This window comes from Oncorhynchus nerka, linkage group LG15 (assembly GCF_034236695.1).
Source record: "Oncorhynchus nerka isolate Pitt River linkage group LG15, Oner_Uvic_2.0, whole genome shotgun sequence".
Taxonomy (NCBI): domain Eukaryota; kingdom Metazoa; phylum Chordata; class Actinopteri; order Salmoniformes; family Salmonidae; genus Oncorhynchus; species Oncorhynchus nerka.
In genome coordinates, this window is record NC_088410.1 from 12,267,039 (window position 1) to 12,328,558 (window position 61,520).

The 61,520-nt window shown below is 43.0% G+C and overlaps 4 protein-coding genes across 6 annotated transcripts; all 4 read right to left on the bottom strand.

The window, feature by feature from the left end:
- Positions 1-10,143: 10,143 nt before the first annotated feature.
- On the bottom strand, positions 10,144-18,997 carry LOC115117476 (oocyte zinc finger protein XlCOF22-like). The gene is made up of 3 exons (XM_065000973.1): positions 18,926-18,997; positions 17,815-18,259; positions 10,144-12,172 (listed from the first exon to the last, which is right to left on the bottom strand). The coding sequence occupies exons 1-3, from the start codon at positions 18,938-18,940 to the stop codon at positions 10,905-10,907; spliced, it is 1,728 nt and encodes a 575-aa protein (XP_064857045.1). The 5' UTR covers positions 18,941-18,997; the 3' UTR covers positions 10,144-10,904.
- Positions 18,998-24,202: 5,205 nt separating this feature from the next.
- On the bottom strand, positions 24,203-33,834 carry LOC115126530 (zinc finger protein 436-like). Of its 2 annotated transcripts, none has more exons than XM_065000970.1 (3): positions 33,573-33,834; positions 32,085-32,802; positions 24,203-25,702 (listed from the first exon to the last, which is right to left on the bottom strand). In XM_065000970.1, the coding sequence occupies exons 2-3, from the start codon at positions 32,794-32,796 to the stop codon at positions 24,456-24,458; spliced, it is 1,959 nt and encodes a 652-aa protein (XP_064857042.1). In that variant the 5' UTR covers positions 32,797-32,802; positions 33,573-33,834; the 3' UTR covers positions 24,203-24,455. The 2 variants fall into 2 exon arrangements, with proteins under 2 accessions (XP_064857042.1, XP_064857043.1); XM_065000971.1 differs by lacking the exon at positions 33,573-33,834 and adding an exon at positions 33,385-33,548.
- Positions 33,835-35,538: 1,704 nt separating this feature from the next.
- Positions 35,539-41,237, bottom strand: LOC135560006 (oocyte zinc finger protein XlCOF6-like). The gene is made up of 2 exons (XM_065000988.1): positions 41,155-41,237; positions 35,539-38,895 (listed from the first exon to the last, which is right to left on the bottom strand). Exon 2 carries the CDS (start codon positions 38,789-38,791, stop codon positions 37,640-37,642), a length of 1,152 nt encoding a protein of 383 aa, XP_064857060.1. The 5' UTR covers positions 38,792-38,895; positions 41,155-41,237; the 3' UTR covers positions 35,539-37,639.
- On the bottom strand, positions 40,724-45,828 carry LOC135560004 (cilia- and flagella-associated protein 251-like). 2 transcript variants are annotated; one of them, XM_065000985.1, is made up of 3 exons: positions 45,753-45,828; positions 44,131-45,040; positions 40,724-41,280 (listed from the first exon to the last, which is right to left on the bottom strand). In XM_065000985.1, the coding sequence occupies exons 1-3, from the start codon at positions 45,765-45,767 to the stop codon at positions 41,120-41,122; spliced, it is 1,086 nt and encodes a 361-aa protein (XP_064857057.1). In that variant the 5' UTR covers positions 45,768-45,828; the 3' UTR covers positions 40,724-41,119. The 2 variants fall into 2 exon arrangements, with proteins under 2 accessions (XP_064857057.1, XP_064857058.1); XM_065000986.1 differs by lacking the exon at positions 40,724-41,280 and adding an exon at positions 41,389-42,725.
- Between the last annotated feature and the right edge of the window lie 15,692 nt (positions 45,829-61,520).

Here is a 61,520-nt window from a genome sequence, read left to right on the forward strand (position 1 = left end):
ACCCCCAGGAGACTGGTCACACTGGGTACCAGGTCAGCCCACAGCTCCCCCACCTGGAAAGAGAGAGAAGTAAAACAACAGTCAGTCAATAACACAGTCATTACAGTCATAATCTATTCTATTCATGCATGTGTGTAGATAGTAAATATTATATATAGAATTTAATGGCAGGTTGTCGTTATAGGTGATATGTGTGTGTTTGTCCTGAACTTTGTTGCTGTTTTTAATATTGTTTTTAAGAAATGTGAGAGCTCAGAGAGGTATACTACTTAACAGGATTAATGATTTAACATTTTTTAGAAAGATAAGTGTGAAATTGTAATTAAATCAACAACCAAAAACACATATTGAAGTTTATATTTCTTAATTAACTTGAAAATCAATAGGTCTTTTTGGTTGTCAAAGTTAACTGGCTAACTCATTGATTCTGCTGTGTTGTAGACCCCTAAGAGGTCTCACATTATATACAAATATATTAAAACAGCTCTCATATAGACCCCTCTGGTGAGTGAGGTTTCTAATGTATTTACTTCTTTGTCCAGATTCCTCCTCTTCTTCCTTGACAGGTATCTCTTCTTCCTCTTCTCTCATTCCTCTCTCCTCCATCTCCCCTCTTTGACTCCTCTCTCCTCCATCTCCCCAGTGACTGCTCTCTCCTCCATCTCCCCAGTGACTCCTCTCTCCTCCATCTCCCCTGTGACTCCTCTCTCCTCCATCTCCCCTGTGACTCCTCTCTCCTCCATCTCCCCCGTGACTGCTCTCTCCTCCATCTCCCCTGTGACTCCTCTCTCCTCCATCTCCTCTTTCACTCCTCTCTCCTCCACCTCCCCTCTTTGACTCCTCTCTCCTCCATCTCCCCAGTGACTGCTCTCTCCTCCATCTCCCCAGTGACTGCTCTCTCCTCCATCCCCCCTGTGACTGCTCTCTCCTCCACCTCCCCTCTTTGACTCCTCTCTCCTCCACCTCCCCTCTTTGACTCCTCTCTCCTCCACCTCCCCTCTGTGACTCCTCTCTCCTCCATCTCCCCTGTGACTGCTCTCTCATCCAACTCCTCTGTGACTGCTCTCTCATCCAACTCCTCTGTGACTGCTCTCTCATCCAACTCCTCTGTGACTGCTCTCTCATCCAACTCCTCTGTGACTGCTTTCTCATCCAACTCCTCTGTGACTGCTCTCTCATCCAACTCCTCTGTGACTGCTCTCTCATCCAACTCCTCTGTGACTGCTCTCTCATCCAACTCCTCTGTGACTGCTCTCTCATCCAACTCCTCTGTGACTGCTCTCTCATCCAACTCCTCTGTGACTGCTCTCTCATCCAACTCCTCTGTGACTGCTCTCTCATCCAACTCCTCTGTGACTGCTCTCTCATCCAACTCCTCTGTGACTGCTCTCTCATCCAACTCCTCTGTGACTGCTCTCTCATCCAACTCCTCTGTGACTGCTTTCTCATCCAACTCCTCTGTGACTGCTCTCTCATCCAACTCCTCTGTGACTGCTCTCTCATCCAACTCCTCTGTGACTGCTCTCTCATCCAACTCCTCTGTGACTGCTCTCTCATCCAACTCCTCTGTGACTGCTCTCTCATCCAACTCCTCTGTGACTGCTCTCTCATCCAACTCCTCTGTGACTGCTCTCTCATCCAACTCCTCTGTGACTGCTCTCTCATCCAACTCCTCTGTGACTGCTCTCTCATCCAACTCCTCTGTGACTGCTCTCTCATCCAACTCCTCTGTGACTGCTCTCTCATCCAACTCCTCTGTGACTGCTCTCTCATCCAACTCCTCTGTGACTGCTCTCTCATCCAACTCCTCTGTGACTGCTCTCTCATCCAACTCCTCTGTGACTGCTCTCTCATCCAACTCCTCTGTGACTGCTCTCTCATCCAACTCCTCTGTGACTGCTCTCTCATCCAACTCCTCTGTGACTGCTCTCTCATCCAACTCCTCTGTGACTGCTCTCTCATCCAACTCCTCTGTGACTGCTCTCTCATCCAACTCCTCTGTGACTGCTCTCTCATCCAACTCCTCTGTGACTGCTCTCTCATCCAACTCCTCTGTGACTGCTCTCTCATCCAACTCCTCTGTGACTGCTCTCTCATCCAACTCCTCTGTGACTGCTCTCTCATCCAACTCCTCTGTGACTGCTCTCTCATCCAACTCCTCTGTGACTGCTCTCTCATCCAACTCCCCTGTGACTGCTCTCTCCTCTCCTCCTTTTTTTTTACAGTCCCACAGAAAACATGACAAAGTAGACCTACCGAGTGGTGCATCAGTCTAAGGCAATATTTAACTAAATCATTACAGCCATGTCAAATTAGGCTTTCAATAGCCGCTTATAACCCGGTAAAATCGAATGTGTATTTATTTACAGTGTCTGCAGTATGATCTAATGAAGCTGCTGGAGGTGCTTTTATTTGTCTCACATTTGAGTTGGCTAAAACGGTCCAGTTGGATTCTTATGACACATAACACCAGTACAGTATTTCAATGATCTTATCCACTTATATTGCTGACAGCAATACAGCAATACCTCAAACTTTTATTACACTCTGAAGTTAATCTCTTAGCAGCTGAACTGGCTTCAATAAAACTGTTATAAACTGAATAGGGAATAGTTGCAATAAAGTAACAGGTTCCTTTACATTACGTTTCAATGAATCCCACCGTCGACCCACTCATTAGGCAGGATTAGGCGTCACGCCTATGTTGGCAGATTGACGAGGGCGACATTTTCGAAACTGACCAAGACGTACCTCCAACAACACATAAAACATCATTCTGCCCCAAAACCATAACAATTGATTTCAACCAGTGCCATATGGGCATTTTAGGTGAGCTCTGATGTCGCCCTTTGATAATCAGTGCCAGCGTTGTCAAAGGCAGGGACACAAAATATTGTGCTTGTCCATTCCCCACGCGCCTCTCCAGGGTTCTTTTGGAGAGAAGCCAACTTTTCATTAAAATAAATGATCTAGCCTAAATCATGGAGCAGATATAGGACGTGGTAGAGAAAGTATGGGGCCTTTTCTGTAGCCTACTGGCTGGAAACAAATTGCATGACAATGTAATGAGAGGGACACTTTTTACATCATGCAGGTTTCTCCGATCAAATAGCCTAAATGTCTCTCAAATACAAAATGAGCTGTCATGTTAACAAAGCAACATATCCTACAAACAGGACAGGTCAAAATAAAATGGACAATATGGAATGGACCAATCACAACTGTTGTACAGGAGTTCCACCCCATTGTCATGATCAGTGATCATAGCGAAAAATATACTACTTTTGGGTTTCCCGCTGTGTAAACACATTGCAAATAGGCTCATGATGACGCTTGATAAAGTTGGGTAGCTGATATTCAGGGTTTAAATAGCCAAATTGATTAGTCACAGGAATCAGGACTAATAAAGCCAATGCAATGGCCTGTTTTACAAACGCTGGGCCTACCACATGGATGGGCATTCATAAAATCCCATTGCAGGCCGACATGATAGGCTACAGCCCAGTACGAAGGCCGGCATGATAGGCTACAGCCCAGTACGAAGGCCGACATGATAGGCTACAGCCCAGTACGAAGGCCGACATGATAGGCTACAGCCCAGTACGAAGGCCGACATGATAGGCTACAGCCCAGTACGAAGGCCGACATGATAGGCTACAGCCCAGTACGAAGGCCGACATGATAGGCTACAGCCCAGTACGAAGGCCAGCCCAGTATGATAGGCTACAGCCCAGTACGAAGGCCGACATGATAGGCTACAGCCCAGTACGAAGGCCGACATGATAGGCTACATGATAGGCTACAGCCCAGTACGAAGGCCGACATGATAGGCTACAGCCCAGTACGAAGGCCGACATGATAGGCTACAGCCCAGTACGAAGGCCGACATGATAGGCTACAGCCCAGTACGAAGGCCGACATGATAGGCTACAGCCCAGTACGAAGGCCGACATGATAGGCTACAGCCCAGTACAAATGAGCCAACGTCTTTTGGACGTCTTTTATTGGTCCTGTCTGGACGTCGTTTTTTGGTGTTTTACAAACAGTAGGCTTACCATAATAGACGGGCATTCATAAAATTATATTTTCAAATTTCAAATTAAATTTTGGGCAACAGCGTAATTTTGGGCAACAGCGTAATTTTGGGCAACACCGTAGGCTACATCTCAGTAAGCACAGACCGACCTCAATGCATCAATGCAAGTTCCAGACCGGCCTTGATTTCCACATCCACAGACATTGGTTTTTGGTCTGGTCCGGTCCAAATCTGAACCAATCATAGACGTCTACGTTTGGTTCAGATTTTGTTCGGTCTGGACCAGCCTTGATTTGGCCCAAACATAGATGTCTATATATTACTTATTTTGAACTTTCATTCAGAACCAAAAATTTGCCTGATTTCAATCTCAAGAAAATACATACTTCAACTTCAATTCAGAACCGAAAATTAACCTGATTTCAAGGTCCGTAAAATACGTATTCTTCAACTTCTGGAAAATGTTCCTTTTCTAGTTCTGTAAAATATGTATTTTAAACACATGGAAAATACCTTTTCACCTTTCATTCAGAACCTAAATTGAGCCTAACTTCAATGTCTGGAAAATACGTGTTTCAGACATCTTTTCGACGTAATTTTGTTTACTGGGACGAATCTATTTTGGCAAGGGCAGCATTTTTGGTCTCATCTATGGCCGAAGAATAGCAAGGACCTGGCTTGATTAATCCTTTACATTACAGTTTGAAAATCTTTCTAAAACACAGCTCAAGGAACTTGTAAAGGAGTCACCATCAGCAGAGACTTTGGTCCGAATTATTTTTAATACATGTAACTGAGCAAGTTCTTCTTTCAAGCCAGGCATTTCACATTCTTCAATGTTGATCACCTCTTCTGTTGTCAAACCTCTAAGTTCAAATAGTTGTTTAAATGCGTGTTGTGTCTAACATGGTGCAGCTAAACTACTGTTCAACAGAGTGAAACGTCTCGACAGAAATGTATTGTGAAAAACAGATATGAGTGTCTGTCAGGAATCATGGAATCATGTCAGCTTTATTCAATACATTTCTATCAGCAATGTTCAGAACATTTCACCTTACTGAATACACCCTGTTTGTTTGGGGGAGCTACTGGATACTGGCTGGCCATCTGGAAGGCCTTTTCATTTCTTGGACTGTGGTCTCATCTTCACTGCAGCCAAGGTTTATTGTTTGGTATATCTGCCAACACAGCCTAATTCTGGCACCGATGACACTGCTATTAGACAAGATATTTACTTAACATGTTTGTGTGTGGAGAGAACATTCTCACCATGCAGACTAAACATGTATGATATTGATTTTAATGTGCAAAGATCTTGCATGATATATGACCTGCGTTGTTGTATTTGAGGGACATGTTTAGCTCCAAACTTGCTCTGGGCAGAAGTTACCCTCTGGGATAAAACTGACCTTAGATCAGTGTCAGAGGAATATGTACAGCTGTCATACCCAACTAGACAACTGTGCATTTGGCCACAAAGATCTCAACTGACTTTACAGCCATGGTCTCATCACAATGCAGTGAGCACTGTATTGAGATCTGGGCTGGGGTCAGTCCAGGTCAATTCAGGAAGCAAACTAAAATTATTTGTCATTATTGTCAATATTTGTCAAGTATTGTGAAAGATTTTAATTTCAGTTTTACTTCCTGAATTAACTGAATTGTATTTCTAACAAACTGAACCTGATTTCAAGAAATTAAGCGTTACATTAAAGAAGATTAATTTTTTAGGATTCTGATCTTAAAAACAAAATGTAGTAGGACATTTTCTTTATAACTGACTGGTTTAGGATTTTCTGCTGCCAACATGATGAGTCGGCAAGAATAATGCATTGAGGAGATGGAGAGGAGGAATACAGGTTTATGGTATTTATTAAACACATCTGAACACCAACCCAGAGTTCATAGGGGAGGGTTTAGGGTATTTATTAAACACATCTGAACACCAACCCAGAGTTCATGGGGGAGGGTTTAGGGTATTTATTAAACACATCTGAACACCAACCCAGAGCACATAGGGGAGGGTTTAGGGTATTTATTAAACACATCTGAACACCAACCCAGAGTTCATGGGGGAGGGTTTAGGGTATTTATTAAACACATCTGAACACCAACCCAGAGTTCATGGGGGAGGGTTTAGGGTATTTATTAAACACATCTGAACACCAACCCAGAGTTCATAGGGGAGGGTTTATGGTATTTATTAAACACATCTGAACACCAACCCAGAGTTCATGGGGGAGGGTTTAGGGTATTTATTAAACACATCTGAACACCAACCCAGAGTTCATAGGGGAGGGTTTATGGTATTTATTAAACACATCTGAACACCAACCCAGAGTTCATGGGGAGGGTTTAGGGTATTTATTAAACACATCTGAACACCAACCCAGAGTCTGGGGGAGGGTTTATGGTATTTATTAAACACATCTGAACACCAACCCAGAGTTCATGGGGGAGGGTTTAGGGTATTTATTAAACACATCTGAACACCAACCCAGAGTTCATGGGGGAGGGTTTAGGGTATTTATTAAACACATCTGAACACCAACCCAGAGTTCATGGGGGAGGGTTTATGGTATTTATTAAACACATCTGAACACCAACCCAGAGTTCATGGGGGAGGGTTTAGGGTATTTATTAAACACATCTGAACACCAACCCAGAGTTCATGGGGGAGGGTTTGGAACGGATGTTGATTAAGGTTTAAGAGTTGGAGGTTGAAAGGCCAGTAGGAAGGTTAGGTTGTGGAAGGATGTGGTGGTCTGGAGGAGAAACAAGAGGGGAACATATTAGGAACATCAACATAAAAGGTGGCTCAAGGTGACTAGATAAAGGGAAAGGGTTTACAACTGCAGCAACATACAGCTACAAACTTAGGAGACCACCAGGATAAACATAAAAGTCATAGCATTTAGCATAAACTGATAAATATATGGGTTAACATACATACATACATACATACATACGCACGCACGCACGCACACACACACACACACACACACACACATACATACATACATACATACATACATACACACACACACACACACACATACATACATACATACATACACTCACATACATGCATACATACATATATTTGTGTCATTAAAACATCCGTGACAGCATACACCAATTCGACACTCTCATTGACCTCCATGCAAAAATTCCTCAATTTGTGGGCTTATCTTCGTGGACAGTTTGAGAGGAGGAAAACTTCTCACTTTGCCTCTTCCTCTCTGATTTAGCTGAACCTGCTGTGGTGCTGGTGTGGAACAAGAGCCTGCACACCATGTGGATGGGCTGTCCAGAACAGGAGTTCCAGGCCCCTGATATACTGTTATTAACTGACAGACATTATTAAGCAGTTGAGTAAACTGTCATTATAAAACTGTTATTGTACATATTTGATGTATTTTAGTAGGGCCTTGGGAGGATCGCATAGTAAGTCTTGATCCAATACATTTTAAGGGTGCTTTAAACGATCGCAAAGTAGAACTAGAAAAGGCACATTTTACAGAAGTTGAAGAATACGTATTTTCCGGACCTTGAAATCAGGTTAATTTTCGGTTCTGAATTGAAGTTGAAGTATGTATTTTCTTGAGGTTGAAATCAGGCAAATTTTTGGTTCTGAATGAAAGTTCAAAATAAGTAATATATAGACATCTATGTTTGGGCCAAATCAAGGCTGGTCCAGACCGAACAAAATCTGAACCAAACGTAGACGTCTATGATTGGTTCAGATTTGGACCGGACCAGACCAAAAACCAATGTCTGTGGATGTGGAAATCAAGGCCGGTCTGGAACTTGCATTGATGCATTGAGGTCGGTCTGTGCTTACTGAGATGTAGCCTACGGTGTTGCCCAAAATTTGAAAATGGAATTTTATGAATGCCCGTCTATTATGGTAAGCCTACTGTTTGTAAAACACCAAAAAACGACGTCCAGACAGGACCAATAAAAGACGTCCAAAAGACGGCTCATTCGTACTGGGCTGTAGCCTATCATGTCGGCCTTCGTACTGGGCTGTAGCCTATCATGTCGGCCTTCGTACTGGGCTGTAGCCTATCATGTCGGCCTTCGTACTGGGCTGTAGCCTATCATGTCGGCCTTCGTACTGGGCTGTAGCCTATCATGTCGGCCTTCGTACTGGGCTGTAGCCTATCATGTCGGCCTTCGTACTGGGCTGTAGCCTATCATGTCGGCCTTCGTACTGGCTGTAGCCTATCATGTCGGCCTTCGTACTGGGCTGTAGCCTATCATGTCGACCTTCGTACTGGGCTGTAGCCTATCATGTCGGCTTTCGTACTGGGCTGTAGCCTATCATGTCGGCCTTCGTACTGGGCTGTAGCCTATCATGTCGGCTGTCGGCCTTCGTACTGGGCTGTAGCCTATCATGTCGGCCTTCGTACTGGGCTGTAGCCTATCATGTCGGCCTTCGTACTGGGCTGTAGCCTATCATGTCGGCCTTCTTACTGGGCTGTAGCCTATCATGTCGGCCTGCAATGGGATTTTATGAATGCCCATCCATGTGGTAGGCCCAGCGTTTGTAAAACAGGCCATTGCATTGGCTTTATTAGTACAGATTCCTGTGACTAATCAATTTGGCTATTTAAACCCTGAATATCAGCTACCCAACTTTATCAAGCGTCATCATGAGCCTATTTGCAATGTGTTTACACAGCAGGAAACCCAAAAGTAGTATATTTTTCGCTATGATCACTGATCATGACAATGGGGTGGAACTCCTGTACAACAGTTGTGATTGTCCATTCCATATTGTCCATTTTATTTTGACCTGTCCTGTTTGTAGGATATGTTGCTTTGACTTTCTGTTTTCAAAACAATGTTATGGGCGTGCTGCCAAATTGCTTATACTGATAGTGAGGGTTCCTCCCAGGCACGATCAATGAGTCACTTGCATGAACCCAGTCAAATTGGTTATTAGAAAACCACAAACATAAAATGTTCCTTCACAAAATAAAAGCACTTTATGTATCTAGTCCTCCCATTTGAAGGTGTCATAAGTAATTGGGACAAAATCACTTACAGTATATGTGTATTAAAGTAGTCAAAAGTTTAGTACTTGTTGGATGCATTTGAAGTATTATTTTTTTGATGCCCCACAAGGTGAGATCTTGCATGGAGCCCCAGACCAAGGGTGATTGACCGTCATCTTGAACTTCTTCCATTTTCGAATAATTGCGCCAACAGTTGTTGCCTTCTCACCAAGCTGCTTGCCTATTGTCCTGTAGCCCATCCAAGCCTGGTGCAGGTCAACAATTTTATCCCTGATGTCCTTACACAGCTCTCTGGTCTTGGCCATTGTGGAGAGATTGGCGTCTGTTTGATTGAGTGTGTGGACAGGTGTCTTTTATACAGGTAACGAGTTCAATCAGGTGCAGTTAATACAGGTAATGAGTGGAGAACAGGAGGGCTTCTTAAAGAAAAACTAACAGGTCTGTGAGAGCCGGAATTCTTACTGGTTGGTAGGTGATCAAATACTGTCATGCAATAAAATGCAAATTAATTACTTAAAAATCATACAATGTGATTTTCTGGATTTTTGTTTTAGATTCCGTCTCTCACAGTTGAAGTGTACCTATGATAAAAATGAAAGACCTCTACATGCCTTGTAAGTAGGAAAACCTGCAAAATAAGCAGTGTATCAAATACTTGTTCTTCCCACTTTATGTGGGAACTCCGTCAAGACTGTTGGAAAAGCATTCATCCTGAAGCTGGTTGAGTGACTGCCAAGAGTAGGTGTGTTCAAACTTTTGACTGGGACTGTATGTTTTAAACTTTAATTCATAGGCCAGGTTGTAGCAACCTCATGATGGGTAGAGGGAAAATGAGTATCATGTAGTAGCCTAAACCTATGGATGTTCCATTAAACTAGGTGAATGGAATATGAATGACAATACCATGTAAAAGCCATAAACAAATCATCCTGTAATAGAAACAAGGCTCATAAAAAAACTAATTATATAATCATCCTCATCTTAAACAGCACCGAACGCCTTACTTACAGTATAGCCTCCCTGTAAAGCACCAGAAATAATGAACCTTCAACCTTCCGTAATAAACTAAGACAGGAGACTGAGCATAGTAATTGAAATACAATATGTTTATTCATTTTTGGTTATATTCCTCTAATTAGAAGTTTTTGTTTGCATACATTTTTTGTGACTAAATTATATATATTTTTTCAACTTAAAAAAGAAATGTGATTATAGAAATCCAACTAGATTAGATGATGTCTGATTACCGAGGATTCTCTATGGACAGATATTAGCTATGGATTCCACACTGGCAAATACAACTTCACTGAATTGCCCGTTGTGGCTGCGGAAGGTCTGCCGGTATAGAAAGTATTGCATTCCCAAAAAGACAGCTGTATAGTGGACATACTGACATTGACAAGCCATGTCTGTTTTAAGCACCAACCAAATACATACAGTTTCTGTAAAACTGCCTTTTCTCTGCAGTGCTGACTTTTTGGTGATTCCTGATTCCTGAAAAAGTGATATGATGATAATGGCTTATTGTGAACATAGCAGCTTCATTTCAATAACCAATATTCAAACACCTCCCGAACACAGTAAGGCTTCTTCTCTACTGTGGGAGTTAAATGCTGTGTCTTCACATCTGATGACTGACCGAAGCTTTCCACACAGACAGCATGTTCCACACAGACAGCATGTTCCACACACCTTTGCAAGTTTTAACCCCTTTTAAGTAACCAGGTAAGTTATTGTTAGTCATAATCAGTTGGTGTTATATTTTATTAATATAAACTGGTGAAACTATCCCCATATTGACAACAGAGTTTAGGCTTCTCCCCTATGTGAATAAGCTAGTGTCTTCAGCTCTGATGACACAGCTTTCCTCCTGTGTGAGTTCTCTGATGTTTCTTCAAAGTTGATGACTGGCTGAAACTCTTCCCACACTGAGAGCAGAGGTGAGGCTTCTCTCCTGAGTGAGTTATCTGATGTGTCTTGAGAGTTGATGAATGACCAAAACTCTTCCCACACTGAGAGCAGTGGTGGATCTTCTCTCCTGTGTGAGTTATCTGATGTGTCTTCAAAGTTGATGAATGACTGAAATTCTTCCCACACTGGGAGCAGTGGAATGGCTTTTCTCCCGTGTGAATTAGCTGGTGTTTCTTTAGGAAATATGCACTGGTGAAACTATCACCACATTGCAAGCAGTGGTAAGGTTTCTCTTCTGTGTGCGTTATCTGGTGTGCCTTCAGTTGATATAACCTGGTGAAACGCTTCCCACATTGAGAGCAGTGGTAAGGCTTCTCTCCTGTGTGAGTTAGCTGGTGTTTTTTCAGAGTTGATAACTGACTGAAACTCTTTCCACATTGGGAGCAGTGGAATGGCTTCTCTCCTGTGTGAGTTCTCTGGTGCGACTTTAAGTCTTTTGGATGACTGAAACTCTTCCCACATTGAGAGCAGTGATATGGCTTCTCTCCTGTGTGAATTAACTGGTGTGTCTTTAGATGGTGTAACTGACTGAAACTCTTCCCACAATGAGAACAGCGGTAAGGCTTCTCTACTGTGTGGGTTAGGTGGTGTCTCTTTAGGTTTCCTACCAGACTGAAACGCTTTCCACACTGTGAGCAGTGGTAAGGCTTCTCCCCTGTGTGAGTTATCTGGTGTGTCTTCAGGCTGTGTAACCAACTGAAACTCTTTCCACACTGAGAGCAGTGGTAAGGCTTCTGTCCTGTGTGAGTTCTCTGGTGTGTCTTTAGTTGGTTCGACTGACTGAAACACTTCCCACAAACAGAGCAGTGGTATGGCTTCTCTCCTGTGTGAGTTCTCTGGTGCGTCTTGAGTTTGCTTGGTGTTTGAAATCTCTTCCCACATTGACCACATGAGTACACCTTCCTCCTTTTTTGAGTCTGTTTTGATTTGAGGTGAGTTGGACAAATAAAGCTGTCTCTGCAGTCTGAGCAGGGGTGGGGTCTACAAGTGTGCCTTCTCAACTCCTCTGGCTCATAGAAACTAGTGAAGCAGTCCATGCAGTGGTGATGTTTCTGTCTTGAGTTCCTCCGTCTGTGTTGTTTATGGCTTCCTGATGCTGTGGAACTGGGCTCACTGTCTGAACCTGGGTTGGAGCTCTCTCCTGTGGGAATATGAACAGATAGGGGATTAGAATCAGGAACAGCATTGAAAATGGTCTTTAAAATACTTGTTTAAAGGCCTAAGCAGCCGTTTTATATCAATATCAAATCCTTTATTAGGTAACAATTAAGTACTTTACTTGAATACACTGAACAAAAATATAAAATGCAATATGCAACAATTTCAAGAATTATACTTAGTTTCAGTTCATAAGGAAATCAGTCAACTGAAAATCATTAGAGCATAATCAATGGATTTCACATGACCGGGAATACAGATATGCATCTGTTGGTCACAGAAACCTTCAAGAAAAGGTAGGAGTGTGGATCAGAAAACCAGTCAGTATCTGGCGTGACCACCATTTTCCTCAGCAGGGCGACATCTCCATCGCGTAGAATTGATTAGGCTGTTCGAATCAAATTGTATTGGTCACATACACCTATTTAGCAGATGTTATTTCGGGTGTAGCGAAATTCTTGTGTTCCTAGCTCCAACAGTGCAGTAGTATCTAGCTAAATGCTTGTGTTCCTAGCTCCAACAGTGCAGTAGTATCTAGCTAAATGCTTGTGTTCCTAGCTCCAACAGTGCAGTAGTATCTAGCTAAATGCTTGTGTTCCTAGCTCCAACAGTGCAGTAGTATCTAGCTAAATGCTTGTGTTCCTAGCTCCAACAGTGCAGTAGTATCTAGCTAAATGCTTGTGTTCCTAGCTCCAACAGTGCAGTAGCTTGTGTTCCTAGCTCCAACAGTGCAGTAGTATCTAGCTAAATGCTTGTGTTCCTAGCTCCAACAGTGCAGTAGTATCTAGCTAAATGCTTGTGTTCCTAGCTCCAACAGTGCAGTAGTATCTATCTAGCTAAATGCTAAATGCTTGTGTTCCTAGCTCCAATGCAGTGTTCAGTAGTATCTAGCTAAATGCTTGTGTTCCTAGCTCCAACAGTGCAGTAGTATCTAGCTAAATGCTTGTGTTCCTAGCTCCAACAGTGCAGTAGTATCTAGCTAAATGCTTGTGTTCCTAGCTCCAACAGTGCAGTAGTATCTAGCTAAATGCTTGTGTTCCTAGCTCCAACAGTGCAGTAGTATCTAGCTAAATGCTTGTGTTCCTAGCTCCAACAGTGCAGTAGTATCTAGCTAAATGCTTGTGTTCCTAGCTCCAACAGTGCAGTAGTATCTAGCTAAATGCTTGTGTTCCTAGCTCCAACAGTGCAGTAGTATCTAGCTAAATGCTTGTGTTCCTAGCTCCAACAGTGCAGTAGTATCTAGCTAAATGCTTGTGTTCCTAGCTCCAACAGTGCAGTAGTATCTAGCTAAATGCTTGTGTTCTTAGTGTAACAGTGCTAGCTCCAACAGTGCAGTAGTATCTAGCTAAATGCTTGTGTTCCTAGCTCCAACAGTGCAGTAGTATCTAGCTAAATGCTTGTGTTCCTAGCTCCAACAGTGCAGTAGTATCTAGCTAAATGCGTGTGTTCCTAGCTCCAACAGTGCAGTAGTATCTAATCATTCACAACAATACACACAAATGTCAAAGTAACAATGTTATTAAGAAATATATAAATATTAGGAAAAGCAATGTCGGAGTGACATTGACTAAAATACATGAAATGAGTAAAGCAGTATGTAAACATTATTAAAATGACTAGTGTTCCATTACTAAAGTGACCAGTGATTCCATCTATGTAAATGGGGCAGCAGCCTCTAAGGTGCAGGGTTGAGTAACCGGGTGGTAGCAGTCTGATGGCCTTGAGATAGAAGCTGTTTGATGCAGCTGTACTGATCTCGCCTTCTGGATGGTAGAGGGGTGAACAGGCCGTAGCTTTGATGCACCTGTACTGACCTCGCCTTCTGGATGGTAGAGGGGTGAACAGGCCGTAGCTTTGAAGCACCTGTACTGACCTCGCCTTCTGGATGGTAGAGGGGTGAACAGGCCGTAGCTTTGATGCACCTGTACTGACCTCGCCTTCTGGATGGTAGAGGGGTGAACAGGCCGTAGCTTTGATGCACCTGTACTGACCTCGCCTTCTGGATGGTAGAGGGGTGAACAGGCCGTAGCTTTGATGCACCTGTACTGACCTCGCCTTCTGGATGGTAGAGGGGTGAACAGGCCGTAGCTTTGATGCACCTGTACTGATCTCGCCTTCTGGATGGTAGAGGGGTGAACAGGCCGTAGCTTTGATGCACCTGTACTGATCTCGCCTTCTGGATGGTAGAGGGGTGAACAGGCAGTAGCTTTGATGCACCTGTACTGATCTCGCCTTCTGGATGGTAGAGGGGTGAACAGGCCGTAGCTTTGATGCACCTGTACTGACCTCGCCTTCTGGATGGTAGAGGGGTGAACAGGCCGTAGCTTTGGACTTCCTGTGACATTGTGTGCTATAGGTGTTCTGGAGGGCAGTGCCCCGGTGACGATAATCTCAATTGTGCATCTGTAAAACTTTGTAACGGTCTTAGAGGCAAAGCCACATTTTTTCAGCCTCCTGAGGTTGAAGACGCATTGTGGGTGGACCATTTCAGATTGTCAGTGATGTGTACGCCGAGGAACTTTAAGCTTTCCACATTCTCCACTGTGGTCCCATCGATGTGGATAGAGGTGTGCTCCTTCTGCTGTTTCCTGAAGTCCACGATCAGCTCATTTGTTGTGTTGACGTTGAGGGAGAGTTTATTGATTGTGGCCTGTGGAACATTGTCCCACTCCTCTTCAAAGGCTATGCAAAGTTTCTGGATATTGGCGGGAACAGAACACGCATCGATCCAGAACATCTCAAACATGTACAGTGGGTGAGTTATGTAAACCATGGAAGAAATGGGACATTTTCAGCTTCCAGGAACTGTGTACAGATCCAGGATCCTTGCGACATGGGGATTATCATGCTGAAACATGAGGTGATGGCGGTGGATGAATTGCACCATAATTGTCCTCAGGATCTTGTTACGGTATCGCTGTGCATTATCATGCTGAAACATGAGGTGGTGGCGGTGGATGAATTGCACCATAATGGTCCTCAGGATCTCGTCACGGTATCACTGTGCATTCAAATTGACATCAATAAAATGCAATAATGTTCATTGTCCGTAGCTTATGCCTTCCCATATCGTAACCCCACCGCCACCATGGGGCACTCTGTTCACAACAGCAAACCGCTCGCCCCCACACCATGGGGCACTCTGTTCACATACACACTGTCTGTCATCTGTCCCCATACAGTTGAAACCGGGGGCATTAATCTGTGAAAATCCCACTTTTCCAGCAAACCGCTCATATCGCCAGTGGGGCACTCTGTTCACTACAGGTGAGCATTTCCCACTCAAGTCGACCATTCTGTTCACAACAGCAAACCGCTCACGCAAAAATGGGGCAGTCAGGTCAAGACCCTGATGAGGACGAACCCCACCTCCACCATGGGGCACTCTGTTCACAACAGCAAACCGCTCATATCGACCATGGGGCACTCTGTTCAGATGAGCTTCCTGCCCAGTACAGTTGAAACCGGGATTACTCCAGAAGAGCACACTTTTCCAGTGTGCCAGTGGCCATCGAAGGTGAGCATTTTCCCACTGAGACCATTTCTGACAGTTTGAGCAGAATTCTTCGGTTGTTCAAACCCACATTTTCATCAGCTGTCTGGGTGCCTGGTCTCAGCCGATCCCGCAGGTGAAGAAGTCGGAAGTGGAGGTCCTGGGCTGGCGTGGTTACATGTGGTCTGCAGTTGTGAGGCCGGTTGAACATAATGCTAAATTCTCTAAAATGACAGTAGAGGTGGCTTATGGTAGAGAAATGAACATTAAATTCTCTGGCAACAGCTCTGGTGGACATTACTGCAGTCAGCATGCCAACTGCACGCTCCCTCAAAATTGCAGACATCTGCGGCATTGTGTTTGACAAAAGTGCACATTATAGAGGGTGTGATGCTAATGATGCTGTTTAATCAGCTTCTTGATATGCCACATCTGTCAGGTGGATGGAATATCTTGGCTAAGGAGAAATGCTCACTAACAGGGCTGTAAACAAATTTGTGCCCTAAATTTCAGAGAAATAAGCTTTTTGTGCATATGAAAAATTCCTGGTATCTTTTACTTCAGCTCATGAAACATGGGACCAACACTTTACATGTTGTGTTTATATTTTTGTTCAGTGTAGATTTCTATAATAAATGGGAAAAATAATTGCTTTTAGGAGAGAAAAAACTATTTCTCAAGCAAGAAGTTTGCCACAATTCACCACATGGTGACACCATGAAAAGCCTGAACTCTGCCCACGCAAGTCTGCTGATTAGAAGGTCCTGTGTAAATTGTATTTTCAACCAGCAACTACCAGGAAATAACTGATTTTTTAAAAAGAAACACACTTTTACAGTTTTAGTTTCATCCCGTTGAACAATATGATATAAAACACAGGAAAAACTGAATGTTTTGCACTTCAAATCAAATCAAATCAAATGTATTTATATAGCCCTTCGTACATCAGCTGATATCTCAAAGTGCTGTACAGAAACCCAGTCTAAAACCCCAAACAGCAAGCAATGCAGGTGTAGAAGCACGGTGGCTAAGAAAAACTCCCTAGAAAGGCCAAAACCTAGGAAGAAACCTAGAGAGGAACCAGGCTATGTGGGGTGGCCAGTCCTCTTCTGGCTGTGCCGGGTGGAGATTATAACAGAACATGGCCAAGATGTTCAAATGTTCATAAATGACCAGCATGGTCGAATAATAATAAGGCAGAACAGTTGAAACTGGAGCAGCAGCACGGTCAGGTGGACTGGGGACAGCAAGGAGTCATGTCAGGTAGTCCTGGTCTTGGTCTTTAAAGCTGGAATCTGTAATTAAACCAATAACAAACCCCTTCTCTGTTTTGGTAAAACGCTGAGGGATGGGCTTTGAGATAGGTAACCACTCAAATGAATAGACAGCCACAAAGTGGTAGGCCACACGAGCTCACAGAACAGGACCGCTGAGTGCTGAAGCGCGTCAAATGAATCTGTCCTCCGTTGCAACACTCACTACCGAGTTACAAACTGCTTCTGGAAGCAACATCAGCAGAAGAACCGTTCGTCGGGAGCTCCATGAAATGGGTTTCGAAGGAAGGAAGGCCCTAAAAATGGTCAAAGACCCCAGCCACCCCAGTCATAGACTGTTCTCTCTACTGCCGCATGGCAAGTGGTACCGGAGTGCCAAGTCTAGGACAAAAAGGCTTCTCAACTATTTTTACCTCCAAGCCATAAGACTCCTGAACAGCTAATCAAATAGCTACAAGGACTATTTACATTGTGGTTATTTAGGTTGTGGTTCCACTCTCTAAACCAACTGTGTTACCTAGGAGACCTGCTATTTGTGGGTCTGAAACGTTCCTTTTAGCGCTGCATGAAACTGTCAGTTTCAAGTGCAAATAAAAGATGACTGGTCATTCTGATCAGATTGTGATGTCATGATCTGGGCCAAAAACTCCATCCCACCTGAACAGGTTGAAATTCCAGGAATTCTTTTCAAAACACGAACGTCACATTTTTAACTGCACTGCCCCTTTAAAATAGGTTGAAAGCAAGTTACTCTTCAGAAAGAGACACCAGATTGGTGGAAAGACTCAATAATAGTTCTGGAATCCCCTGTGGCTGTCAATGCACCAGCCTCTCTCCATCCTGAACTACTGAACTTACCTGGGTCAGTGTTCCCATCTACTTCTTCCTCCTCTTCCCTGTTCTCCACTTCTGTGACTGCTCTCTCCTCCTCCACCTCCTCTTTGAATGCTCTCTCCTCCGCCTCCTCCTCTTTGAATGCTCTCTCCTCCACCTCCTCCTCTTTGAATGCTCTCTCCTCCTCCACCTCCTCTTTGAATGCTCTCTCCTCCTCCACCTCCTCTTTAATCTCCTCCTCTTCTTTGACTTCTCTCTCCTCCTCCTCCTCCTCTTTGAATGCTCTCTCCTCCTCCTCCTCCTCTTTAATCCCTCTCTCCTCCTCCTCCTCTTTGACTATCACATTGAGTTCCAGTGGTTGACTACAGTCCTCCAGCTTCACTAAGACCATCTCTGGACTCCACTGTGAGCTTCTCTGTGCTGGAACACCACAGTAAGAACCCGGGGACTTGGGTTCAGACATGGAAGGCTATAGTAGGATTCAAAAGAGGCACAAACAAAATGTAAGGTGAGTTTCACAACTGGAACAGCTTAATTAATAAAGGAATATAACTAAATATTCCAACCACTAGGAATCTACTAATACATGTAGCTAGCTAGCATTGCTGTGGTAATCGTACAACTAGCGTTAGCAATGATGAGCTAGTTGGGTTAGCTTTAGATCACTGAAACCTTTCTCACTAGGATGAAACGATCTAGCTAGATAACCAAATTACCAGCAATAAGTTATTTTGAAGCAACGGCGAACCAAAATAACATTTGATTTGTAATCTATAAATTACCAGTTAGCTAATGATTAGATATTGAAATTATATTAACTAGCTTGCTCGCTAGCCAGCCTTAGAAACAGCCTACCTAACCAGCCATGCTCACTTATTAGTTAAGGGTGCCAATATATTTATGCCATCTTGAAGATGAACAATTCACATTGCTGTCTTAATAACTAATAACGTTATCATTCACAACAGTGTCTTGAAGATAAACACATTTGCTTGGGTAGCCATTTTACTGGCTAGTTAACTCTAGCACAAATGGCTATTGTTTACACATGATTTAGTGGACTTGGATAAATAATCCGCCTACTAATGTTTACCTATGGAATCGTTTCAGAATATATTAGAAATCTAGATCTTACCTTGACGCTTGACATTGAACTGGCAGCTGTTGTTGTTCTATCTCGCGTTACTCCTTCTTTGGTTTAACGGCGGGTGGCATCTAGTATAATGTTGCATTACCGCCACCAACTGGACCGGAGAATAAATCAATTATACTTTGTGATGGAAAAATACAAATTACCCTGCCAAGTATTGTTGATGTTAATGTGTTGATGTTCTCCGTATCCATAGCGAGAATGATTTTGCAGTGCATGGTGATCGAACATATGTCCTGTTATATTCAGAGGTTTATAGGGAGGCTGAAGTCTGTGAATAAAAAATAAAGTAACTATACAGATGATTAACAAAACATGCACAAGACAGTATTCATAACTTGCTTTTTGTGGTGAATGTGAATGAAAACCATTATCAAAACAGTTTCCATACACATACCTTGTCCATAATGTAGAGGCTTATGGGATATTCATTAAAGAGGTGAGGGAAGAGGATGGAACATGTGATCTGCATACCATACCAATTGACATACCTTTGCATGCCTCCTTGTCTGTATGTACCAGTATACACTTTAGACACGTCCCCTGCCCATACCAGGGCAGTCATCTGCACCCTCTGCCATCTTTCAAAATAGTTACCCTACATATTCTTACCCTTTGTTGATGGATATCCTTTGAGCAGGGTCTCCATTTTCAAGGTCTCAGAGCAAGATTTGCACAAGTATGAAAAGATATTTTAGCTAATTTCCACATTTACATTTAAGATTTGGAAATGCTTTATCCAGAGTATTTAGTGCTGCTGTTCAACTGGAGTTACATGCAGTGGAATGCACTGTTACAATATGACTAAATATTTCAAAAATGAGAAGGATTACTTTATCCTATCCTAGGTATTGCCACCTGAAAGAACTGTGATGGAAAGGACAGAATGTGGTGTTAATGACAAAATGTATTAGTTCATTCATTTTTACTTACCTGAAACCGCTACAGGATCGGTGGGTCCACCGCGGGACTATTGAGCTAACGTAGGCTAATGCGATTAGCATGAGGTTGTCGGTAACAAGAACATTTCCCAAGACAGAGACATATCTGATATTGGCAGAAAGCTTAAATTCTTGTTAATCTATTTGCACTGTCCAATTTACAGTAGCTGTTACAGTGAAATAATACCATGCTATTGTTTGAGGAGAGTGCACAGTTATGAACGTGTAAAGTTATTAATAAACCAATTAGGCACATTTGGGCAGTCTTGATACAAAAGTTTGAACAGAAATGCAATATTTCATTGGATCAGTCTAAAGCTTTGCACATACACTGCTGCCATCTAGTGGCCAAAATTGTAATTGCGCCTGAGATGGAATAATACATTATGGCCTTTCTCTTGCATTTCAAAGATGATGGTACAAAGAAAATACAAAAAAAACGCATGTTTTTTATATTTTTTATTGTCTTTTACCAGATCTAACGTGTTATATTCTCCTACATTCATTTCACATTTTCACAAACTTCAGTGTTTCCTTTCAAATGGTATCAAGAATATGCATATCGTTGTTGCTTCAGGCAGTTAAGATTTGGGAAAGTCATTTTAGGTGAAAATTGAAAAAAAGGGGGGGGGGGGGGGGGCGGATCCTTAAGAGGAACTGAAAAAGACAAACAAATTTCATATGATCATGTGTTATGTTAGGATGATTGAGTGGTTTTGGTGTAACCATTACATGTATTATGTTAGGATGATTGAGTGGTTTTGGTGTAACCATTACATGTATTATGTTAGGATGATTGAGTGGTTTTGGTGTAACCATTACATGTGTTGTGTTAGGATGATTGGACAATCTGGACCCTCTATTTCTGAAACTATCCGCCGCCATTGTCGCAACCCCTATTACCAGTCTGTTCAACCTCTCTCTCATATCGTCTGAGATCCCCAAGGATTGGAAAGCTGCCACAGTCATCCCCCTCTTCAAAGGGGGAGACACCCTGGACCCAAACTGTTACAGACCTATATCCATTCTGCCCTGCCTATCTAAGGTCTTCGAAAGCCAAGTCAACAAACAGGTCATTGACCATCTCGAATCCCACCGTACCTTCTCCGCTATGCAATCTGGTTTCCAAGCCGGTCACGGGTGCACCTCAGCCACACTCAAGGTACTAAACGACATCATAACCGCCATCGATAAAAGACAGTACTGTGCAGCCGTCTTCATCGACCTTGCCAAGGCTTTCAAGACTCTGTCAATCACCATATTCTTATCGGCAGACTCAGTAGCCTCGGCTTTTGGATGACTGCCTTGCCTGGTTCACCAATTACTTTGCAGACAGAGTTCAGTGTGTCAAATCGGAGGGCATGTTGTCCGGTCCTCTGGCAGTCTCTATGGGGGTGCCACAGGGTTCAATTCTCGGGCCGACTCTTTTCTCTGTGTATATCAATGATGTTGCTCTTGCTGCGGGCGATTCCCTGATCCACCTCTACGCAGACGACACCATTCTATACACTTTTGGCCCGTCACTGGACACTGTGCTATCTAACCTCCAATCGAGCTTCAATGCCATACAACACTCCTTCCGTGGCCTCCAACTGCTCTTAAACGCTAGTAAAACCAAATGCATGCTTTTCAACCGATCGCTGCCTGCACCCGCTTGCCCGACTAGCATCACCACACTGGATGGTTCTGACCTTGAATATGTGGACACCTATAAGTACCTAGGTGTCTGGCTAGACTGCAAACTCTCCTTCCAGACCCATATCAAACATCTCCAATCGAAAATCATATCAAGAGCCGGCTTTCTATTCCGCAACAAAGCCTCCTTCACTCACGCTGCCAAGCTTACCCTAGTAAAACTGACTATCCTACCGATCCTCGACTTCGGCGATGTCATCTACAAAATGGCTTCCAACACTCTTCTCAGCAAACTGGATGCAGTTTATCACAGTGCCATCCGTTTTGTCACTAAAGCACCTTATACTACCCACCACTGCGACTTGTATGCTCTAGTCGGCTGGCCCTCGCTACATATTCGTCGCCAGACCCACTGGCTCCAGGTCATCTACAAGGCCATGCTAGGCAAAGCTCTGCCTTATCTCAGCTCACTGGTCACGATGGCAACACCCATCCGTAGCACGCGCTCCAGCAGGTGTATCTCATTGAGCATCCCCAAAGCCAACACCTCATTCGGCCGCCTTTAACGTTCCAGTACTCTGCTGCCTGTGACTGGAACGAATTGCAAAAAACACATGCTGAAGTTGGAGACTTTTATCTCCCTCACCAACTTCAAACATCAGCTATCTGAGCAGCTAACCGATCGCTGCAGCTGTACATAATCTATTGGTAAATAGCCCACCCATTTTCACCTACCTCATCCCCACAGTTTTTATTTATTTACTTTTCTGCTCTTTTGCACACAAATATCTCTACCTGTACATGATCATCTGATCATTTATCACTCCAGTGTTAATCTGCAATATTGTAATTATTCGCCTACCTCCTCATGCCTTTTGCACACATTGTATATAGACCCCCCTTTTTTTTCTCTCTACTGTGTTATTGACTTGTTAATTGTTTACTCCATGTGTAACTCTGTGTTGTCTGATCACTCTCCTATGCTTTATCTTGGCCAGGTCGCAGTTGCAAATGAGAACCTGTTCTCAACTAGCCTACCTGGTTAAATAAAGGTGAAATAAAATAAAAAATAAAATTGAGTGGTTTTGGTGTAACCATTACATGTGTTGTGTTAGGATGATTGAGTGATTTTGGTGTAACCATTACATGTGTTATGTTAGGATGATTGAGTGGTTTTGGTGTAACCATTACATGTGTTGTGTTAGGATGATTGAGTGGTTTTGGTGTAACCATTACATGTGTTGTGTTAGGATGATTGAGTGGTTTTGGTGTAACCATTACATGTATTATGTTAGGATGATTGAGTGGTTTTGGTGTCTATTTATGTGACTTACAATGTTTATTACTGACTTCAATTATTTCTTTAAAATGTTTCTTTAATATTTCCTCTAAATCAACCAAGGAGAAGACAAGGACATACACTATATATACAAAAGTATGTGGACACCCCTTCAAATTAGTGGATATTGCTATTTCAGCCACACCCGTTGCTGAAAGGTGTATAAAATCGAGTACACAGCATGTTTATTCATTTTTGGTTATTTTCTTCCATTTGTTGCATATATTTTTTTGTGACTAAATAAAAGAATATTTTTTGAAACTTGAAAAGAAAGAAAAAAAAGAGTGATTATAGAAATCCAACTAGAAGATATTAACTCTGGATTCTACCACGAAATACAACTTCACTGAATAGTCCATTGTGGCAGTGTCCTCTAGGAAATCATCTGGATGTTCTCTGCTGAAGGTCTGCAGGTATAGGGGGCGGCAGGGTAGCCTAGTGGTTAGAGGCAGGGTAGCCTAGTGGTTAGAGGCTGGGTAGCCTAGTGGTTAGAGGCAGGGTAGCCTAGTGGTTAGAGGCAGGGTAGCCTAGTGGTTAGAGGCAGGGTAGCCTAGTGGTTATCTGGAGTTCTCTGCAGAAGGTAGCCTAGTGGTTAGAGGCAGGGTAGCCTAGTGGTTAGAGGCAGGGTAGCCTAGTGGTTAGAGGCAGGGTAGCCTAGTGGTTAGAGGCAGGGTAGCCTAGTGGTTAGAGGCAGGGTAGCCTAGTGGTTAGAGGGTAGCCTAGTGGTTAGAGGCAGGGTAGCCTAGTGGTTAGAGGCAGGGTAGCCTAGTGGTTAGAGGCAGGGTAGCCTAGTGGTTAGAGCGTTGGACTAGTAACTGGAAGGTTGCAAGTTCAAATCTACAAGGTACAACTCTGTCATTCTGCTCCTGAACAGGCAGTTAACCCACTGTTCCTAGGCCGTCATTGAAAATAAAAATTTGTTCTTAACTGACTTGCCTGGTTAAATAAAGGTAAAAAAAAATTGAAGTTTTACATTCCCAGACAGCTGTTTAGTGGAAATACTGACCATGACAAACCATGTCCCCTAATCACCAATCAAATAAATACACTTTCTGTAAAACTGCCTTTTCTCTGCAGTCCTTTTTACTGAATCCTGAAATAGTCATATGTTCAAACTAACAGTTATTTTCCCTGCTTTATTTCAATAAACAATAGTCAAACTTCAGAACATAAGGATTCTCTCCAGTGCGAGTTAGCTGGTGTTTCTTTAGGTCTCCTAGGCAACTGAACCTTTCCCTCACACAGAGCAGAGGTACGGCTTCCCACCTGTGCCAGTGAAAAGGTAGATCTTCAAATTTGATGACTGACTGAATTGTTGTGGAAATTCTTGCACTGGGACACTCAAAGTCAATATTAAAATGAATCACCCTTTATTGTCAGCAAGCTGGAGAGGTCACAGTCAAACTTAGATGCACAAGTACCAGTTTAGGACACCAAAGATAAGATGCACACAGAACATGTAATTCATTACAGAACCTTTCCACAGCTGTTTTTTTTGGGGGAAATATAAACTGGTGAAACTACCCCCACATTGATAGTAGAGTTAAGGCTTATCCCCTATGTGAGCAAACTGTTGTCTTCAGATTCAATGACCCAGCTTTTATCCTGTGTGAGCTCTCTGGTGTTTCTTTAAAGCTGATGATTGGCTGAAACTCTTCTCACAATGAGAGCAACAGTAAGGCTTCTCTACTCTGTGGGATAGCTGGTGTCGCTTAAGGTTTCCTACCAGACTGAAACTCTTCCCACACTGAGAGCAGACGTGAGGCTTATCTCCTGTGTGAGTTATCTGATGAGTCTTCAGAGTTGATAAATGACTGAAACTCTTCCCACACTGACGGCAGTGGAAGGCCTTCTCTCCTGTGTGAGTTATCTGGTGCATCTTCAGAGTTGATGATTGACTGAAACTGTTCCCACATTGGGAGCAGTGAAATGATTTTTTTCCTGTGTGAATCAGCTGGTGTTTCTTTTGGAAATATAAACTGGTGAAACTATCCCCACATTGAGAGCAGTGGTAAGGCTTCTCTCCTGTGTGAGTTATCTGGTGTGCCTTCATTTCACATAACCTGCTGAAACTCTTCCCACATTGAGAGCAGAGGTAAGGCTTCTCTCCTGTGTGAGTTAGCTGGTGTTTTTTCAGAGTTGACAACTGACTGAAACTCTTTCCACATTGGGAGCAGTGGTAAGGCTTCTCTCCTGTGTGAGTTCTCTGGTGTGACTTTAAGTCTCTTGGATGTCTGAAATCCTTCCCACACTGAGAGCAGTGGTATGGCTTCTCTCCTGTGTGAATTAACTGGTGTGCATTTAGGTTGGCTAACTGACGGAAACTCTTCCCACAATGAGAGCAGAGGTAAGGCTTCTCTCCTGTGTGAGTTAGGTGGTGTTTTCTCAGAGTAGATAACTGACTGAAACTCTTTCCACATTGGGAGCAGTGGTAAGGCTTCTCTCCTGTGTGAGTTCTCTGGTGTGTCTTTAGTTGATCCGAATGACTGCAACCTTTTCCGCAAACAGTGCAGAGGTATGGCTTCTCTCCTGTGTGAGTTATCTGGTGCGTCTTGAGTTTGCTTGGTGTTTCACATATCTTCTCACATTGACCACACGGGTATGTCATAATCCTTTTTTGAGTCTGTTTTGATTTGAGGTGAATTTGACAAATAAAGCTGCCTCTGCAATCTGAGCAGGGTCGGGGCCTACAAGTGTGCCTTCTAAACTCCTCTGGCTCATAGAAACTAGTGAAGCAGTCCATGCAGTGGTGATGTTTCTGTCTTGAGTTCCTCCGTCTGTGTTGTTTATGGTTTCCTGATGCTGTGGAACTGGGCTCACTGTCTGAACCTGGGTTGGAGCTCTCTCCTGTGGGAATATGAACAGATATGGGATTAGAATCAGGAACAGCATTGACATGTTTTTTGAAAGACTTGTTTAAAGGCCTAATGCAGCCGTTTTGATATCAATATCAAACTATTTACTGGGTAACAATTAGGTACCTTACTTTAATACACTGAACAAAAATTTTAAAATGGTAGAAGCAATCATTTCTAAAATTATACTCATAAAAGGAAATCAGTAGACTGAAAAACATTCATTCGGCCCTAATCTTTGCATTTCACAACCGGAAATACAGATATGCATCGGTTGGTCACAGAAACCTTTAAGAAAAGGTAGGAGTGTGGATCAGAAAACCAGTCCGTATCTGGTGTGACCACCATTTGCCTCATGCAGAGCAACATCTCCTTCGCATAAAGTTGATTAGGATGTTGATTGTGGCCTGTGGAACATTGTCCCACTCCTCCTCAATGGCTGTATGAAGTCTCTGGATATTGGCGAGAACTTGAATAAGCCGTCATACACATCGATCCAGAGCATCCCAAACATGTTCAATGAGTGACATGTCTGGTGTGTATGCAGGCCATGGAAGAACTGTGACATGTGACTGGAACTGTGACATCTTACTCAAAACGAGGAAACTGAAGTATGCTGGTATGTGAATAATGAAATAACATGAAGGCTAATATTTTTAGGCACTCTCAGTAGACCATTTAAAAGCCCTTTATTATTAGGCTACTGGGCTAATGGCCAGGATGAAAAGACAGCTATGTGATGCTGTTAAACCAGCCAGGATTTAGGAGTAGGGTAGGATGTATGTAAATACCAGATTCACCAGCACAAAATGAACATCTCTCTACCATGGACACTGTGTCATGGCTGGATAGGTTGTGGTTCCACTCTCTAAACCAACTGTGTTACCTAGGAGACCTGCTGTTTGTGGGTCTGAAACGTTCATTTTAGAGCTGCATGAAACTGTCAGTGTTGTGTGTTTTTAAGGACTGATGCGGTAGCACAGAAAGGGGCTCTGATGACACCACCTTCGCTGGATCAGCACACACCGTCACCACTGGCTCCGCCTCTTGAGTGGGGGCCGGAGAGCTGGCCCGAGGAGATGCCTTGCATTCGGGCACCGCCCCCAGATGGGGGAGATATCTGGCCCGAGGAGATGCCTTGCATACAGGCACCGCCCCCAGATGGGGGAGATATCTGGCCCGAGGAGATGCCTTGCATACAGGCACCGCCCCCAGATGGGGGAGATATCTGGCCCGAGGAGATGCCTTGCATACAGGCACCGCCCCCAGATGGGGGAGATATCTGGCCCGAGGAGATGCCTTGCATACAGGCACCGCCCCCAGATGGGAGAGATATCTGGCCCGAGGAGATGCCTAGCATACAGGCACCGCCCCCAGATGGGGGAGATAGCTGGCCCGAGGAGATGCCTTGCATTCGGGCACCGCCCCCAGATGGGAGAGAGAGTGGATCATCGACGGAACGAGGAAGAGCTAGACTAGCAGTAGAATTTGAATGGGTTAAACTGATGCAAGAGTTGGGGATCGAGGATGCATCTGTCATTAGTAATGTTTCACAGTAACATGTCAAACTATAGCTCGCCACAAGGTTAGAATATGACTCAGCGCTAAAAACCAACCTGGTCCTGAAAAGAGTATATAAGGAGTGCCTTCCTTAAGAGGGCATGATAGTGCTACTTGACATATCACCGACAGACAGCTTGTGACACTTCAACTATCATCAACCTAAAAGGTCATATCTGACTTTCATACTCTAGAACAATTGTATCACTTGAATTCTGATTTCTGAACGAGACATACTGAGACAACTACCCTCCACACTCCTCGTGCTGAATACATCCACCTCCTAACCAGAGGGGATAAACAGCGTCAGTGGTATTGGGTCTTGATCTCTGACTTCTGAACGAGACATACTGAGACAACTACCCTCCACACTCCTCGTGCTGAATACATCCACCTCCTAACCAGAGTGGATAAACAGCGTCAGTGGTATTGGGTCTTGATCTCTGACTTCTGAACAAGACATACTGAGACAACTACCCTCCACACTCCTCGTGCTGAATACATCCACCTCCTAACCAGAGGGGATAAACAGCGTCAGTGGTGTTATAAGTTGTATTTGTCTCAAACCGTTCTCTTCAGTAAATCATAGTACAAACTTCTAGTAGGAGAAACAGACACTGAGTGATTGGATAAGCCTCTGGAGAAATTGTGAGTGGAAGAACATACTCTTTGGGGACCAACCAGGTCATCCTACGCTAAAGTAATTAACAGCTTGTTGTAATACATATAGAAGGTAATTAACAGCTTGTTGTAATACATATAGAAGGTAATTAACAGCTTGTTGTAATACATATAGAAGGTAATTAACAGCTTGTTGTAATACATATAGAAGGTAATTAACTGCTTGTTGTAATACATATAGAAGGTAATTAACTGCTTGTTGTAATACATATAGAAGGTAATTAACTGCATGTAGTGGCTTCCTTTAGTTTTTACCATAGCCACTGCCCAAGCCTGAAGCGGGTTGTTTGGTACGCATACAGTCCACAGTCAAGGTTTCCAAACGGCCAAACATTCAATGACATCCAGGGATATGGTGCAACAAAAATGTTTATTCTTCTTATATCTAACAAATAAATGATTCTTCAATCAACTTGAAGCATAGAATACTTTATATGGAAAATACATATTATGACCTGTCTGTATGTCTGTATGGTCAAAAAACTATACCGCTCCCGCATCTAGCAAGGACTCCTCCCCTCCCGAAGGCCCAACTTCCTGCCTTTATCCTAACACACTTACCACAATACAATGAATAGGCAAGAGGGGGGGCCAAAAACTAAGTTACACTAACAACAAATGAATATATCTCAATCAGGTAAATATAAATCATAAAGGTACGTACCTAATATTTCATCATTTACATTATTATTTAATATATTTACACAAATATACAGGAGCTCCATATGTTCGGTCTTTTATACAAATATGTCCAAATGGGCTCTAACAAACTGCTTGTTGTAATACATATAAGGCATTAATAGTAGTAAGTGTTTTGATGATGTTTGATGTTATAGATTAAGGATCAGAAAGAAACTGTAATAACGTGTACAACTGTGTGAACTGCAAACATTGAATAAAAAGTAGAAACTAGACCCAAACCCCTCGGGGAGAGAACACCTCTGACACTCCCAATCTACGGGAACAAGTCTAGTTTCAACACTAAAGACAATATGATGGTTTGGACAGAATAATCATTTTATTGCAACAGGTATCCTCTATATTAATACTCAGGTAGTATTAGTGGACGGACATAGACTGTAAATGGTAACTAAAGTATAGCTTGTGTGAGTCTAGATATAAGAGCATACAAGGGGAAAGTAAAACCCAGAGGTACTCTAAGTCTGATTGATATTATCTAGGATCCTGAAACCAGCCTAACGGCACCACACAAGGCTAATCTCAGAATAAAAGGGCAGGATACATAACCAGGCCAGTCTGGAGGACCTGTGAGTCACCTGTTAGCCGGGTGACATAAGAACTTGAGTGAGACGACTTGTATCCCTCTCGACGGGGGCACCTTAACGGTCCTATAGCAAAATCCCCTACAGCGACAGGACACGCCTCCAATATTGCCGCCCCTCCCACCTCAGCACAAGTGAGCTGATGTTAGACAGGTACATAGCTGATCCTGGCGTTGGGGCTGGAAAATGCCAGTGCTCATGTTCTTACATTAGGAAATTCCAAACTAACATGTGTTTGACACTTGGGCCTCTAATCGCCAGCTGACAACAGGCCCAGAATGTTAAAGCCTCAATGAAATATTTAGTTTTTTAAACTTTTTTATTTTACTATGCAACTCAGTGCATAGTAAAAAAAATGATACTGTGTTATTGACTTGTTAATTGTTTACTCCATGTGTAACTCTGTGTTGTCTGTTCACACTGCTATGCTTTATCTTGGCCAGGTCACAGTTGTAAATGAGAACTTGTTCTCAACTAGCCTACCTGGTTAAATAAAGGTGAAATAAAACATTTAAAAAATGAACAAGTTCTTATTTACAATGACGGCCTACCAGAAAGCAAAAGGCCTCCTGTGGGGATAGGGGCTGGGATTTAAAAAAAAATATAGGACAAAACACACATCAAGACACCACATAAAGAGAGACCTAAGACAACAACATAGCATGGTAGCAACACAACATGACAACAACATGGTAGCAACACAACATGACAACATGGTAGCAACACAACATGACAACAACATGGTAGCAACACAACATGACAACATGGTAGCAACACAACATGACAACAACATGGTAGCAACACAACATGACAACATGGTAGCAACACAACATGACAACATGGTAGCAACACAACATGACAACATGGTAGCAACACAACATGACAACAACATGGTAGCAACACAACATCACAACATGGTAGCAACACAACATGGTAGCAACACAACATGGTAGCAACACAACATGACAACATGGTAGCAACACAACATGACAACAACATGGTAGCAACACAACATGACAACAACATGGTAGCAACACAACATGACAACAACATGGTAGCAACACAACATGACAACAACATGGTAGCAACACAACATGACAACAACATGGTAGCAACACAACATGACAACAACATGGTAGCAACACAACATGACAACAACATGGTAGCAACACAACATGACAACAACATGGTAGCAACACAACATGACAACATGGTAGCAACACAACATGACAACAACATGGTAGCAACACAACATGACAACAACATGGTAGCAACACAACATGACAACAACATGGTAGCAACACAACATGACAACAACATGGTAGCAACACAACATGACAACAACATGGTAGCAACACAACATGACAACAACATGGTAGCAACACAACATGACAACAACATGGTAGCAACACAACATGACAACATGACACAACAACATGGTAGCAACACAACAAGGCAGCAGCAAAAAACATGGTACAAACATTGGGGACAGACAACAACACAAAGGACAAGAAGGTAGAGACAACAATATATCACAACTGTCAGTAAGAGTGCCCATGATTGAGTGTTTGAATGAAGAAATGGAGATAAAACAGTCCAGTTTGAGTTTTTTGTTTTGCAGCTCATTCCAGTCGCTACCTGCAGCGAACTGAAAAGAGGAGTGTGTTTTGGGGACCTTTAACAGAGTGTGACTAGCAGAACAGGTGTTGTATGTGGAGGATGAGGGCTGCAGTAGGTATCTCAGATAGGGGGGGAGAGAGGCAAAAGAGGGTTTTCTAAAGAAGCATCAACCAGTGCATCATGCGACAGGTAAACAGAGATGACCAGTTTGCAGAGTAGTATAAAGTGCTGTGATGTGTCCTATAAGGAGCATTGGTGAAAGTGCTGTGATGTGTCCTATAAGGAGCATTGGTGAAAGTGCAGTGATGTGTCCTATAAGGAGCATTGGTGAAAGTGCAGTGATGTGTCTTATAAGGAGCATTGGTGAAAGTGCAGTGATGTGTCCTATAAGGAGCATTGGTGAAAGTGCAGTGATGTGTCCTATAAGGAGCATTGGTGAAAGTGCAGTGATGTGTCCTATAAGGAGCATTGGTGAAAGTGCAGTGATGTGTCCTATAAGGAGCATTGGTGAAAGTGCAGTGATGTGTCCTATAAGGAGCATTGGTGAAAGTGCAGTGATGTGTCCTATAAGGAGCATTGGTGAAAGTGCAGTGATGTGTCCTATAAGGAGCATTGGTGAAAGTGCAGTGATGTGTCCTATAAGGAGCATTGGTGAAAGTGCAGTGATGTGTCCTATAAGGAGCATTGGTGAAAGTGCAGTGATGTGTCCTATAAGGAGCATTGGTGGCCAGTCTGATGCCAGAATGGTTCAATCATCACTGGCTGTCTAATAAATCACTGTTTATTTCATGAAAATAATTTCAAATATATTATTTTATCATTTATTTCCCTGAGTGTCCTTTTGCCATTGAAATGCTCAGTCTGATCTTCTGGGCATGTTGATACAAATGTAAATATATTTACACACACAGCCCTGATTGGTGGACAGAGAATACCCCGCTTACCCCTTCAAAGTAGGAGGATACAAGTGCAAATAAAAGATGACTGGTCATTCAGATCAGATTGTGATGTCATGATCTGGGCCAAAAACTCCATCCCCCCTGAACAGGCTGAAATTCCAGGAATTATTTTCCAAACAGGAAAAGTTTTTAACTTCACTGCCCCTTTAAAACGAGGTGAAACCAAGTTACTCTTCAGAAAGAGCCCCCAGATTGGTGTAAATAATAGTTCTGGAATCTCCTGTGGCTGTCAATACACCAACCGCTCTCCGTACTAAACTACTGAACTTACCTGAGTCAGTGTTACCATCTACTTCTTCCCTGTTCTCCACTTCTGTGACCACCCTCTCCTCCTCCTCCTCTTTGAGGGCCATGTCCTCCGCCTCCTCCTCTTTGAGGGCCATGTCCTCCGCCTCCTCCTCTTTGAGGGCCATGTCCTCCGCCTCCTCCTCTTTGAGGGCCATGTCCTCCGCCTCCTCCTCTTTGAGGGCCATGTCCTCCGCCTCCTCCTCTTTGAGGGCCATGTCCTCCGCCTCCTCTTTGAGGGCCATGTCCGCCGCCTCCTCTTTGAGGGCCATGTCCTCCTCCTCCTCTTTGAGGGCCATGTCCTCCGCCTCCTCTTTGAGGGCCATGTCCTCCGCCTCCTCTTTGAGGGCCATGTCCTCCGCCTCCTCTTTGAGGGCCATGTCCTCCGCCTCCTCTTTGAGGGCCATGTCCTCCGCCTCCTCTTTGAGGGCCATGTCCTCCGCCTCCTCTTTGAGGGCCATGTCCTCCGCCTCCTCTTTGAGGGCCATGTCCTCCGCCTCCTCTTTGAGGGCCATGTCCTCCGCCTCTTTAATCTCTACCTCTTCCTTGACTTCCCTCTCCTCCTCTTTGACTATCACATTGAGTTCCAGTGGTTGACTACAGTCCTCCAGCTTCACTAAGACCATCTCTGGACCCCACTGTGAGCTTCTCTGTGCTGGAACACCACAGTAAGAACCCGGGGACTTGGATTCAGACATGGAAGACTATAGTAGGATTCAAAAGAGGCACAAACAAAATGTAAGAGGAGTTTCACAAACAGGGTGAGTTTCACAAAATACTGGAACAGCTTAGATAACAAAGACATATTCCATCCAAACTAATACAAAGCCATATTCCATGTATACTAATACATTTTGCTAGCTGGCATTGCTGTGGGAAAGGTACAGCTAACGTTGACAGTGTCGAGTTAGTTGGTTTAGCTTGAACTTACAGACAAATTCAAATGTCACCTTTCTCACTAGGATGAAACGATCTAGCTAGATAGACATTTTACCAGCAAGAAGTTAGCTTGACGCAATCGCGAACCAAAATGTAATTTCATTTGTAATCTCTAAATGAACAGTTAGCTAATGATTAAGGTTAGCTACTTTAATTGAGTTTGTTATCTAAAGCTGGCTAACTAGCTAACGGCCTTGCTAACTAGCCATACTAACTTACTAGATAAGGGTTGCCAATAGATTTATGCCATTTTAAAGATGGACAATTCACATATCACATAGTTAACATGTCTGTCTTAATAACAAATAACGTTATCATTCACAACAAAGTCTTGAAGATAAACTCACTTTGTCGGTATGACAGAAAGCCAGTTAGCTTGGCTAGCCGTTTTAATGGGTAACTTAGTAAGCAAGCTAGCTAACGTTAGCTCAAATTGATTTGTTTACACACGAGCTGGTGGACGTGGACAAATAATCCCACTACTAATGTTAACCTAAGGAAAATGTACAGAATATGTGAGAAATATTGATCTTACATTGAAACTGGAATTGGCAGCTCTTGTTGTTCTAGCTAGCTAGCGTAACTTCTTCAGTGAGGATTAACTTCTTCTTTGATATAATGGCGTCCGCAACAATTATTTTTGGATTCCGCCACCTACTGTACAGGTGGATAATAAGGACCCACAAAGGGAGAAAAACATGCATGGTAAAAAAATTAAAACCTATACAAAACTGAGCAACGAAATGTTAATTAAACTAAATCAGCCTGCTTTTCTGTTTAATCAGGTTCCTACACAGGTTCATAAGGATCCTGTGATGGTGGGACATTTCCTGGCAACAGTAGCCCATGCAGTGTTTCTGCCGTTAAGTCTTGGAGGCCCAAAAACTTCTGACACCTTTATTAAGTTTGCCGACGACACAACCGACAACGATGAGACAGCCTATAGGGAGGAGGTCACAGACCTGGCCGTGTGGTGCCAGGATAACAGCCTTTCCGTCTGCTCCATTCTCATCGAAGCCTGTAGTGGAGCAGCTTCAAGTTCCTTGGTGTCCACATCACCAACAAACTATCATGGTCCAAACACATCAAGACAATATTGAAGAGGGCACGACGAAGCCTATTCCCCCTCAGGAGACAGAAAAGATTTGGCATGGGTCCTCAGAACCTCAAAAAGTTCTAAAGCTACACCATTGAGAGCATCCTGACTGGTTGCATCACTGTCTGGTATGGTAACTGCTCGGCCTCCAATCGCAAGACACTACAGAGGGTAGTGTGTACAACCCAGTACATCACTGGGGCCAAGCTTCCTGCCATCCAGGACCTCTATACCAGGCGGTGTCAGAGGAAGGCCCTAAGAATTGTCAAAGACTTCAGCCACCCTAGACTGTTCTCTCGGCTACCGCACGGCAAGCTTTACCGGAGCGCAAAGTCTAGATCCAAAAGGCTTCTTAACAGCTTCTACCCCCAAGCCATAAGACTCCTGAACAGGTAATCAAATGGCTACCCAGACTATTTACATTGCCCCCCTCAACCCTCTTATACGCTGCTGCTACTCTCTGTTTATTATCTATGCATGTTCACTCCATCTACATGTACATATTACCTCAATTACCTCGACTAACCGGTGCCCCCGCTACATCAAAACCTTACCACTTCTGGTTATTATGACTACACAATATCAACACCATACCATTCCTAGTTACTATGGCTACACAATGTCATCACCATACCACTCCTGGTTACTATGACTACACAATGTCAACACCATACCACTCCTGGTTACTATGACTACACAATGTCAACACCATACCACTCCTGGTTACTATGACTACACAATGTCAACATCATACCACTCCTGGTTACTATGACTACACAATGTCAACACCATACCACTCCTGGTTACTATGACTACACAATGTCAACACCATACCACTCCTGGTTACTATGACTACACAATGTCAACACCATACCACTCCTGGTTACTATGACTACACAATGTCAACACCATACCACTCCTGGTTACTATGACTACACAATGTCAACACCATACCACTCCTGGTTACTTTGACTGCATTCACTTTTCCTGAAGCCTTCTTCACCGTCCTTGTGACTTCAAAAGAGTTTCCCAAATAAACATCATTATCCAAAAAACATTCTCCAACAAGCAACGATTCATCAGACTCATTTCCACAACAATTTCTCCCTTTATGTTCCATTCTTGGACTTCACTGTTGTCCACTCATCCTTCTCGCTAACTGTCCTCGACCTGCTTTCAGCACGACACTTCTGTTTCCGGCATCATCCCTATAGTGTCATACCAGGGATTAACTTATTCAATGAGGTTTAACAGAGTTTGGCATCCAATAATTATTGCATTACAGCCATCTACTAGAATGGAGAATATCTCTATAATATTTTTCAAGCAAAGTATAATGAACAGATACTCTGCCATCTAACACTACACTCAGAAAAAAAGTATACATTCACAGTGTCAGTCAAAGGTTTGGACAAACCTACTATTCAAGGGTTTTTCTTTTATTTTGACGATTTTCTACATTGTAGAATAATAGTGAAGACATCAAAACTATGAAATACTACATGATTCTGTACAATGTGTGTAAACAAAAAAAGGATTAATAAATCAAAATAAATTTTATTTGAGATTCTTCAAAGTAGCCACCCTTTGCCTTGATGACAGCTTTGCACAACTCTTGGCATTCTCTCAACGAGCTTCATGAGGTAGTCACCTGGAATGAATTCAATTAACAGCTGTGCCTTCTTAATTAATCTGTGGAATTTCTTTCCTTCTTAACGCGTTTGAGCCAATCAGTTGTGTTGTGACAAGGTAGGCGGTGGTATACAGAAGAGCCCTATTTGGTAAAAGACCCAAGTCCATATTACGACAAGAACAGCTCAAATGACATGGTCAGTCAATCTGGACATTTTCAAGAACTTTGAAAGTTTCTTCAAGTGCAGTCGCAAAAACCATCAAGTGCTATGATGAAACTGGCTCTCATGAGGACCACCACAGGAAGGAAAGACCCAGACTTACCTCTGTTACAGAGGATCAGTTCATTACAGTTAACTGCACCTCAGATTGCAGCCCAAATAAATGCTTCACAGAGTTCAAGTAATAGACACATAACATCAACTGTTCAGAGGAGACTGTGTAAATCAGGCCTTCGTGGTCTAATTGCTGCAAAGAAACCACTACTAAAGGACTCCAATAAGAAGAAGAGCCTTGCGTAGGCCAAGAAAGACGAGCAATGGACATTAGACCGGTGGAAATCTGTCCTTTGGTCTGATGAGCCCAAATTGAAGACTTCTGGTTCCAACCCCGTGTCTTTGTGAGGAACTTTTCTTAAATGGAAGCAAACGGAATGAAACAGGGATAAACTTACCTTTGTCCAACAGAAACTCTAATGTGCAACTGTTGGACTAATGACTAATGATTAAACCCTAGATCAGCTAGATGCAGGCAAGTGTGCAAGGCAGTATTGAACACGTCTGTCACCTTGATTACTCTAAATTATCTCGACCTCTGCACCTATGTTTTAAACTTTAATTCATAGGCCAGGTTGTAGCATCCTCATGATGGGTAGAGGGGAAATTAGTATCATGTAGTAGCCTAAACCTATCGATGTTCCATTGATCTGGATGAATGGAATATGAATGACAGTCATCCAGTCTGCTGTAATAGAAATAAGGCTCATACATTTAAAATATATATTCCTTCTCATCTTAAAACGGCACCGACCGCCATTGCTTTACTTACAGTATAGCCTCCCTGTAAAGCACCAGATATAATGACTCTTCAACCCTCCATAATAAAGAGACAGGATACTTACAATAGTTGTATTTATTTTCTGCCATTTAGAAGTTTTTGTTGTATACATTTTCCGTGACTAAATTATATATATATATATATTTTTTTTTTAAAGCGATATAGAAATCCAACTAGAATATATGATGTCTGTGATTACTCAGGATTCTCTATGGACAGATATTAGCTATGGATTCCACAATGTCAACTTCACTCAGTTTTCTCTACCGTGCTGCCTTTTTGGTGATTCCTGAAATAGGGATATGTTCACAATAAAGCCTTATCATACCAGCTTTATTTTAAGAACATGGTAAGGAATCTCTCCAGGGTGAGTTAGCTGGTGTTTCTTTAGGTCTCCTAGGGGACTGAATCTTTTCCTCACACCGTGCCAGTGAAATGGTGGGTCTTCAAATTTGTTCACTGACTGAAGCTTTCCACACAGGGAGCAGCTGCCACAATCCTTTGTATGTCATTTTTTACCCCCTTTATCTAACCAGGTAAGTTATTATTAGTCATAATTAGCTGGTGTTATTTTGGAAATAAACTGGTGAAACTATCCCCACATTGATAGAAGAGTTAAGGCTTCTCCCCTATGTGAACAAACGGGTGTCTTCAGATCTAACGACACAGCTTTTCTCCTGTATGAATTCCCTGATGCTTCTTCAAATTTGCTGATTGACTGAAATGCACAGAGCAGCGGTATTGTTTCTCTCCTGTGTGAATTAACTGGATGTTAGGTGGTGTAAATGACTGACACACTTCCCACAATGAGAGCATTGCTAAGGCTTCTCTACGGTGTGGGTTAGTTGGTGTCTCTTTAGGTTTCCTACCAGACTGAAACTCTTTCCACACTGAGAACAGTGGCAAGGTTTCTCCCCTGTGTGAGTTATCTGATGTTTCTTCAGAGTTGATGAATGACTGAAACTTTTACCACACTGGGAGCATTGGAACAGCTTTCCACCCGTGTGAATCAGCTGGTGTTTCTTTAGGAAATATAAACTGGTGAAACTATCCCCACATTGAGAGCAGTGGTAAGGCTTCTCTCCTGTGTGAATTAACTGGTGTGTATTTAGGTTGGCTAACTGACTGAAACTCTTCCCACAATGAGAGCAGAGGTAAGGCTTTTCTCCAGTGTGAGTTAGGTGGTGTTTCTTTAGGAAATATAAACTGGTGAAACTATCCCCACATTGAGAGCAGAGGTACGGCTTCTCTCCTGTGTGAGTTATCTGGTGTGGCTTCAGTTCAGATAACGTGGTGAAACTCTTCCCACATTGAGAACAAAGGTAAGGCTTCTCTCCTGTGTGAGTTAGTTGGTGTCTTTTCAGACTTGATAACTGACTGAAACTCTTTCCACATTGGGAGCAGTGGAAAGGCTTCTCTCCTGTGTGCGTTCTCGTGTGTGACTTTAATTCTCTTGGAGATCTGAAATCCTTCCCACACTGAGAGCAGTTGTATGGCTTCTCTCCTGTGTGAATTAACTGGTGTGTATTTCGGTTGGCTAACTGACTGAAACTCTTCCCACAATGAGAGCAGAGGTAAGACTTCTGTCCTGTGTGAGTTAGGTGGTGGTTTCTCAAAGTTGTTAACTGACTGAAACTCTTTCCACATTGGGAGCAGTGGTAAGGCTTCTCTCCTGTGTGAGTTCTCTGGTGCGTCTTTAGATGGTCCGAATGACTGCAACCCTTTCCACAAACAGTGCAGTGGTATGGCTTCTCTCCTGTGTGAGTTCTCTGGTGCGTCTTTAGTTTGCTTGGTGTTTCACATCTCATTCCACATTGACCACACGGGTATGTCGCCTTCGTTTTCTGAGTCTGTTTTGATTTGAGGTGAGTTGGACAAATAACACTGCCTCTGCAATCTGAGCAGGGGTGGGGCCTACAAGTGTGTCTTCTCAACTCCTCTGGATCATAAAAACTAGTGAAGCAGTCCATGCAGTGATGATGTTTCTGTCTTGAGTTCCTCCGTCTGTGTTGTTTATGGTTTCCTGATGCTGTGGAACTGGGCTCACTGTCTGAACCTGGGTTGGAGCTCTCTCCTGTGGGAATATGAACAGATATGGGATTAGAATCAGGAACAGCATTGAAATGGTCTTTAACAGTCGTTTTTATATCAATAACAAACCATTTATTGGGTAACAATTGAGTACTTCACTTCAATACACTGAGCAAAAATATAAATTCAAGAAGCAACAATTTCAAAAATGATACTCATAAAAGGAAATCAGTGAATTGAAAAACATTCATTAGGCCCTAATCTATGGATTTCACATAACTGGGAATACAGATATGCATCGGTTGGTCATAGATAAGGGGCGGCAGGGTAGCCTAGTGGTTAGAGCGTTGGACTAGTAACCGAAAGGTTGCAAGTTCAAATCCCCGAGCTGACAAAGAACACGGTAGCTTATGCCTGCCCATACCATAACCCGACCGCCATCATTACCACTCTGTTCACAACGTTATCAGCACATGACACCATACACGCTTTCTGCCATCTGACCGGTACAGTTGAAACCAGGATGCATCCGTGAAGAGCACACTTCTCCAGCGTGATTATGGTAGAGAATTGAACATTAAAATTATCTAGCAACAGCTACTGCTCCCTAAAAACTTGAGGTATCTTTGGCATTGTGTTGCGTGACAAAACTGCACATTGTAGAGTGTTTTATTGTCCCCATTTCATGTACTGATCACACTGTTTAATCAGCTTCCTGTCACACCTGTCAGGTGGATGGATTCTCTTTGCAAAGGAGAAATGCTCACTAACAGGTATATAAACAAATGTGTGCCTCAAATTTAAATACACTTTTTGTGCATGCACATTTCTGGGATGTTTTCTTTCAGCTCATGAAATATGGGACCAATATTTTACAGGTTGCGTTTACATTTTTCTTCAGTGTAGATTTCCATTGAAATTGTGAAGGGAAAAAAATAAGCTTTTATAGCAACAAAAAAAAAACTTTCTCCAGCAAGAACTTTGCACAATTTACCACATGGTGACATCACCAGGGAAGCCTCAACTCCCGGACACACAAGTCTGCTGATTACAAGGTCCTGTGTAAAACAGCAACTAACAGGACATTTTTTAAATCACACTTTTAGTGTTAGTTTCATCAGCTGTCGTACAAAATGATGTAAAACACAGGAAAAACTGCATTTTGAGTGCACTTGGACTTTAAAATCTAGATTCCTTCATTAAACCAATAACAAAGAAAACACCACATCTCTGTTGTGGTAAAACTCTGAGGGATGGGCTTTGAGAAATTGTTAGAGGAAATTATAGTTGAAATGATTAATTATGTATACATTATTGATTAGAACCATTTATTCTAATACTATTATGTTATGGTATGAAAAGTATGAGTTCTTGGTTAAGCTGTAACTGAAAATGTAAGCAGAACGAATTAATTGTCTGTGCCTCTTGGGACATTTAAGGGAGAAAGAAGATATAGCTTTACAGACAAGATAAGAATGTTTGGATTATGTTCCATTAGTGGGAGAAAAGTATATCTTTTAGACAGATTGGAATGTCTGGTTTATGAAGGGAGTAGAAAGCATCTCCGGACCTAAAAAAACGGGGCTATCGTGGGAAACTGATTATGTCATTTTCAGTTTATAACCTGTGGAAATCTGTGTATGTAGTTAGTACTCTCTGGAATTAAACGCTCTTACCTGGCTTTTAAGACTGGTCTCGATCTACTTCATGCATAATTAATGAACTTACACCTCATTAATGAATTAGAAACGAGTGCGAATTTGGTTTTGGCAATAAAACATACAGGAATTTAGAATTCCTCTATCAGAAATGTAACCACTCTCAAATTAAATAGACAGATCTGAAGATGCAAGGACTGACAATGCATGATATCAAAATTATAGTTTTAACCATGTTTAGAGGCGATACAGTGTTTGGTTACATTTAACATTGTTTACAAATATTGGAGTAAAACAAGCTTGTATGTTTGGTTCTGATGGGGAACGACCAATGAACTACAAGCCATTTCTAAGTTACATTCATCAAGAATCAATAGGTAAATATCATTTTTTTCAACGTCACAAAATAGATTCTAGATTTAAGAATTTTCCCCATTGTACACAAGGTCCAATGAAAATGTTTACTTCTGCTTTGTCCCTGAAAGACACAGGTTGGAGAGGTGGGAGCAGGGGACTTCCATACTATGGCTCCCGTGGAGCAGTTGTTGTGGAGGGTTAAGTGCCTTACTCAAGGGCACAACAGCGGGTGATGACGTCTAGGATTTGATATCAGATAGTAGCAACCTTCCAGTTGCACAGCTCACCTTCCGACAGAGTTTTGGAACCTCCTGGGGCTGCCAACGCACCAACTTCTCTGCAGGACCCGGAATTCAAACTGGCAATCCTTGGTCGCTGGCTCACCTCTCTAACCGTTAGGCTGCCGGCCGCCCCTTTAAACAAACACAATATGGATGTTCCAGGAAAAAAAATGTTTCTTCTGCATCGCTTTGATATTTTAAGAAGAAATTGTGCACCAATAATGACTTTTAAAAGCTTGTTATATTAAATGACCACAGAGAAGTGCAGATATGTAGCATTTTGACAAGTCCCTCCTATGCACCTCAGTGGCGTCTTGGACGATTTTAACCCATTGAACACCAAAACGTATCGACATTTTCACCATCATTGTAAAGCCCTAGTGGTGACGTTGATGCTTCTGGAAAGTCCTTTCTGAACGTTATTATTTATTTCATGTGATTAGTGACTCATTTACCACCGTCCCTCATTTCAAGGTCAAACCCGTTTTAAGACGGTGAAACTATTCCTTTTTGGAAAGAAGAGGAGGGCGCTCAATCAACGTGATGGTGAAACTATTCCTTTAGGGAGAGAAGAGGAGGGCGCTCAATCAACGTGATGGTGAAACTATTCCTTTAGGGAGAGAAGAGGAGGGCGCTCAATCAACGTGATGGTGAAACTATTCCTTTAGGGAGAGAAGAGGAGGACGCTCAATCAACGTGATGGTGAAACTATTCCTTTAGGGAGAGAAGAGGAGGACGCTCAATCAACGTGATGGTGAAACTATTCCTTTAGGGAGAGAAGAGGAGGACGCTCAATCAACGTGATGGTGAAACTATTCCTTTAGGGAGAGAAGAGGAGGACGCTCAATCAACGTGATGGTGAAACTATTCCTTTAGGGAAAGAAGAGGAGGACGCTCAATCAACGTGATGGTGAAACTATTCCTTTAGGGAAAGAAGAGGAGGGCGCTCAATCAACGTGATGGTGAAACTATTCCTTTAGGGAAAGGAGGGCGCTCAATCAACGTGATGGTGAAACTATTCCTTTTTGGAAAGAAGAGGAGGACGCTCAATCAACGTGATGGTGAAACTATTCCTTTTTGGAAAAAAAGGAAGACGCTCAATCAACGTGATGGTGAAACTATTCCTTTAGGGAAAGGAGGGCGCTCAATCAACGTGATGGTGAAACTATTCCTTTAGGGAAAGAAGAGGAGGACGCTCAATCAACGTGATGGTGAAACTATTCCTTTAGGGAGAGAAGAGGAGGACGCTCAATCAACGTGATGGTGAAACTATTCCTTTAGGGAAAGGAGGGCGCTCAATCAACGTGATGGTGAAACTATTCCTTTTTGGAAAGAAGATGAGGGCGCTCAATCAACGTGATGGTGAAACTATTCCTTTAGGGAAAGGAGGGCACTCAATCAACGTGATGGTGAAACTATTCCTTTTTGGAAAGAAGAGGAGGGCGCTCAATCAACGTGAGTCGAGGTGCAATTTATAAAAAATAAATCATCATCGCAAAGGAAAATCATAACTGGCACTTCCCTTTGTGGGATTCTTCTGATGAAGGACAACGTAGACTGAAACATTGACCTTTAACCTTGTTTAAAGAAAACAAAGACACATAGTTTCTACATTTCTACATAGTTTTTATCTACAGAAACATTGACCATCTAGTAGTCAAATCATAGTGTATAAACAGGTGAGCTGGTTCTACTCTTTATGTATGAACAGGTGAGCTGGTTCTACTCTTTATGTATAAACAGGTGAGCTGGTTCTACTCTTTATGTATAAACAGGTGAGCTGGTTCTACTCTTTATGTATAAACAGGTGAGCTGGTTCTACTCTTTATGTATAAACAGGTGAGCTGGTTCTACTCTTTATGTATAAACAGGTGAGCTGGTTCTACTCTTTATGTATAAACAGGTGAGCTGGTTCTACTCTTTATGTATAAACAGGTGAGCTGGTTCTACTCTTTATGTATAAACAGGTGAGCTGGTTCTACTCTTTATGTATAAACAGGTGAGCTGGTTCTACTCTTTATGTATAAACAGGTGAGCTGGTTCTACTCTTTATGTATAAACAGGTGAGCTGGTTCTACTCTTTATGTATAAACAGGATAGCTTACTCAAAACGAGGAAAATGAAGTATGCTGGTATGTGAATAATGAAAAAACATTAAGGCAAATATTTCAAGGCACTCTCAGTAGACCATTTAAAACCCCTTTATTATTAGGCTACTGGGCTAATGGCCAGGATGAAAAGACACCTATGTGATGCTGTTAAACCAGCCAGGATTTAGTAGTAGGGTAGGATGTATGTAAATACCAGATTCACCAGCACAAAATGAACATCTCTCTACCATGGACACTGTGTGTCATGGCTGGGTAGGTTATGGTTCCACTCTCTGATCCAACTGTGTTACCTAGGAGACCTGCTGTTTGTGGGTCTGAAACGTTCCTTTTAGCGCTGCATGAAACTGTCAGTGTTGCATGTTAAGGACACGCCTCCAATATTGCCACCCCTCCCACCTCAGCACAAGTGAGCTGATGTTACACAGATGTTAGACAGGTACATAGCTGAACCTGGCGTTGGGGCTGGAAAATGCCAGCGCTCATGCTCTTACAATTCCAAACTAATGTGTATTTGACACTTGGGCCTCTAATCGCCAGCTGAAAACAGAGCCCATAATGTTAAAGCCCCCATGCAGTATTTTTAATAAATCACTGCATGTTTTTATTTCATGAAAATAACTTCAAATATATTTGTTATCATTTATTTCCCTCAGCCTCCTTTTGCCATTGAAATGCTCAGTCTGATCTTGTGGGCATGTTGATACAAATTAAAATATATTTACATACACAGCCCTAATTGGCAGATAGAGCCTACCCTGCTTACCCCTTCAAAGAAAAAGTTACCAGATTGGTGGAAAGACAATAATAGTTCTGGAATCCCCTGTGGTTGTCAATGCACCAGCCTCTCTCCATCCTGAACTACTGAACTTACCTGGGTCAGTGTTCCCATCTACTTCTTCCTCCTCTTCCCTGTTCTCCACTTCTGTGAATGCTCTCTCCTCCTCTTTGAATGCTCTCTCCTCCGCCTCCTCTTTGAATGCTCTCTCCTCTGCCTCCTCTTTGAATGCGCTCTCCTCCGCCTCCTCCTCTTTGAATGCTCTCTCCTCTGCCTCCTCTGTGAATGCTCTCTCCTCCGCCTCCTCTGTGACTGCTCTCTGCTCCTCTGTGACTGCTCTCTGCTCCTCTGTGACTGCTCTCTGCTCCGCTGTGAATGCTTGCTCCTCCGCCTCCTCCTCTTTGTATGCTCTCTCCTCCGCCTCCTCCTCTTTGTATGCTCTCTCCTCCGCCTCCTCTTTGAATGCTCTCTGCTCCTCTGTGAATGCTCTCTCCTCCGCCTCCTCTGTGACTGCTCTCTGCTCCTCTGTGACTGCTCTCTGCTCCTCTGTGACTGCTTGCTCCTCCGCCTCCTCCTCTTTGTATGCTCTCTCCTCCGCCTCCTCTTTGAATGCTCTCTGCTCCTCTTTGAATGCTCTCTCCTCCGCCTCCTCCTGTTTTAATGCACGCTCCTCTGCCTCCTCCTCTTTTAATGCTCTCTCCTCCTCCTCCTCTTTGAATGCTCTCTCCTCCTCCTCCTCCTCCTCTTTGAATGCTCTCTCCTCCTCCTCCTCCTCTTTGAATGCTCTCTCCTCCTCCTCCTCCTCCTCCTCTTTGAATGCTCTCTCCTCCTCCTCCTCTTTAATCCCTCTCTCCTCCTCCTCCTCCTCTTTGACTATCACATTGAGTTCCAGTGGTTGACTGCAGTCCTCCAGCTTCACTGAGACCATCTCTGGACCCCACTGTGAGCTTCTCTGTGCTGGAACACCACAGTAAGAACCCGGGGACTTGGGTTCAGACATGGAAGGCTATAGTAGGATTCAAAAGAGGCACAAACAAAATGTAAGGTGAGTTTCACAACTGGAACATCTTAAAGGAATATATCTAAATATTCCAGCCACTAATACATTTAGCTAGCTAGTATTGCTTTGGCGATTGTACAGCTAGCGTTAGCAACGTTAAGGTAGTTGGGTAAGCATTAGCTTACTGACGAATTTTACTGTCACTTTTTTTTACTGTCACTTTCTCACTAGGATGAAACGATAGACACATTATCAGCAAGAAGTTCATTTGAAACATTGCCGAACCAAAATGACATTTGATTTGTAATCTCTAAAATGACCAATTAGCTAATGATTAGGTGCTGAAATTAAAATAACTAGCTTGCTAGCTAGCCAGCCTTAGAAACAGCCTAGCTAACTAGCCATGCTCACTTATTAGCCAATATATCTTTGCCATCTTGAAGATGGACAATTCACACATCACACAATTCACATTACTGTCTTAATAACAAATAACGGTATCATTCACAACAGCATCTTTAAGAGTTGCTTGGCATGATAGATAGATAGAAACGTTCGTTAGCTTGAGTATGCATTTTAATGACCAGTGAGTAAGCTAGCTAACGTTTGCTAAAATGGCTATTGTTTACACATAATTTGGTGGACGTGGATAAGTAATCCGCCTACTAATGTTTACATATGGAATCGTTTCAGAATATATTAGAAATCTAGATCTTACCTTGACGCTTGACATTGAACTGGCAGCTGTTGTTGTTCTATCTCGCGTTACTCCTTCTTTGGTTTAACGGCGGGTGGCATCCAATATAATGTTGCATTACCGCCACCAACTGGACCGGAGAATAAATAAATTATACTTTGTGATAGAAAAATACAAATTACCCTGCCAAGTATTGTTGATGTTCTCGGTATCCATAGCCAGAATAGCCAAAGGTTTCCTGTTATACTCATCATACCTTGGTTTTTGTGGTAAGTAAAATATTTTTTAATAATGGTTTTCATTAACATACATTGTCCTATGGGATATTCATTGGCAAGGTAAGGAAGGAGGATGGTAAATTTGACATGCATAACATATACCAATTAACATACCTTTGTATTTTTGGATTCAGAGACTTCACCATCCCTACACCTCTGAATATAACAGGAAACCTGTTCAATCATCATGCACTGCAAAATCATTCTGGCTGTATACAGAGAACATCAACACATTAACATCAACAGGCCAGAGAACATCAACACATTAACATCAACAGGCCAGAGGATATATACAGAGAACATCAACACATTAACATCAACAGGCCAGAGGATATATACAGAGAACATCAACACATTAACATCAACAGGCCAGAGGATATATACAGAGAACATCAACACATTAACATCAACAGGCCAGAGGAGAGGATATATACAGAGAACATCAACACATTAACATCACATTAACATCAACAGGCCAGAGGATATATACAGAGAACATCAACACATTAACATCAACAGGCCAGAGAACATCAACACATTAACATCAACAGGCCAGAGGATATACAGAGAACATCAACAGGCCAGAGGATATATACAGAGAACATCAACACATTAACATCAACAGGCCAGAGGATATATACAGAGAACATCAACACATTAACATCAACAGGCCAGAGAACATCAACACATTAACATCAACAGGCCAGAGGATATATACAGAGAACATCAACACATTAACATCAACAGGCCAGAGGATATATACAGAGAACATCAACACATTAACATCAACAGGCCAGAGGATATATACAGAGAACATCAACACATTAACATCAACAGGCCAGAGGATATATACAGAGAACATCAACACATTAACATCAACAGGCCAGAGGATATATACAGAGAACATCAACACATTAACATCAACAGGCCAGAGGATATACAGAGAACATCAACACATTAACATCAACAGGCCAGAGGATATATACAGAGAACATCAACACATTAACATCAACAGGGCCAGAGGATATATACAGAGAACATCAACACATTAACATCAACAGGCCAGAGGATATTTTCAACACATTAACATCAACAGGCCAGAGGATATATACAGAGAACATCAACACATTAACATCAACAAGAGGATCAGAGAACATCAACATCAACAGGCCAGAGGATATATACAGAGAACATCAACACATAACATCAACAGGCCAGAGGATATTGTCAACACATTAACATCAACAGGCCAGAGGATATATGAGAACATCAACACATTAACATCAACAGGCCAGAGGATATATACAGAGAACATCAACACATTAACATCAACAGGCCAGGGTTACATTTATACAGAGAACATCAACACATTAACATCAACAGGCCAGAGGATATATCAACACATTAACATCAACAGGCCAGAGGATATATGAGAACATCAACACATTAACATCAACAGGCCAGAGGATATATACAGAGAACATCAACACATTAACATCAACAGGCCAGAGGATATATACAGAGAACATCAACACATTAACATCAACAGGCCAGAGGATATATACAGAGAACATCAACACATTAACATCAACAGGCCAGAGAACATCAACACATTAACATCAACAGGCCAGAGGATATATACAGAGAACATCAACACATTAACATCAACAGGCCAGAGGATATATACAGAGAACATCAACACATTAACATCAACAGGCCAGAGGATATATACAGAGAACATCAACACATTAACATCAACAGGCCAGAGAACATCAACACATTAACATCAACAGGCCAGAGGATATATACAGAGAACATCAACACATTAACATCAACAGAGGATATTCAGAGAACATCAACACATTAACATCAACAGGCCAGAGGATATATACAGAGAACATCAACACATTAACATCAACAGGCCAGAGGATATTACAGATCAACACATTAACATCAACAGGCCAGAGGATAAGAGAACATCAACACATTAACATCAACAGGCTATATACCATCAACACATTAACATTTCAATTAACATCAACAGGCCAGAGGATATACCCAGAGAACTCAACACATTAACATCAACATATTTAGAGGTTTTTATTCAGAGCCACTAACATTAACATTTATTATTGTCAACACATTAACAATAATATTGGGGGAGGATTACATTCAACACAAAGGGTTATCAAAAGGTTAGAATAACTTATACAGAGAACTTCAACACAATTTGAACAAACAGGCCAGAGGATTCAATTCAAAGAACATTATAACTTCCCCCACAGTTTCAATTTGAAGAACTTATTTAACATCAACAGGCCAGAGGATATATACAGAGAACATCCACATTAACATCAACAGGCCAAGGATATATACAGTAGAACATTCATAAAGAACTCAACACATTAACATCAACAGGCCAGAGGATTATACAGAGAACATCAACACATTAACATCAACAGGCCAGAGGATTTCAAGACTTTAACATCAACAGGCCAGAGGATATATACAGAGAACATCAACACATTAACATCAACATGCCAGAGGATATATTAACATCAACAGGAGGATATATACAGAGAACATCAACACATTAACATCAACAGGCCAGAACAGAGGATATATACAGAGAACATCAACACATTTCAACAGGCCAGAGGGCTGAGGGCCAGAGGATATATACAGAGAACATCAACACATTAACATCAACAGGCCAGAGGATATATACAGAAACATCCACATCATACAAAACATCATTAACATCAACAGGCCAGAGGATGGTAACACATTAACATCAACAGGCCAGTGGAGAACATCAACACATTAACATCAACAGGCCAGAGGTGGATGAACGAGTGCCAACACATTTTTATAAGGGGCCAGTAGGGATTACTTTATCCATTAACATCAACAGGCCAGATCCTAGGTATTCCTTAAAGAGGTGGGGTTTCAGGTGTCTCCAAAGAAGGTGGTGATTGACTCCGCTGTCATGGCGTCGTGAGGGAGTTTGTTCCACCATTGGGGGCCAGAGCAGCGAACAGTTTTGACTGGGCTGAGCGGGAACTGTACTTCCTCAGTGGTAGGGAGGCGAGCAGGCCAGAGGTGGATGAACGCAGTGCCCTTGTTTGGGTGTAGGGCCTGATCAGAGCCTGGAGGTACTGAGGTGCCGTTCCCCTCACAGCTCCGTAGGCAAGCACCATGGTCTTGTAGCGGATGCGAGCTTCAACTGGAAGCCAGTGGAGAGAGCGGAGGAGCGGGTGACGTGAGAGAACTTGGGAAGGTTGAACACCAGACGGGCTGCGGCGTTCTGGATGAGTTGTAGGGGTTTAATGGCACAGGCAGGGAGCCCAGCCAACAGCGAGTTGCAGTAATCCAGACGGGAGATGACAAATGCCTGGATTAGGACCTGCGCCGCTTCCTGTGTGAGGCAGGGTCGTACTCTGCGGATGTTGTAGAGCATGAACCTACAGGAACGGGCCACCGCCTTGATGTTAGTTGAGAACGACAGGGTGTTGTCCAGGATCACGCCAAGGTTCTTAGCGCTCTGGGAGGAGGACACAATGGAGTTGTCAACCGTGATGGCGAGATCATGGAACGGGCAGTCCTTCCCCGGGAGGAAGAGCAGCTCCGTCTTGCCGAGGTTCAGCTTGAGGTGGTGATCCGTCATCCACACTGATATGTCTGCCAGACATGCAGAGATGCGATTCGCCACCTGGTCATCAGAAGGGGGAAAGGAGAAGATTAATTGTGTGTCGTCTGCATAGCAATGATAGGAGAGACCATGTGAGGTTATGACAGAGCCAAGTGACTTGGTGTATAGCGAGAATAGGAGAGGGCCTAGAACAGAGCCCTGGGGGACACCAGTGGTGAGAGCACGTGGTGTGGAGACGGATTCTCGCCACGCCACCTGGTAGGAGCGACCTGTCAGGTAGGACGCAATCCAAGCGTGGGCCGCGCCGGAGATGCCCAACTCGGAGAGGGTGGAGAGGAGGATCTGATGGTTCACAGTGTCGAAGGCAGCTGATAGGTCTAGAAGGATGAGAGCAGAGGAGAGAGAGTTAGCTTTAGCAGTGCGGAGCGCCTCCGTGATACAGAGAAGAGCAGTCTCAGTTGAATGACTAGTCTTGAAACCTGACTGATTTGGATCAAGAAGGTCATTCTGAGAGAGATAGCGGGAGAGCTGGCCAAGGACGGCACGTTCAAGAGTTTTGGAGAGAAAAGAAAGAAGGGATACTGGTCTGTAGTTGTTGACATCGGAGGGATCGAGTGTAGGTTTTTTCAGAAGGGGTGCAACTCTCGCTCTCTTGAAGACGGAAGGGACGTAGCCAGCGGTCAGGGATGAGTTGATGAGCGAGGTGAGGTAAGGGAGAAGGTCTCCGGAAATGGTCTGGAGAAGAGAGGAGGGGATAGGGTCAAGCGGGCAGGTTGTTGGGCGGCCGGCCGTCACAAGACGCGAGATTTCATCTGGAGAGAGAGGGGAGAAAGAGGTCAGAGCACAGGGTAGGGCAGTGTGAGCAGAACCAGCGGTGTCGTTTGACTTAGCAAACGAGGATCGGATGTCGTCGACCTTCTTTTCAAAATGGTTGACGAAGTCATCTGCAGAGAGGGAGGAGGGGGAGGGGAGGAGGATTCAGGAGGGAGGAGAAGGTGGCAAAGAGCTTCCTAGGGTTAGAGGCAGATGCTTGGAATTTAGAGTGGTAGAAAGTGGCTTTAGCAGCAGAGAGAGAAGAGGAAAATGTAGAGAGGAGGGAGTGAAAGGATGCCAGGTCCGCAGGGAGGCGAGTTTTCCTCCATTTCCGCTCGGCTGCCCGGAGCCCTGTTCTGTGAGCTCGCAATGAGTCGTCGAGCCACGGAGCGGGAGGGGAGGACCGAGCCGGCCTGGAGGATAGGGGACATAGAGAGTCAAAGGATGCAGAAAGGGAGGAGAGGAGGGTTGAGGAGGCAGAATCAGGAGATAGTTTGGAGAAGGCTTGAGCAGAGGGAAGAGATGATAGGATGTAAGAGGAGAGAGTAGCGGGGGAGAGAGAGCGAAGGTTGGGACGGCGCGATACCATCCAAGTAGGGGCAGTGTGGGAAGTGTTGGATGAGAGCGAGAGGGAAAAGGATACAGGGTAGTGGTCGGAGACTTGGAGGGGAGTTGCAATGAGGTTAGTGGAAGAACAGCATCTAGTAAAGATGAGGTCGAGCGTATTTCCTGCCTTGTGAGTAGGGGGAAGGTGAGAGGGTGAGGTCAAAAGAGGAGAGGAGTGGAAAGAAGGAGGCAGAGAGGAATGAGTCAAAGGTAGACGTGGGGAGGTTAAAGTCGCCCAGAACTGTGAGAGGTGAGCCGTCCTCAGGAAAGGAGCTTATCAAGGCATCAAGCTCATTGATGAACTCTCCGAGGGAACCTGGAGGGCGATAAATGATAAGGATGTTAAGCTTGAAAGGGCTGGTAACTGTGACAGCATGGAATTCAAAGGAGGCGATAGACAGATGGGTAAGGGGAGAAAGAGAGAATGACCACTTGGGAGAGATGAGGATCCCGGTGCCACCACCCCGCTGACCAGAAGCTCTCGGGGTGTGCGAGAACACGTGGGCAGACGAAGAGAGAGCAGTAGGAGTAGCAGTGTTGTCTGTGGTGATCCATGTTTCCGTCAGTGCCAAGAAGTCGAGGGACTGGAGGGAGGCATAGGCTGAGATGAACTCTGCCTTGTTGGCCGCAGATCGGCAGTTCCAGAGGCTACCGGAGACCTGGAACTCCATGTGGGTCGTGCGCGCTGGGACCACCAGATTAGGGTGGCCGCGGCCACGCGGTGTGGAGCGTTTGTATGGTCTGTGCAGAGAGGAGAGAACAGGGATAGACAGACACATAGTTGACAGGCTACACAAGAGGCTACGCTAATGCAAAGGAGATTGGAATGACAAGTGGACTACACGTCTCGAGTGTTCAGAAAGTTAAGCTTATGTAGCAAGAATCTTATTGACTAAAATGATTAAAATGATACAGTACTGCTGAAGTAGGCTAGCTGGCAGTGGCTGCGTTGTTGACTATGTAGGCTAGCTGGCAGTGGCTGCGTTGTTGACACTACACTAATCAAGTCGTTCCGTTGAGTGTAATAGTTTCTACTGTGCTGCTATTCGGGGCTAGCTGGCTAGCTAGCAGTGTTGATTACGTTACGTTGCGTTAAAAGAACGACAATAGCTGGCTAGCTAACCTAGGAAATAGACTACACAATTACGCTCTAGACTACACAATTATCTTTGATACAAAGACGGCTATGTAGTTAGCTATGTAGCTAGCTACGATCAAACAAATCAAGCCGTTGTACTGTAATGAAATGAAATGAAAATGTGATACTACCTGTGGAGCGAAGCGAAATGCGACCGGGTTGTTGAGTGCGGAAGTTCTGTTCGGTAGACGTTGGCTAGCTGTTGGCTAGCTAGCAGTGTCTCCTACGTTAAGGACGACAAATAGCTGGCTAGCTAACCTCGGTAAATTAAGATAATCACTCTAAAACTACACACTCTAAACTACACAATTATCTTGGATACGAAGACAGCAAAGACAACTATGTAGCTAGCTAACACTACACTAATCAAGTCGTTCAGTTGAGTGTAATAGTTGTGCTGCTAATCGGTAGACGGTGGACGTTAGCTAGCTGGCTAGCTGCTGGGCAGATAGTAGTGTAGACTGCGTTAGGACGACGAAATACGATAATTACGCAATTATCTATGATACAAAGACGGCTATGTAGCTAGCTAAGAAGAAATTGCTAAGATTAGACAAATCAAACCGTTGTACTATAATGAAATGTAATGAAATGTAATACTACCTGCGGACCGAGTGCGGATGCAACCGCTCGCTCCAACCCGGAAGTTCTTATAGGGCTTCCCCCACAGTTTCAATTTTAATAACTTATAGGGCTTCCCCTCACAGTTTCAATGTGAAGAACTTATAGGGCTTCCCCCACAGTTTCAATTCGAAGAACTTATAGGGCTTCCCCCACAGTTTCAATGTGAAGAAGTTATAGGGCTTCCCCCACAGTTTCAATGTGAAGAACTTATAGGGCTTCCCCCACAGTTTCAATGTGAAGAACTTATAGGGCTTCCCCACAGTTTCAATGTGAAGAACTTATAGGGCTTCCCCCACAGTTTCAATTTTAATAACTTATAGGGCTTCCCCTCACAGTTTCAATGTGAAGAACTTATAGGGCTTCCCCCACAGTTTCAATGTGAAGAACTTATAGGGCTTCCCCCACAGTTTCAATTTGAATAACTTATAGGGCTTCCCCCACAGTTTCAATTTTAATAACTTATAGGGCTTCCCCTCACAGTTTCAATGTGAAGAACTTATAGGGCTTTCCCCACAGTTTCAATGTGAAGAACTTATAGGGCTTCCCCCACAGTTTCAATTTGAATAACTTATAGGGCTTCCCCCACAGTTTCAATTTTAATAACTTATAGGGCTTCCCCTCACAGTTTCAATGTGAAGAACTTATAGGGCTTCCCCCACAGTTTCAATGTGAAGAACTGATAGGGCTTCCCCCACAGTTTCAATGTGAAGAAGTTATAGGGCTTCCCCCACAGTTTCAATGTGAAGAAGTTATAGGGCTTCCCCCACAGTTTCAATGTGAAGAACTTATAGGGCTTCCCCCACAGTTTCAATGTGAAGAACTTATAGGGCTTCCCTCACAGTTTCAATTTGAAGAACTCCTAAAGGATACAAAGGAACCTTTTCTTTTTAGAGTGTACAGTTGATAACCATGACAATGAACACTAAAAAGCCAAACGCAGCCAACCTCACTGAAGCACGTCACTCTGTACTGGCAAAATTCTACAACTCACAGGGGCCTCGTTCATAACCGTTGCTAAATGTAACAGTAAATATCTGCGTGGACCATTTCTGACAAAACATATACACATTTTAAGATTTATAAACGTGGCACACGCCATACAATCTAAATAATAAGAGGTTCCTGGAGTGTCCTGTAGGGGCTATTCAAATTTAAACTGTGGGGGAAGCCCTGTAAGTTCTTCAAAGAACCCCTTTTGCGAGAGAAGAGACTTCGCCTCTTTCCTTTACACAATGGTAATCACAATTGTTAATGGTATCCCCTCCAGAAGTAAAACAGGAAATGACCATATTTGTGAGAGAAATGTAGTTCTGCGTAAACAACATTACTCCCCCACTGGAGAACGGAGTTCAATCCTGTGTCCTTCCTATTGATCTCCTTTCTGTTTCCAGCAGTCTGAATAAAAATGGCACGTCTACCTCTCCTCTCCAGCGTTCGACGTCGCCAGAAGACTAACCATCTTCCTCTGTCGGTATTGTTCATGTGTTCATGCTATGTCGCCACTGTAACGCTGTGTCGTTTTCATGTTTGTTGTTTTATTAAACGTTTCACCTGCACCTACTTCTCGACTCACAGCGTCATTGTAAAAAAAAGAAAGAAAGCTAAACGTAAAACACACACACATAAAAGGTTTAACAGAATAATGACATAAACAGTCAGTCAATACTAACTAGATATTTACAGTGCCTTCAGAAAGTATTCATACCCCTTGACTTATTCCATACTTTGTTGTGTTACAGCCTGAATTGAAAATGGATTAAATCGTTGTATTTCTAACCACAATACACAAAAAAATACAGTTTTATATCTTTATGTTTGAAGCCTGAAATGTGGCAAAAGGTCGCAAAGTTCAAGGGGGCCGAATACTTTCGCAAGGCACTGTACTTTAGTGCCGTGTTGCAAAGAGGATGCATGTTTTGGAATATTGTTTTATTCTGTACAGGCTTCCTTCTTTTCACTTTGTCAATTAGGTTTGTATTGTGGAGTAACTACAATGTTGTTGATCCATCCTCAGTTTCCTCCTGTCACAGCCATTCAACTCTGTAACTGTTTTAAAGTCTCCATTGATCTCATGGTGAAATCCCTGAGTGGTTTCCTTCCTCTCCAGAAACTCAGTTAGGAAGGACGCCTGTATCTTAGTAGTGACTGGATGTATTGTTACACCTTCCAAAGTGTAGTTTATAACGTCAACATGTCAAATGGATATTTAATGTCTGCTTTTTGTTTTGTTTCATCCATCTACCAATAGGTGACCTTCTTTGAGAGAATCTGGAAAACCTCCCTGGTCTTTGTGGTTGAATCTGTGTTCAAAATTCACTGCTCGACTGAGGGGCCTTACAGATAATTACTATATATTCTGAAAGTAACGCATTGCTAACTACAGTGGCCATAGTTTTTATTACTCAAATACAAAAAGTAATTTGTTATGGTACCTCCTTAAGGACAAATGTTATAGTAGTAATTTATGCAGATAGAAACTGAATTGATTGTCTGGAGAGAAAATACACTTTAATTCAAATGTGACCCTCTTGGCATAATTAATACTCTTTAATGGGGCGGCAGGGTAGCCTAGTGGTTAGAGCGTTGGACTAGTAACCTGAAAGGTTGCAAGTTCGAATCCCCGAGCTGACAAGGTACAAATCTGTCGTTCTGCCCCTGAACAGGCAGTTAACCCACTGTTCCTAGGCCGTCATTGAAAATAAGAATTTGTTCTTAACTGACTTGCCTAGTAAAATAAAGGTAAAATAAAAAATACTCTTTAATACATTTTTAATATGTGAATACTGAAAAAGAACATCAGGTTTCACAGAACAATGTGCAGAGCCCGTGATCTAGCGTTAACGCTCATAACGAGTGACTTGTACTTTACTCCCCACCGGAGACCGGGGTTCAATCCCTGTGTCCTTCCTATTGATCTCCCACTTGCCTGTCTCTCCCTCTATTTCCAGCTGTCTAAATAAAATGTTAAACTTAAAACATTTATAAAAAAATAAAATAAGTTTAACAGAATAATTAAAAAAACTGTGGTAAAGCTTCTGTCCTGTGTGAGTTAGCTGGTGTGTCTTCAGATTTGATGACTGACTGAAACTCTTCCCACACTGAGAGCAGTGGAAAGGCTTCTCTCCTGTGTGAGTTCTATGGTGTTTCTTCAGCTCTGATGATTGAATGAAAGCCTTGCCACACTGGGAGCAGTGGTAAGGCTTCACTCCACTGTGTATTCTCAGATGTTTCTTTAGATCTCCTTCCTGACTGAAACTCTTCCCACACTGAGAGCAGTGGTAATGCTTTTCTCCTGTGTGCGTTAGCTGGTGTGTCTTTAGTTTGCTTGATGCCTGAAAACTTTTTCCACATTGACCACACGGGTAAGTTTTATTTTTATTGAGAGTCTTTTGGTGTAATTTCAGGTGAGTTGGACAAATAAAACTGCCTCTGCAATCTGAGCAGGAGCGGGGCCTACAAGTGTGTCTTCTCAACTCCTCTGGCTCATAGAAACTAGTGAAGCAGTCCATGCAGTGGTGATGTTTCTGTCTTGAGTTCCTCCGTCTGTGTTGTTTATGGTTTCCTGATGCTGTGGAACTGGGCTCACTGTCTGAACCTGTCTTGGAAATCTCTCCTGTGGGAATATGAACCGATATGGGGTTAGAATCAGGAACAGAGCACTGAAAACTTTACTGGATGTAAGCGGAAGCACTACAATAGTTTTGGAATCCCCTTTGGCCGCCAAGGCACCAACCTCTCTCCCTACTCCACAACTGAACTTACCTGGGCCAGTGATACTATCAACTTCCTCCTCTTCCTCTAGATCTGGAGCAGACACTTCCCTGTTCTCCTCTTCTTCTTTGACTCTCTCCTCCTCCTCCTCTTTAATGGTTATATCCCCCCCTCCTTTGATCTCTTCTCTCATTCCTCTCTCCTCCACCTCCACTTTGACTGTGTTCTCCTCTACCTCCACTTTGACTGCTCTCTCCTCCACCTCCTCTTTGACTGCTCTCTCCTCCACCTCCACTTTGACTGTGTTCTCCTCCACCTCCTCTTTGACTGTTCTCTCCTCCACCTCCTCTTTGACTGCTCTCTCCTCCACCTCCTCTTTGACTGCTCTCTCCTCCACCTCCTCTTTGACTGCTCTCTCCTCCACCTCCTCTTTGACTGCTCTCTCCTCCACCTCCTCTTTGACTGCTCTCTCCTCCACCTCCTCTTTGACTGTGCTCTCCCCTCCACCTCCTCTTTGACTGCTCTCTCCTCCACCTCCTCTTTGACTGCTCTCCCCTCCTCTTCTTTAAATTCCATCTTCTCCTCCTCTTCAGACGTGGTAGGCCATGAGGTGGATCCGTAGCTAGTATGATCAAAAGAGGCCCAAACAGAAGAATGTGAATTCCACATTAGCTACATAGTACAAGCTACATTACAGAGTGATTTTCTAAAGTCGCTTGCTAGTAGATAATAGGTAGAACCTACGGCACAACCAGAGCAGATTTGTGAAGGTGCTGGAGGCAAAACTGGAGAAACAGAAAAAAGTCTTGGCATCTTTTTAAAGTTGTTTGCTACCTCACTATGTCACGCAGCAGTCTAAGGCACTGCATCTCAGTGCTAGAGGTGTCATTACTGACCCTGGTTTGATTCCAGGCTGTATCACAACCGGCCGTGATTGGGAGTCCCATGGAGCGGTGCACAATTGGCCCAGCGTCGTCTGAGTTAGGGTTTGGCCGGATTAGAATTTGTTCTTAACTGACTTTCCTAGTTAAATAAAGGTTAAATAAAAAAATGTGGTAGCTACCAGTACAAGCCACATTCCATGGAGTGGTTTTCTATAGTCGTTTGCTACCTAGCTATGTGGTGGCTAGCTAATATAAATATGCACTCAGTGGCCAGTTTATTGAGTACATCGCCCAGTTCACAAAAATGGTTCGCTCCTACAGACAGTGAGTCACTTGGCCTTGGCTTGCTATAAAAAGCAGGCAGACAGGCATCGAGACATTCAGTTAAAGTTCAATTGAACATTGCAATGGGCAAAATGAATGACCTAAGCGACTTTAAGCGTGATATGATCACCGGAGCCAGGCGCGCCAGTTCCAGTATCTCAGAAACGGCCCAGCCTCCTGGGCTATTCACGCACGACAGTGTCATGATGGAGCAGTATAACGGTGGTCCTACTGTTGTCGCGATTCTAGGAAGTAAGGAAGTAAAGGAAACAATACTAGATGACCCGGTACAAGATGGGTGTACCTAATAAACTGTATATTACATTAGTTATTTTTTTTTCAAGTTGTTTGCTACCTAGCTATGTGGTAGCTAGCTAGTACACACTGCATTCCATAGAGTGTTTGCTGGCTATGTGGTAGCTAGCTAGTACACACTGCATTCCATAGAGTGTTTGCTAGCTATGTGGTAGCTAGCTAGTACACACTGCATTCCATAGAGTGTTTGCTAGCTATGTGGTAGCTAGCTAGTACACACTGCATTCCATAGAAGTGTTTGCTAGCTATGTAGTAGCTAACTAGTACACGCTGCTTTCCATAGTGTTGCTAGCTATGTGGTAGCCAAGGTGAATGTATATTTCATTTATTTCCGGTATGGGACCTCCTATGTGTACACACGCTTGCGCATGCACCAAAATAATGAATGGGCCTAATCATATAAAAACATATAGAATCCCTTTTAATTCAATACCATCTCCGTGGGCTTAGTTATATAATTACATTAAGAATCCCTTTCAATTCAATAGCATCTCTGTGGACCTAGTCATTGTCGTGACTCTCTCTCCTTGGTGAGGATGATAGGTGCCAGATCAGCTCGGCACAGGGCTGACAGATAGCCAGACCCCCCTCCCTCCCACCAGAGAGGAAAGGGGGGGGGGTATGGCCGGTTTAATGACCTAACGCCGGTCATAAACTCTCTCTCTCTTGCCCTGCAATATTGAGAAGTTAAAAATCATTTTGTTACACAGAGAGACTTTGCCGCCAAAACTTCAACATCAAACAACAGACACTGGGACAATATCTTTCAACATCCAAATGTTGGGGATGGTGAGGGATGGAATACGGAAAATGTTTTGTGTCTATTTTGTGTGAAAATGTATGTATATTTTGTGATGTCATTAAAATGATCAGAAAGACACATTCAAGCTGTAAAGTTTCCACCCTATAGGATGTTCATACAATATGAAGAACGATGAAACTATTTTAGAAAAAAATAGAAATGTGAGTTTATTCTTCTAATGCGACAATGGTTTTTCATGCCTGTTGCACACTCACTAAGCCACGCCCCTAATGAGGTCAGAGTTTGTGTCCACATGATGGAACCGCCCTCCAAGGCCAGAGTGCTTAAAAGGACTCGCTGAGAATTTAAATACAGACCAGAGAACGTGAGGACGTGGTCCATGCGTTAAAATGGTTAAAACTACATGACCAGAAAATGTTAAGACCCTCTGAAAAGATGAGAGGGAAGAACAGAATCCTCTCACCACGTGAAGTATCCATTCCTAAGATCACTCCCAAGACAAAAGAAGCCACCAACTAAGAAGGACATTGTGACCTCTGGTGGACAAACATAGACTTACATCGAGCTACACCCCATTAGACGGATCGAGTGGTTTCAACAGAGACGACAGATAAAGACATCTACGCGTAAATCCGAATGAGCGGTTGTTAGGGTGCAAAATGTTCATATTCCCGGGAGAATAGCTTCCAAATGCATGTACGATAAGTTGACTCTTTTTTTTGTCTCCTTCATCCCTTATCATCCCTCCCTTTCCATGGTGTAACCAAACGGTCATGCTTTTGTTAGTCCACTAGGGACCTGTTTTCATTGCATTATGTTAGTAATCAATAACCTATACCGTGTGTTTGTGTGTTTATGTATTCTGTGTGATCATTTAGTTAGTAAATAAATAATTAAGCCAATTTGTGTATCGCTGATTCATCACTTAGGTTAAGGGTTCTTGCGGATCCAGGAATATTGCGACGTTCAGAATGAGACTGATGAGGTAATAATGAATAATTGACTGTTATTAATGTAAGAGAAATTTATAGATCTTTATAGTTTAAGTCGGGAGATAGTAACTCAGTAAACAACTTTTCCCGTGGTGCCCCAAATTCCCAATGAGTTAATTGTTACATGATTAATTTAATTGAGTAACAAATAGCTGTCATCACATTAATGATAGTCACGTCACGACATCATATTAATTTATGGGGAGGCAGGTAGCCTAGTGGTTATAACGTTGGACTGGTAAATTAAAGGTTGCAAGATCAAATCCCCGAGCTGACAAGGTACAAATCTGTCGTTTTGCCCCTGAGCGAGGCAGTTAACCCACTGTTCCTAGGCAGTCATTGAAAATAAGAATTTGTTCTTAAATGACTTGCCTAGTTAAATAAAGGTTCAATTGAAAAATATATAATTAGATTAAGAATCCCTTTAATTCAATAGCATCTCTGTGAGTCATAAAGATTTGTGATTTGACTTTATAAATGTAAATGTTTTATTGTGGCATAAACACAACCAGTCATGAAATAATGTTTTCATCTGATTGTCAAACAATCACCTCAAAAGGTCTCCTTTATTAGGCTACAGTCATGAATGGAAAGAGACATCTGTTACACAAAACACCAGAAAGTGTAATGACATTTGGAGATTGTCATTATGCCAGAATGTATGCGTCCACTGCTGTCCGCTTGAGTCTCTGTCCGCGTGAGTCTCGTGTCGGCCACTCATCTCTGCCTTGGCAAAATGTGATGTGGTTAAACGAGAACACTGACATTATGGAGCGTAGGCTACACCACCCGTTTAAGGCCATTGGCTCGTTGTTCATGCCTCTGACAGGCAGTAGTGATAAAGAGTGGTCTACTAGCTTACAGTTTGACATTTTGTTTTAATTATTGTGAACGGCTCATGTTTTACCGGTACGGCGTACCCCCACTATTTGTTTTGCGGGGACATCGTACCGCCTTACTTCCCCCCTGGTGGTAGCTCAAGATACTTTACATAGTTGTTTTTTACATTTTTCTTTAGACCTTTGACAGCTGCACGGAATACTGGCTGGAGTAGTTCCATCCTCTCAGGTCCCCAGATCTGTGTAGGGCTCTGAGGGAATTTGAATGACTGAGGATTACGTTTTTGTTTTGTATGTTGTTTTTCAGACGTTTGAGGGGGTTACGTTTTTGGTTTTTTCCCCTTTTCTATTTTGGATTTCCACCCTTTGTTTTCTGAATCCAGTAGAGGGCAGGAATACAACTTTTCAGGTTGTAGTCCACCCTAAAACCCCACTGAAGACAAAGATTTGAGCAGGTATGGGTAGCTGCAGCCCAATATGGCGACCGGAGTGTGGGTGTGACGAAAGGAGTGGGTGTATGGAGAGCGAATCAGCTAATTGGGCAGATTTGTTGCCACTCAAGACGGTTGTACATGGCTGATTGGGCTGCACAACGAGGGAGGGGGGTTAAATAATGACGTTAGTGAACTTTAGGTCGGAGCTCTAGAAAGATACCTTAGTATCCGACGTGGATGACTGTTCAAAACGATTTTCCAAATCGGAGCGAACGTATTTTGACATTATAACGGTTGCAGAGTTGTCTAATGGGGCAATACATTGTAAATTACTGGACAAGAGAGGATATTCGTCAAATTCAACGTCTCCTCTACCAAGATACTGGTGCAGCTAGCTAACGTTAGCTAGTAACAAA

What these genes read in the sequence shown, in the direction of transcription:
- LOC115117476 (XM_065000973.1), bottom strand. An exon ending in AGATGGGAACACTGACCCAG is followed by an intron (nt 12,173 to 17,814) that starts GTAAGTTCAGTA and finishes ATATTCCCACAG; the next exon opens with GAGAGAGCTCCAACCCAGGT.
- LOC115126530 (XM_065000970.1), bottom strand. Translation starts at nt 32,796, where the DNA reads ATGTCTGAATCCAAGTCCCCGGGTTCTTACTGTGGTGTTCCAGCACAG. An exon ending in AGATGGTAACACTGACTCAG is followed by an intron (nt 25,703 to 32,084) that starts GTAAGTTCAGTA and finishes ATATTCCCACAG; the next exon opens with GAGAGAGCTCCAACCCAGGT.
- LOC135560006 (XM_065000988.1), bottom strand. Translation starts at nt 38,791, where the DNA reads ATGGACTGCTTCACTAGTTTTTATGATCCAGAGGAGTTGAGAAGACAC.
- LOC135560004 (XM_065000985.1), bottom strand. An exon ending in AGATGGGAACACTGACCCAG is followed by an intron (nt 41,281 to 44,130) that starts GTAAGTTCAGTA and finishes GTTTGTTTAAAG; the next exon opens with GGGCGGCCGGCAGCCTAACG.